The sequence below is a fragment of the Glycine max genome, chromosome 2 (genome assembly GCF_000004515.6).
Source record: "Glycine max cultivar Williams 82 chromosome 2, Glycine_max_v4.0, whole genome shotgun sequence".
Lineage (NCBI taxonomy): Eukaryota > Viridiplantae > Streptophyta > Magnoliopsida > Fabales > Fabaceae > Glycine > Glycine max.
Genome location: NC_016089.4, coordinates 21,979,876 through 22,051,964, shown reverse-complemented (window position 1 = coordinate 22,051,964; position 72,089 = coordinate 21,979,876). Strand labels below are relative to the sequence as shown.

The 72,089-nt window shown below is 37.8% G+C and overlaps 1 protein-coding gene across 1 annotated transcript; it reads left to right on the top strand.

The window, feature by feature from the left end:
• The first annotated feature begins 21,624 nt into the window (after nucleotides 1–21,624).
• LOC100785390 (protein kinase and PP2C-like domain-containing protein) lies at nucleotides 21,625–46,476 on the top strand. The gene is made up of 12 exons (XM_003518940.5): nucleotides 21,625–21,982; nucleotides 22,284–22,401; nucleotides 22,578–22,744; nucleotides 23,509–23,576; nucleotides 23,691–23,914; nucleotides 29,937–29,988; nucleotides 31,727–32,273; nucleotides 37,296–37,365; nucleotides 37,447–37,666; nucleotides 38,354–38,458; nucleotides 45,563–45,658; nucleotides 46,183–46,476. Exons 1-12 carry the CDS (start codon nucleotides 21,868–21,870, stop codon nucleotides 46,375–46,377), a joined length of 1,977 nt encoding a protein of 658 aa, XP_003518988.1. The 5' UTR covers nucleotides 21,625–21,867; the 3' UTR covers nucleotides 46,378–46,476.
• Nucleotides 46,477–72,089: the final 25,613 nt, after the last annotated feature.

The window sequence follows — 72,089 nt, the reverse complement described above, 5'->3', positions numbered from 1 at the left end:
CATCTTCCCCATATGGGTTGTAAGTCATGTGTTTGGTGAAATGCATAAATGAAGTTTTAGTTTTTAATTTTAAAAATTCATGTATGTGCTGGTTTTGGGATACCTCCCTGTTTATGATTTCTGAATTATCTATTGTAGAAACAAGTTTATTTGATTTTATAGTATGCACCCAAAGGTGATCTTTACAAGGAATCACAAAAATGCAAATATTTCAATCGAAGGTGTGTAACTATTGTAAGTATATATCATACAACAGCATTCCTTCTTTTCCTCTCCCCATATGTTGTTGTTTGTGGATTACATTGTTGTTGTGGTCACTATCAACAATTTTTTTGTCATCTTCCCCATATGGGCTGTAAGTTATGTGTTTGGTGAAATGCCTAAATGAAGTTTTAGTTTTTAATCTTAAAAATTCATGTGTGTGCAGGTTTTGGGATACCTCCCTGTTTATTATTTCTGAATTATCTATTGTAGAAATGAGTTTATTTGATTTTATAGTATGCACCCAAAGGTGATCTTTCCAAGGAATCACAAAAATGCAAATATTTCAGTCAAAGGCGTGTAACTATTGTAAGTATATATCATACAACAGCATTCCTTCTTTTCCTCTCCCCATATGTTGTTGTTTGTTGATTACATTGTTGTTATGGTCACTATCAACAATTTTTTCATCATCTTTCATATTGTGAAAAGTTCCAAACAAATATAGTTGATGTGGTCTTGATTGTGGTCATGATTTGATATATGAAAGAAAAGAAACTATTAAAGCTTTGATATCAAGGCTAAAATTATGGTCACAGATTGTTTTTAAAAATCCTAATATACCCATTAAACAACTTCACTTAATATTAAATAATTTTAAAATGAAATTTAGCATATTTGACTGCTTTGAAGGCTTGTGGAGGGGATTCTACATGAAAATGGAGGACAAAACCTTTGTTTGTTGATCCAACTATTGTGAGGTTTATATAGGTGTTCCATTTCTTATGCGAATAATACATTGTTATTGGTTGGCAGTGCTGCAATTTATATCATGTGATGATTGGGAAATTGAAAGATATATAATGACATGAGGACAAGATTGCACCAACTGAGAAAAACAAAAGGAGATTTAGTATTTGGACTAGAATTTTGGTTGTGCCTGAATTTAGTAATAACAACTATCCCCATTGTACGTGCGAAATTATGCAAAGTTATGATTCTATTTGACCAAGAATATAATATAATTTTATATCTAACCTCCATTGATTAGTCACCACTATTTCTTTGTTGCTTCTAAGACAAGTGCAAATTAGACAAGAGCTACCTTTCAACATGGAGAAAAAAAATATGAGTTCCCCAATCGTGGTCACCACCATTTTCCTTTTCAACAAACCCAATTGGCCATTTTTTATATAGGTACAGTATGGATCATATGCTTCTAATTGGGCGATTAATTAGCAAAATGTGAAGAATTAATTAAAAATGTATAACATGATGGGACAGAACTACATATATGAATGTGAGCAAGCAAGGGACAAGATTAATTGGAGAATGATTTTCATCTCTTTATTATAGGGATATTAAACCAGAGAACCTTCTTACTGGTTCACAGGTGACCTCCTATACCTAGGCTATTGTTTCTTATATGTTCATTTGTTTGTTATCCTCACATTGTGCTCATTATTATGGTTTATTTCATTCACTTCTTGATTTCTGCAGTTTGTGTCTAGATTTTCTTTCATGAATATTTTTATTTTGTTCTCTCTAAATTTTTATATTTTTATTTTTCAATTTAATATACATAACATGAAACATATTTTGATTTATGAGGTTTAAGATAATGATACAAAATTTCCGTTCGATGTGTAGATGCAATGTAGATGCAGGAGATTTATAGAGCTTATGATTACTTTTTGAAGAAGGATTATGTGATAAAGGATAAACATTTGTAAGTTGGTTCTCAGTCTACTTCCTCATTTTGCTCCTAATGATCTTAATAGTGTGTTTGTGTTAACTTTCTAATTTTTGGGACAAAGCTTTGGTGTTGTTTCGCATATGCTTTTAGTATTGTTCTTTAATTCATGCTCAGCAATTGCAAGAGTCTCAAGATGCACATCATAACATCATACATCCCCAATCTAAATTTCATTCTTCATTGATGGCTATATATGTATGTATTTGTAAAAAAAATTATGTCACTCACATTTATATTATTCTTATATATTTGCCCTTGCTTAATCATCACAATGGTATGTTTCAACTTCATTCTAATTTAATTCAGCATCCTTTGTTTGACATAGGGATTCTTATTAATTGTCATGACTTCAACAAGGAGATGATTCATTGACTGATGATTCATTGACTAAAGCTATGATATTCAACATTCCAGAGGAGAATTTGCTCCATTATAAATTTTTATAATTGTTTGTTGAACTGCTTGGCATTTTGCTAATATGAAATGTATTTTGTCAATATCTCATGCCTCCGCCGTCGGCCAGGTCTGGAGCCACACAAGAGATATCAAGTGGTCAACAAACTGGAATGGGAAGTGAGTATTATCAGTCATCTATGCAGGTAGACCTGAACTCACCAAATCCAAACTCTTAGTGCTTAATCATTTTTCCACTTAAATATTGCATTTTGCTGCCTTCTGTGTATATAAAGGCGCCATATATATTGTTTAATTAGTGATGTTCAATTACCCTTTTTGTTAGGGGTGTTCATAGACTGATTCGATCTATTGACGACTAAAAAAATTGATCCAAAAAATTGAAAATAAAAAAACTGAATAGACCGAAAATTTTAATTTGGTTGGATTAGATTTGATTTAAAAATTGGTGTGATTCAATCCAAACTGAAATTGTTTATACATATATGTATATATATGTTCTTTTTACACAAATTTATGTCACTCACGTTTATATTATTCTTATATATTTGTAAAATTATCTCATAAATTATACCAATCTATCAAAAATATATTTAAAGATAAATTCTTAATACCTGAGTTAAGATGCATAATTAAGTTGTCAAGTTGTGTAAATTTATTTTTAGTAATGTATATATTTAAAAATTTATATTATAAGTTATATAATAATAGATAAATGAAATGTTTAATGTTTTAAATCATCTTTTATTATATATTTTATTATTTATTTAGTATTTTCCAAAAAAAAAGTAAGATTAGAGTTGAAAATTGATCCAATTCAAATTCAATTATTAGATCAGGTCTGAAATTGGATCAGGTCTGAAACTATAAAATTTCAAATCCTAATTCAATATTTTATTTTAATTTTGTTGTACGTTGATTTTTGAGGTATGAAATTGTTTCCCTATTATAACTTTTTGACAATGTTGTTGCTAGATTGTCACTATGAACTATATCAATTTTAAGTCAAAACCTATAATTAATCTAGGAAAGCATTCTGTTTGTGCTACTGAGATCTTTTGAATTTATCTGAATTTAGTATTTTAAATTGTGAAAAAGTTTAAACTATTTGTGGGCATACATGGGATGGTCATTGTTGATATCTTCTTTGGTTTGGTGTGATATCTTCTTTTGTTTGGTGTGTTGAAGATTATTTTGATGCGATGATTAGTTGATTAGTTGACTGGGTTTGTTGCATGTTATTATTTATATTGTTTATTATTATCATTTTTTATATGGTCCCTTACAATTGCATTCAGAACTTCAAAGTACTCATAACTTTGTGAATTAGTTTCATCTTTCCTTAGTTTGGACATTAAAGTTTTGTCTGGATTTCTTGCAGTTTATTGTTTATATTGTTTATTATTATTATTATTATTATTATAATAATAATAAACAAAGAGAACCCTTTTTATTTTTTTTTCGAAAGAGAATCTATTTATTTGTTTGCCCCGAAAATTTGCAAATCTATCTTATTCTTGGTTGTGTTGTGAGCTTGTGGCAGAGCTATTTAAGGGAAAATGTCTGGCCCAAGGTTGTGCCTGCTCTCCACTCTATCAAATGATATTACACCTTATGCTTCAAATAAGGTACTTTTGGCTACGAATTTCAATTTAATCTCATTTTGATTTTGAAAGTGCTTAAGGATAATAAAATCTTTTTATTTGGAAGCATGGAGTTTGGGCATTAAACTTTTGTTTGGGTTTGTTGCAGTTTATCATTTATATTGTTTATTATTATTATGATGATGATGATGATGATGATTATTATTATTATTATTATTATTATTATTATTATTATTATTATTGTTATTATTATTATTATTATTATTATTATTATTATTATTATTATTATTATTATTTATATGGCCCTTACAATTGCGTTCAGAGCTTCAGAGTACTCATAACTTTGTGAATTTGTTTCATCTTTCCTTAGTTTGGACATTAAAGTTTTGTCTGAGTTTGTTGCAGGTTATTATTTATATTGTTTAATATTATTATTATTGTTATTATTGTTGTTATTATTATTATTATTATTATTATTATTATTATTATTATTATTATTATTATGGTCCCTTACAATTGTGTTCAGAGCTTCAGAGTACTCAACTTTGTGAATTAGTTTCATATTCCCTTAGTTTGGACATTAAAGTTTTGTATTGGTTGCAAGCAGATGCAGTGGCGGTGGCAGAGAGAGCGGGTGGCATTGGTCTTTTTGGTCTGTTTGGTTTTTTGATATTCTTAGTTTAGGTTCTTCAATACATCATTCTCTTCTCTACGTCTTGATTGGGCAATTTTTTATGTATAAAATCAGTATTTGTTTATTGTTTTTAATTTCCCTCAATTTTCTTTAATGAATCTCTTGATATTTTCCATATGAGAAATCAAATGGCTTTCATCCAACAACTAGAAGTTGTCGGTATGTGATGGTTCTCATCCATTTTTTTTTCTTTTCATTTTAACTTTTGTGATTCTAATGACAGTTTTCTTGATATTTTTTTAGGAACTTTCTTACTTTCTTTCTTTTCTCATCCTGCAAGTTCTAAAGGACTACATGTTTGGTGAGTATTTTTTTGGATATATTTTTTGTTGATGCTTTCCTGCAATTTTTGGGTTTTTGTCAATGCTTGGTTGGATTTTTTTTGTATCTTTGTCTTTGAATCAGTTTATGCTTGAGTTTGTTTGGAAGAAAGTGTGGCTAAGAAATTTTTTTTCCCATATTAATATACATCTCTATGTCGTTTTCTTGCACACTGAGTTCTTTGAATCATCTTTTTTGTCATTTACATCTTTCATTTTACATTTCTTAACTGATTGAAATATGATTTCAGGTTCATATTTATGGAAGGTAGATTGTTTCTTGGAAGAATAACCGAAAGCAAAAAACTTTTTATATGGGCAGTAAGGTAAAAAAAATAGTGGCATTTATGAAAAATGAGTGCTTGAGATTGAATTCATGTTTCTCTATTTCATTATCAACCTTGAATGATATTTGAAGATCAAATTTCTTTTGAATTTGTTTCATTTATTTGCGATGGTTTGCATATAGTTGATGTCATTTATGGGGATTTTCTACTGAACAGGCTAGTTGGAAACAACATAAACAAATTAGAGGAGGAATATCAACTTGCCTAGCACGGGTTAGTTTTATTTCACTCACTGGTGGTGAAAACATATTTGACTTTTGTTTTAACTTTTTCAGTGCAATCTCTATTTCAGTTTGGTGATCTCAGTTCACTTGAACAACCTGGATTTCCAAGAAACAATCAGGATGTGGTCATTGGATAGGTACCCTTCTCCTCTTCGTCCTTTAGACAATCAGTCATCTGTGGAACTAATATTGATGTCAATAGAAATTGACTTAAAGACACCTTGTATGTATATATGGATTCAAACTGTGTTTGCCTCTTTTTCCTTCTCCCTTTCTACATTTTTACTCATTAAAGATAAAGCACTACTGAATGGAACAATCAGTCATCTGTTTGCCTCTTTTTTTTATCTAATAATTAATTTGTTTACATATATAAATTTTTTCCTTCTCCCTTTCTACATTTTTACTCATCTCCAAACATGCACTTATTAGTTGTAAGAATGCATTTACAAGCTTTACTTTTGATTGGCAGAAGAAGGACCGAAGAATAACCAGTTAAAGGACAATTCATAGGAAAATATTGTTAATTATCAGTGTCACTGGAATTATTTTATGCAGATATGATCATAATGTTGGTGTTTTCTCATCTATTGCTTTTGTCATCTAGCCCAGCATTTTTATTTATTTTGTGGTGATTATCAAATTATCTATCTTCTAACTTCTAAATAGTAATGATGGATTCTGCATATTGTTAAAGTTGTGCTGCCATCAAGGTTCTCAAAAGGTCAAAAAAATATCTCTTCCTCCGAGGTAAGAAAAATCGTCATTCTTCTCTCCCTTAATTCTAAGCTTTCATTTTCTGTCTTACAACTATTTTTTTTATTATGTTTAACATATTGTATTTCGTTTTGACAAATGTGGATTTGTCTGGAACTTTAGTCATATAACTTCTGGTAATTTTCGGTGCATTTTATTTTAAATATTTTAGATTCTATTGACTAAATTATTTAAATGATTTATGCAATTTTGCATTTTAAATCATAAATTTTATTGTTATTGCAAGAAGCTAGATTAATTCAAAGTCTATGAGGTTTGTGACACCATTAAATTGTCCTAAGTATTGCTTTAGGATTCTATTTAATTTTATTATTATTATTATTATTATTATTATTCTTATTATTATAAAAGTTTAATATTTTATTTACGAAACCAATATATAAATGTTCAGATTACATGTTAGTTGTCGGAAGAAAAAAATAATAATTATTTACTGAGAATATAAAAAGTTAAGATTTTGTCCATCATTCTTATGATATTGGTTAAGAAATTAAAAGGAAAAAATATTTTTTAAAATTATAAGTAAATATAAATAAAAAATTAAGGATAACGCAATTTTTTGTCTCACAATGAAAATGTTTTGTTACATGTTTGTTCATTTTTGTAAGAAAGGAATAAAATGGATAAACAAAATATTATTACTAATAACGAAGGAAATGAAATTTTGAATTCCATACAAAAAATGATGTCCATAAATACAAAACTATTTGTATAATATCAATAAAATTATAAAAAAGGGAAGCATGCATTCACAAGTTACTCATAAAATTTATCAGCCTGAGAAAAAAATATACATGTCTTACGAATGGAAACAATTAGTAACAAAGAAAAAATTAAGAGATAGGAAATATCAGAGTGTTAACTCGTGTCATAACAACATAAACAACTAGAGCCTACATAATAATAATAATAATAATAATAATAATAATAATAATAATAATAATCGAATCTATTTTGTTATTTTGATAGACAATTTTAGTTATCTTTATTTAGAACTATCTTTATACTTATGTTCTATGGATTTGGTAATCAATGTACTGCACTATATAAAACTCTTTAATATGAATGTTAGTCTTTTTCCTTTTCTTACGATACCTTTCTTTTAATTCTTTCATCAAAAATCAATTGGCGAACAATCAGACAACACCGAGGCAAGTTTTTCTTTGCTGATGGCCTCAAAAGCTTCATAAAATACTTAGCAATCTATGAGTCCACCACCATTAATTTTTTTGGCCTGTGAGCATAATTGGGTATTCAACCTCCACTTCACTCCTCCACTGGACCAACAATCATGTGGCAGACCACTACTAACATCCAAAATGCATGTCTGGACTATTGAACTCAGCCAAGCCTTGCTTGGTGCCCCTGATCCGCTGGTAACCAATATTAACTACATTCACGTAACTATTCAAATTTTTATTCAAACATTAATTTTAATTTTCTTTTATGTGCAGAAAATTCCACCTATTACATCTTAATTCATGTGGTCAACATATGATGATTGTTAGAAGATTCGGCCCTCCATTGCAATGGACTGTCGTCACACTTGACATTGGCATTGGTGGCAAATACGTTGTTCCTCTTAATAGAAATTTTTAATTTCATCTTTTTTGGATTGTGACTGCTGTAAATAACATCCAAGTTTATGAGTTTAAGTTGTTTCTGTTCTGTTGTACTTTAAACACTGTAGCTAAAGTGAGGTATGCTTCTTCAATTTTAAGGGAATTAATTATTTAGAGAAGATACATAAATATTCAATGTCATAAACTCTCCAATATATATTACATTTTAATCTATATTTTCACAACTTTCTCTCCCATATTCATTTCCTTTTCTATTATTTTCTAATTTTATACATTTATTCATTCTACCTTTCACCATTAACAGATTATACTTTCTTATTCAAATTCTTATTCAAATGTTTATCTAATTTACATTTTATCTGTAGAAACTTCCAGCTTTTGCCGCGCCGCATCTTGATGCCTATGACCAACATATGACAATTCTAAAAACATTTGGCCCTCCTCTGCAATGGATGGAATGTCGTAGTCATGCAAATGAAGTTACATTTTACTACAAGAGTTATGATAAAATTTGGAGATTGCCTTAGTGATACCAACTTAATTTTATTTGTATTTTCTTAATTTTACAAACAATGTTTTGTAGTTTGAACACCAACTTTATTATAAGTATTAAGCCTTTTTGCTTCAACAGTGCATTTCCTTTTATATCTGTCTTGCCAAAAAAAATCATGCTTGCTAAATGACTAAGGAGACGACCCGTGATGACAGTGACACTAAATAAATTTGGAACATTAAATTGGTACTTCTTGTTAATAATGTTTATCTTTCTTGCTTTTCTGAACAATTTGTCTACTATGTAAATATATTATCAATGTTTAATCTATTTGATGCAATCCTACCCCCCAAGGGTATTGGATAGAAGACTCCAAGAGGCTTGGACTAGAGCTACTAAAGAAGGCCCTAGGGTTCTCATGAACCTTAGGGTAGATTTTTGAGCCCATGGGTCAAGGTTGGATCCACTCTTCTTTGTAAATATTAGAATAGGTTTTTCCTTCTTTTGGGCCTTGTATTTTGGTCATTCTCGTAGTATAGGGTTTTAGCCTTGTATTTCAGGGCATTTTGAGTAGTCTTTGTAGTAGGGACTTTTTTTTGTATTTTCATGTATTTTATCAATGAGGTGAGCTTAGCTTTTAGATGGGTGTGTGTAGCTAACTTCTCAAGGAAGCTTCTCAAGGAGGTGAGCTTAGTTTTTAGATGGGTGTGTGTAGCTAAGCTCTAGCTTCTCAAGGAATTTTTCTCAAAGAAGCTTCTCAAGGAAGTTTTCTTAAGAAAGCTTCTCAAGGAAGCTACCTAGTCTATAAATAGAAGCATGTGTAACACTTGTTGTAACTTTGATGAATGAGAGTCTTGTGAGACACAACTCAAAGTTCAACTACTCTCCATTTTTCTTCCTTCGATTTCGTGCTCCCCCCTCTCTCTTTCTCTCCCTCTTTCTTTTCCTCCATTGAAGCATCCTCTCCAAGCTTCTTATCCAAGGCTCATCTTGGTGATGAAGCTCCTTCTTCCATGGCTTATTCCTTAATGGATGGTGCCTCCTCTCACCTCTTTTCCTTTGTCTTCCGCTGCATCTCCATGGTGGAAAATCACCATTAAAGGACCCCGTTGAAGCTCAAAGATCCAGCCTCCATAGAAGCCCCACAAGCAAGCTTCCATCAAGTGGTATCAGAGCACAAGAGCTTCAAGTAGGTGCTCCTTAAACCTCCATTAATTTTTTGCTTTACCTTCTCTTCCATTGTTGTTTCTTCATTTTTTTTCTCCATGTATCTCCTCACATGTCTTGTGATAAATGTTTTTAACATGATTCTTTAGAGTTTCCACCGATTTAACTTGCTTTAGAAGCTATATTTGATTTTCTATGGTTCAAATTTCTTGTTCTTGTTCTTGAACCATGAATTGTGTTGAGTTTAGGTTCCTTTGAGTTTTGTCTTGTTATTTTTTGTGGCTGAAACCTAAACCATAAAATTCTTACAAAAATATTAAAGTAGAAGAAAACCTCAAAAATCTAGAGTGACTTGTTCACCTATTGTAGTTTTGTCATAGAAGTCATGTCTAGTCATGAAACTTGTCACCCAAGATTTCTTATGTTGTGCTGAATTTTTTTTCTTGTTTCTTTGTCTAACTCATTTGTTCATGAGTCTATGAAATTAATTTAGCCTATTATTTGATTTGAGTCAAATCTTTCATGTGAATTAGTCCTTAACATGTTCATGCAAAATTCTTAGAGAGTCTTTGATTGTGAACCTTTTCTTGAACTTTTTGGTTTCCTTTTGATTGTGTCTATTGTGAATTTGAGTTTTGGTGATTGAATTGCTGGCTGAAATGTTGATCCTAAGTGAATATTGAACTCCTAAAACTGTGGTAAACAATCCTAGTGAGTTCAACATACATAGGAAGGTTGAAAGTAAGCCCAAGGCAATCAATATACCATGCTTAAAAAAAATCGTTGGTGCTAGCAGCTTGGACATACAAACTTGTAAAATTACTGAGAATTGGTTACTTCGAATTTTGAGCTGAAATTTTTACTGAATTTTCTAGACATCAGGAAAAAAGTTATAAAAAAAGAACCAAGTGATTTTGATAAAAGGAAAAAATACTAAAAATCACACAAGTTGGCAGAAAAATCAGTATCCAGGAAAAAAAAGTGAAAGGGAAGTGTGCTTGTTGTTTTGGCTCAAAATTTATTCTATGATTGGTGCCTATGTTATACCAATCTTAGTTCTGAAATTTCAATTGAAAGTTACTGTGAAAACAAGTGCCAAAGCTAGAGGTTTGTTGAGTCTTTTTTTTTAGTTTTTTTACTTTACTCTAGAGCCATTCTAAGTTTCTCTTTGAGTCCTGGCTTGCTTCTATGTCCTTTTCATTGCTTTAATTGTTGAGTAATCCTCGAAAAATTGTCTTGTTAAAATTCCATTGATTTAGCTTTCATTTCATTTTTTTTTTGTCTTTGGTTATTGCTTGTCTCTTTGTTTCCTTGTTTGTGGGTTGCCATATAGGGATTTGGAAGGAGGATTGGTGCCATCCCTTGAAGAATTTGAGTCAAGAAGAAAGGGGCCAACCACCTTAAGAGATATTGGACTAAGAAGCACTCCAAATTGAGTGAATCACCAAAGAGAGAACAACCACCAAAATTGAGGACCGTTTTGTAATTTGCAATTTACTTACCTTCATTGCTTTCTAGTTTTGTAACAAAAAGGCCTTTCATTGGAAGTGTGTTGGGAGCCTCCAATTGGTTACCAAACTTCCATTTGTGTGTAATGATTTTAGGCAATTTTTCCTTAGGATAGTGAGTGTTTTGTTGAGAACCTTGAATGTGGTCATCCAAACACTCTTAGGATTCACCTAGTTTACTTTTCTTGCTTACTTTCATAGTTTATTTCCTTTACCTTCCATTGTCAAACCACCTAGATAGCTTGCATTTTACCAATTAGTTTTTTCCCTTATCTTTCACACCTCTTTTAGTGTTTATTTTGGCTAGTTTCAACCATAGTTTCTTTTACCTTTTGTTTTCAAACCTCCAACAAGAAATAACCACAACTTAGGAACCAACATGAGTCATCATTCATCTAGTGTTCATGGCGAGGGTACTAGTCATAAAGACCCTTTATCTAGAATCTTAGATGAGTTGAGTTCCCTCAAGTTATGGAAAGAAAAACAAGAGAGAAAAGAAAAAGGAAAAAAAAAGAGTGGAAGAAATAAGTCAAGATGAAAGAAAGAAAATAAGAGAGGAAGAAAGAAGAAAAATAATGAAAGAAATGAAAAGAGAAAAACATGTCTCCTATAGTAGTCATAACTCTTGCAAGAGCCTAAGTGAAGAACTTCGTGACTATTATGAAGGAAGGCATAGGTCACATCTTAGACCTCACTCCCATAGAAGAGAAAAGGAAAGAAAGCCTCAAGAGGCTAACATTAACCTCCCTTACTTCGATGGGAAGGACAATGTAGAGGCTAACTTAGTTTGGGAAATAAGGGTAGAGCAACAACTTAAAAAGAAGTCTACATCAAAATCTTATGGCTCTCACTCTTATCCAAAGAAAGACCAAGGTCAAGGCATCTTAGGGGTGACACCTTCTAAGTTCAAAGATGATAAGGGGAAGACAATAGAAAAGCAAGCCCCTAAGGCTAGTATGCAAGAGAAGACTAGCCCTATAAAGTGCTTTAAATGTCTTGGAAGAGGACACATTACTTCTCAATGCCCCACCACAAAAACCATGATTATGAGGAGCCAAGACATTTATAGTAGCCAAGATGAGGCTACTACGTCACCTTCCTCTAGTGAAAGTGAAGAAGCAAAAAGGGAAGAATCTAGTGAAGAAATCTACCCCCAAGAAGAAGGACAACCTTTAATGGTTAAGGAGAAGTGTAAGGAGGTAAGTGTCTCCTCCAAGAGGTTAGTTAAGAAGGAAAGTCATTTTGAAATAAAGACAAATATTAAAGAAACTTCCCGTCTTAGACAACCTCCACATCTTCTCCTTTGTAAAAAGACACTTGTTAGCACTGCCACACCTCTCGGGCTTGAGGTTATTCCTCAAGTAAAGGAGTTGTTGGATGAGGGTTTGGTTCGTAAGAGCTTAAATCCTTGTGCTTTGTTGGTGCCCAAAATAGGTATTATTAGGCACCAAATCCCTACAATAAGTGATATGATGAATTTGTTGAGTGTTGCAACCCTCTTTTGTAAAATCAGTCATGCACCCAACGTCTTCATGATTCATGTACATAGGGACTCATTAGGTAGGTTTGTTCTTATTTTTGGTTTTAATACAAACTTAGGTGCTCATATGGGACACCTTAGGTTTGTCATATTTTTTTGTAGGAATAATCAACATAAAAATACAGAAAAAGGTACGCTTTATTGCATTGCATTCCTTAATTTTTTAAATAGTGATCAAGGGGTTCCCACGGACCCTAAGAGAATAAAGGTCATTCCTGATTGGCCCACTCCACCAAGTATAAGGGAAATCTGGGGCTGCCATGACTTAACAAACTTTTACAAAAGTTTGTCCCATATTTTTTTATACTTGTAGCACCACTCATTGAGTTGGTGAGGAACCATGTTCCCTCATGGGAAGATGTCCATGAAAGGAGTTTTCAAACCTTACCCTACTCTAACATACCCAACACCACTAATACATATGTTTTTATTCTTTTTATAGGTGTCGAGGGAAGGAGCCCAGAGTATGAAGAACCTCGGGATTTGAGGTCAAATCCTTTCCAAGGTGGAGGGGATGATGCAATCCTACCCCCCAAGGGTATTGGATAGAAGACTCCAAGAGGCTTGGGCTAGAGCTACTAAAGAAGGCCCTAGGGTTCTCATGAACCTTAGGATAGATTTTTGAGCCCATGGGTCAAGGTTGGATCCACTCTTCTTTGTAAATATTAGAATAGGTTTTTCCTTCTTTTGGGCCTTGTATTTTGGCCATTCTAGTAGTATAGGGTTTTAGCCTTGTATTTCAGGGCATTTTGAGTAGTCTTTGTAGTAGGGACTTTTTTTTGTATTTTCATGTATTTTGTCAATGAGGTGAGCTTAGTTTTTAGATGGGTGTGTGTAGCTAAGCTCTAGCTTCTCAAGGAAGTTTTCTCAAAGAAGCTTCTCAAGGAAGTTTTCTTAAGAAAGCTTCTCAAGGAAGCTACCTAGTCTATAAATAGAAGCATGTGTAACACTTGTTGTAACTTTGATGAATGAGAGTCTTGTGAGACACAACTCAAAGTTCAACTTCTCTCCCTTTTTCTTCCTTCGATTTCGTGCTCCCCCCTCTCTCTTTCTCTCCCTCTTTCTTTTCCTCCATTGAAGCATCCTCTCGAAGCTTCTTATCCAAGGCTCATCTTGGTGGTGAAGCTCCTTCTTCCATAGCTTATTCCTTAATGGATGGCGCCTCCTCTCACCTCTTTTCCTTTGTCTTCCGCTGCATCTCCATGGTGGAAAATCACCATTAAAGGACCCCATTGAAGCTCAAAGATCCAGCCTCCATAGAAGCCCCACAAGCAAGCTTCCATCACTATTTTAATTTGCCCATTAGTTTTCATTTTATTTATGCTTTGTAAAACAAATAAACTTACATGCGAAAAAATTTGCAAACGATCCATGCGTACGCATGGGTTACAAACTAGTATTATATAATATTAATTTCTTGATTAGTAATGGAGTTTGTATAGTTCACTAGACATTAAAATCAAAGTGATGATTTTTTTATCATAATAATTTTTACTTCCTACAATCCAAAATCCACACATTATTCTTAACGCTTAAGAGTCCTGATTGTAATTGTAATGTGTAACATCATGTTTTTTTTTGTGTGTTTGATTAAAATATAAGAGAAATTAAATTTATTAATATTGTAAAAGTAATAAAATATTATGTTTTTTTGGATGAGTTATGAAGTCATTGAAATGTTTATTCACAATCAACTACACATGTTTATTCACAATCAACCACACATATTATGTTTTTAGTTTCTAATTTTTTTATTTTAGCATTTAACATTTTATTTTATCTTTACTTTTAATCCTTTAACTTTTTTTGTGTTTAATTTTAATCATTTTATGTGACTAAAAGTAAGGATGAAAAAGAAGCTAAGGAACTAAAAATTAGTATGAAAAAAGTTAAAGGACTAAAAAAAGATTAAAAAAAGGCTAGAGACAAAAAATAGAATTTTTAAAAATTTTAAGGACTAAAAAAATAATAAACCATAAAATTAATCTTATTGATATAGGATAAATATCTACTTTTGTCCCTACATTTGTTAGGTACTAACAATTAGATCCCTAAAAGATAAAAATTAAAATTTCGTCATCGAATGTGAAAAAATGCGACAAATAGTTATACAAATTTCTCCGTAAACTCAAATTATTGTGTTTACGTGGCAATTTTTGTGATGATGTGGGCACTAACAGTTGTCAAGTGTCGTCTACGTAGTTGTGTAGTGTGAGACTTAATTAAAAATTCAAAAGTCATTCTAGTCTTGACATCACTTTTGAATTTTTAATTAAGTCTCGCACTACACAAATATTATTGGTAGTGATAATAAATTACACTTGTTTATGGTGAAAGCAAGAATATATGATGATGAAAATTGAATGAAAAATGATAATAAAGTATAGAAATTAGAAATATTATATTTTATATTTAAAATCACTATTAATTTATATATATTATATTTTGTTAAGTTTAATCTAACAAATAATATTATAACAATGAAACATCCTTATAATTAATAGAAAATAAATAAACATGTGAAAATTAAATTATTTTTTCATAAGAATCACATTAAAAATGTATATTATGTAAATATATACTAACATATAATTTATTTTTAAAAGTCAATATATTTATTTAATTAAAGAGAGAATTAAAAGTAAGAAGATACAAAATGAATCATTTTATTTAATTAAAATTTAATGCAAAATTAGATATTTTTTATTTTTTATATTTTATTTTATTTTATTTTGTATACTCCAACATGAGTAGTATAATGAGTAGACTATATTTTATAGTCAATTTCGTAGGTTGTATATATTGTACACTTTAGCATGACAAATAACAACTACCTTATCCATTGAGAATATAATGGGTGAACTATATATTCTTAACTTATAATGAGTCATATCCTCTAATACTTAACCATTGAACAACAATATGAAAACGACAAAGACTAAGGGAAAAATAAGAGTACCATGTAATACCTAGGATTTAGTTGATACATTAAAGGTGTTTGACATTTTGTACTCTCATGGGATTTCAGGTTTTGGTAGAGAAAATGAGTCTTCTTGAAAGATCCAAAGATGTGTGCACTACTACAAAAATGACCTTCAACAACGTTGGTTTAACAACGGTTCTACGAAAACCAATGTAGTAAAAAATGAGATGGCATTTTTGTAATTAATTGCAACTTGTTAATGAAGGTTATCACAAAACCATCATTGAAATCACATTTCAACATCGGTTTCTTCAAAAGTTGATGTTCAAAGCAAGAGTTTAACATCAGTTTTCAACAACTGTCTTTGAAAAGGACGAGCCTTGCATTATGATTCTCGTGTACTCTCATAGTCTCACTCCCTGTATACGCATCCTCTCATTGCTTCTTTCTCTCACCCTATTCACTCTCCTTCCATGGTTGTTGTTACAGTCATTTCTTGTGCTCTCCTTTTATCTGTTGTCGTCGTCAATGTTGTCTCCTGCATTGCTGACGTCTCTACTTGAAGCTCTCTCACTCTCTATGAAGGTAAGAACACAGTCGAACCGTCTTTTGGTTTCACTTTTGAATCTATGTACCCCACTCTTATGCCCCTTCTCAATTGAGTCATTGTCTTTGAGGAAGGTAAAAACCCTCATTGTTCATGGCAGATCCACTGTCGAAACAACCAGATTTGGTGTCAGAACAGTGCAACAGCTTGTAGTCGTGGAGGATGGTGTTGTAGAGGAGCCTAAGGTGTTTGCAATCGTGGATGGAGTCTGGGAAGTAGCAAATGGATTCGAGGAGGGAGGGAACAAATGGTTTTTAGGAGGGGTTTAGGGTGAGGGCTTGGTTGCAGTCGACGATTCGACTGGCAGAGCGGTGAGTGGAGGCTCTCAACAATGTGTTGAGGTATGCTTGATCCTAAAAACTTGAAGGATCTAACTAGTTCTTCTTTAGAATCTCCCTAAATTTCAAAACAGCTTTGAGAATACCCAACATATTTACATGACATTTTATTCATTATGCTGAATGGGAAATGATTGTTAAGGGATATGCTCACACTAGACTTGCCTATAATCAACCAACAATGAATTTTAATATTTTCATGACATACTAATAACTCTTTATCCTAATTATGACAAATTTCTCATTTTGCACAATTGTTTCAGTGACTATTTTTCTACTCACTTTTATTAAGATTGTCAAATGACTAATAGTAATTACTATGACCTTGAGCTTGTTGGTTATGAATTTTTCACTTAGGCATTCATATTATATGAAGAAGAAATTGTGATAATTATGAATACAAAAATTCTCTTTAATGTTTTCTTGATATGACTAATAAATGGTCTTTACTGACCTGCCTCTGGAAAGATTAAAACTTCTCCTTTGGAGGGACTCTTTGGAGGTGTAGCAAAGGTTTGGGGATGCTATGGTTATGTAATTTATTTATTTTATGATCAATAATAAAGATGTTTTTATGTTGCATATGTCTATCGCTTTCTTTTGGTGTACTATACTGCAAAGATTTGGTCAGAACATGGTCCATCTTGGATCCAAATCATGCATCAATATTAATGTCAACTAAAACTTCTACCCAACTTTCAATGTATCATTTTTAAAATTTCACTTTCATTGCTTATTTTTTTCATGTCTTTCTAGATACAGAATGTAGTTTGTACTTGATTGGTTTGTAGCATAGATAATTTAAGTTTATTCTAAAATAGAGAGTTCAAGATTACTTTGTTAATGCAAAACAAAAGGGTTAACTTTTTATCTTTTATTTTTTTTTATTGCCCTTGCCTTTGAAGATGGTCACGTGTTCCATATTTAAAAAAATAGTTATTTGGCGTTTAATTCTCTATATCAAGCCTCTTGCAATTTTTCATTGTTTTCACAAGATTTGGTCCTGCAAATGGCCATACGAATTGAGTTCTTATACAATTGTACTTGATGCCCCAAAGTTTATGTTATCTAATGTGTCCCCTTACTAACACGCTCCTATAAAATCATGAGTCGCCACCTACTAACTCACACACCACATCCTTACATTCAATCTGTTGGCACGCACACACACACAATTCCATTTGCTTGATCAATTACTGAAAACTTGATGTAAATATTTGAAAAAAAATCTTAGAAGAAAACTTTGTTTTTTCTTGAAAGCTAGAAAAAGTAGCTTCTGAGCAAAATGCTATATTATAAAAGCACTTTTTTCGAAGTGTTTCTTTTGTCCATGTTTTAGAAAGGGAAAACTTTCAATCAAAACTTTTTACCTTCTATTCGTTGTTGTTACACTTTTACTTATGTTGTATTTTTGCAATAATTTTGTCTTGGACTTTCCCCCTATTTTCCTTCTTTTGAGCCTTGTTTTTTGGTTATTATAGTAGTATAGGGTTTTAGCCTTGTATTTAGGGCATTTTGAGTAGTCTTTGTAGTAGGGACTTTTTTGTATTTTCATGTATTTTGGCATGTGAGTGAGCTTAGCTATTATAAGGGGTGTGTGTAGCTAAGCTCTAGCTTCTCATCTCAAGGAGGTGAGCTTAGCTATTAGAGGGGTGTGTGTAGATAAGCTCTATGCTTCTCTTGGAATCTTCTCAAGGAAGCTTCTCAAGAAAGTTTCTCAAGGAAGCTTCTCAAGGAGGTGAGCTTAGTTATTAAAGGGGTGTGTGTAGCTAAACTCTAGCTTCTCAAGGAAGTTTCTCAAGGAAGCTTCTCAAGGAAGTTTCTCAACGAAGCTACCTAGGCTATATATAGAAGCATGTGTAACACTTGTTGTAACTTTGATGAATGAGAGTCTTGTGAGACACACTTCAAAGTTCAACTTCTCTCCCTCTTTTCCTCCTTCAATTTCATGCTCCCCCTCTCTCTTTCTTTTCCTCCATTGAAGCTTCCTCTCTAAGCTTCTTATCCAAGACACCTCTTGGTGGTGAAACTCCTTCTTCTATCGCTTATTCCCTAGTGGATGACGCCTCCTCTCACCTCTTCTCCTTTATCTTCTGCTGCATCTCCATGGTGGAAAATCACCATTGAAGGACCTCATCCTCATTTTCATTTTGTCTTACTTAAAATTGGTGAGAATTTGTGATAGGTAATTTTACTTCTTTGGAACTACGTATGAGATTGGCCTCATTCTCATTTTCATGTTGTCTTACTTAAATATTAAGTGTTAAACAAAATAAATTAATTCTTATGATGGTATCGATTTCTCATCATGACATCATGTACAAATCACGTTATTTTTCTTTGTACTCAACATTAGACATTTTCAATTTACAGTTTAGTAATGAATAATATATTTAGAGAGACTAGACAATTAGATATGAGACTATACAAAACAAAGTAATTGTTGGTTTGGATTATATATTGATGCTATAACATTTTCTCTAAAAATAGAGCAATTTTGTATGTTTAAATACTTTCATGTCATCAAGTGGTTTAGACCATTTGACACATATTCTCTAGTTTGCTTATATGCTTCATTTAATAATAAACCCATATGCCATTCCATGGCACACAAATATCATGCCATACAACTAGGAGTGTGAAGGAATTTGGATTTCTAGTTAATGATAATATGGAAATTTGTTACTCATTCTAGTTATTGATACTGTTATGATTTTTACAGATATAAAAGTTTGTGGAAATGAAGGAGATGATTGTTTTCATTCATTGGGAGTTTTTCATGTGAGTTTGGGATGCTATGTATCTTTTAGTTATCAAAATTTATGCTTCATAATGAATCATTACACACACGTGCGTGCGCGGACACACACACAATTGTGTATGTATACATGCATACATAAATAAATATTGGTTATGACACTGTTTTTATAAGAAAAAAAAGTGTTAAGTACACCATGAATGTTATTTGAACTGAACATGGACCACATTTCTCCTAATCCTACTTATTGCAACTCTTGGCAGTTGATCTTCTATGTTATTGTAAGTGGCGAAGATTTGCATTTGATTCTAGAGAAAAAAAATCCATATTCTCTATATAACCAATAGATATACAAATTAATAAGAAGAACTATCTTCCTTGATGATGAAGGCAAATATTTTTCTTGGTTATGTATCTCACTGCAGTCAAAACAAGAAAATCATGGGAATATCGAATTTTGTGGCATTCTGGCTGGTGGGAAGTGAAGTCTGTTTTATTGCTTGTATCAATGGTACTCTCATTCTTCTTCCCTTCAGAACTTGTTCAAATATATGGTAAGTTTGTTTGTTTTTTTTTTCTTCATAATTTTGACAACCACACTATACTAATAATAGTCATATTGACGAAACAAGTACTTCTAGGCACAATGCATTCGGATATTAGTTATAGTTGGTCATTTGTATTTTGCAAATGGTTCTTATATAACGATTTGGGTTACAAAAAAGAAGTTTTTGTAAAAGTCATTAATATGAAAAAGTCAATCTACCATCCATTTTATAAGGAAATTGTCCTATTTTCTAAGTAGTACTCTTATTTTCCATTCATTGAAAATTAAAATCCATTCTTTCTTAGCAATTTCTTGAATATCATTGAATAAGAACAATAATACACCTTTGATCTTGTAGGTGGGATTGATTGTATTGGTGCAGGGTAAGCTTCACATTTTTATGGATTATGGTCAATATCTTTTATACTTGGTATCAAGTATTGGATTGTCTACTTTCATACGATGAATCTAAGAGAGGTGCCCGTTGAGAGACATCAATGCATCGTATCTATTTTATTTTTCTCTTTGTAGATTGTTACTTACATGCATATTGTGGTTCATATTTTACACAAAATATTTCTTCTTTTAAAACTTGTGAGTATCATCCATTTTATCACTTGGTGGAATAAGTACTCGACTCTAGATGAAGGAAGGAGTTTTTGGAAAACCCTTATTGTAGTAGTGATAATTGACAAACTCATGTGTCTTCTTATATAATTTGATTTTTTTGGATAAAATAATTTGAGGTGATATGCATCAAAACAAAATAATATGATGACTACTTGAAATATATCCTAGCCACTTTTAAAAGGAGTTTTTGAATTTATTTGTTTATAGTGGAGATATTAAGGTAGTAGTATAGAATAATATTACATAATTAACCAAATGACTTGTTGGATCACTAATCACGTTTCTCAGGCGCATAATCAGGGACCAAATAATTTTTGCTCCAAGAAAAAGAATTGGGTTCACTCCACTTTTAAAATACAAAATCTATGTTCCAAACCCGCTTTTTTTTTATCAAATAGGGGTAAAATTTTACCTAATTTTTTAATTGAGGGTATATTTTAAAAAATTACCCAAAACGGGTAAGTCGTAACAAGTGTTACAACTTCTAATTGAGAAGTCATAACACTGTTACGACTTTTTATTTTTATTTTTTGAACTAAAGTCGTAAAATTATTTACGATTTTAGTTCGAATATTTTTTTTCGACTTTAAAGTCATAATTTTTTCAAGTGAAGTCGTAAAATTATTTACGATTTCGTTAATTTACAATTTTTTTTGTTTTACGACTTTTAAAACCTTTTTTTTAATTTTTCAAAGGTTTACGACAAAATTCGTAAACTTGTTTTTTTTTAGTTTTTGTTTTAAATTTACAATTAAATATAATTTTTTTATTTTTTTATTTAAAATAAAAATAACACCCTAAACAATTTTAAATTTAAAACAAAAACTAAAAAAATAGGTTTACCACTTTGAAGTTGTAAACCTTTAAAATTTTTTAAAAAAAGTTTTATTACTTTAAAGTTGTAAAATAAAAAAAATCGTTAATTAATAAAATAGTAAATAATTTTATGACTTCAATTAAAAAAAATTACAATTTTAAAGTCATAAAAAAAAATACTTGAACTGAAGTTATAAATAATCTACTACTTCAGTTAAAAAAAATAAAAAGTTCTAACATATGTTATTGAATTAAAAATAGTAATACCTATTAAGATTTATCCGGTTTTGAGTATTTTTTAAAATATATTCCATTCGATAAAATTTTACCCTTTTTTTCTTTTTTTTTGGTAAAAAAGGCGTTCCAAATCATATGTAATGGGATGGGACCAATCAAGGCGGGGTCCATTTCTTTTGTGCTCCGCAGCTGCCAGGAACGTCCGCATGAAACGGCCAAAACTCGAGTAACATAACATCCAGCGACACGAAATTTCCATCGCTAAAAATTGAACACATGATATACCGTAGTACCATACGCACTCTTCTGCTGCACTATAATTCCCGTGTTGCGTCGTGTCTATCTTCATTTTCATATTCTTCTTCTGCAACCACACAAGAACAATGGGAATAGAGATTCTGGAGCCTAACACGTGCATTAGGGGTTGCTGCACCAGCCCCTCTATTCCCCTTCATCTCCCTCCCTCTTCTTATACCCTTCTCTCTCCTATTGCCCGAGGTAAACAAACCCAAAACCCTTCTCCGATTTTCAATTTGTATTTATTTTTTTCTGCTTCCCAATTCTTAGTTTTTATTTTATTTTTTATTCTTTTTAGTTGTTAATTTTGTTAGAATGTTAGTAGGAGATTCGAACTCACGGCCTCTCCTCCCCCTTCTCCCTTCAACCCTTAAATTCCATTCCAACTTCTTAGTTTTTAATTTTATATATTGTATTTGTTGGTAGTTAATATTTGAGGTTATTTTTCTATGGAAGAGGGTTATTGATATTGAAACTTTGGTTGGTGGTGGTAATGGTATAGGGTCTGAGAGTGTTGTTTATGAAGGGACTTTGGATGGCACGAGGGTTGCTGTGAAGAAACCCATCTTGTCAACTTCAGAAGACATTAATAAGTTTCATAAAGAATTGCAATTGTTGTGGTCTCTCTCTCTATCTACTGCCTCTCTTTTAATGTAGTTCTTTACATGTTTATTTGCACATTTTCTAATGAAATTAGTGTTTTCATTAATGTTTTGATATGCTGAAGGCTAATTATGTGGAGTCTTGTGAGTTTTAAGGTTTACTGTTTTTTGTTGTTGTTGTTTTAATTATGTAGCAAGTTAGATCATCCAGGAATAGCAACACCGATTGCGGCCCATGCAAAACCGCCCAATTACATGTTTTTCTTCAAGTTATTTGAATCTCCAAATCTAGCACAAAAGTTACATGTGGAAGAGTGGATCCCAACTCTGAACGATGCACTTATGATAGCAATGCAGTTAGGTATAATTGTGATTATACTTGGCTTAGGTGTACTTTTTCTAACATATTCTGCAAATGAACTGTTAACTATTGTTTCACTGGTTTGGTCAAATCAAGTTGTATAGATTTAGAACCCCGGACAGAATTGCGGAGTATAAACATTATGGTCTGCTTAAATGAGTATATCTTTTACTATAAAGCAAGAAATTGACTTTCTTGGACTATGAACAAAAGTTCATTTACATATTGAAGGATATTGTCACAAACTATCTGTATGTATCTGCATATCTTTTGATGTTTCAACCATCTTAAACTGCTACACATGATAGTGATACCATGATAGATTAATTGATTGTTTGGGGTTTCAACAAGTTTTATGTTAATAATTGAGGGCTTATCACAACCCTTTCCCTTTAATTGGATTTGGGACTGGCTATGAGACCATGGGCAGAGTTAGATTATGATTACATTTGAAAAATAATTTACAATGTTATTTTAGAAATTTTGAATGGTTATTTTGGTATTAAAGCATTATTTCCAAGTTGTTAAGTTAAAATTAAGATGCCAAAAAGAACTCCAAATAAGCTGTTGTGAAATTTAGAAGAATTCCAAAAATCAACTAGGAATTCTTTTCCTTCAATTCTTTAACCATTTCATTTTACCTACTCCAATTATGTAGGGAAATTTTGGAAGTTATATAAAGTGATTGACAGTTTTATCCAAAAGGAAAAGAAAATAAAGTGTTTGACAAATTTTTCCCCTTTCCTTCAACTTCCTTTCTCCAGCAAAGGCTTTGCAATATCTGCATAACCTCGGGATTGTGCATAGAGATGTGAAACCGGCAAATATTCTTGTAAATGTCTCCCAAATCTTTTGGTTTAATGGTTGTTTAGAAGCATCTTTTATATTTGATATATTGTACTCCATGTATGTATCACCTTACTAATCTTGTGAATCTGTGATGCAGCTTGACAAAAACCTTTGTCCACACCTCACAGATTTTGGTTTGGCAGAATACAAGAATGATCTTAAGAGAGTTTCTACTGAGAATTGGAAGTCTTCTGGAAAGCCTACTGGTGGTTTCCACAAAAAGAATATGGTTGGAACACTCATTTACATGGCACCTGAAATATTAAGAAAAGAGTTACATACAGAAAAGTCAGATGTATACAGTTTTGGGATATCAATCAAGTAAGAATATAATATTTGTTTCTTCAATTCATGTTTGTTTTTGGTTTTGTAAGAAAAGTCGACCTTTAATGAATGTATTGTAATCATATATTTGATGCTGTTAATTATATACCTTATACCATATGAGGAACAAGTTGCAACAATGTTACCTTGATGCAGTGTGCTATTTTTGGTTTCTGAGTTGATTAGATTGGTTTCAAGTTTTATGTTTGAAAATACATTTTAGAGTTGCAACTTGGAATCTACCAACATATCTTTTCTTTGTCTTTCGTTTGTAAAGCAATGGACAGTCAAGCAAATCTGCAGATGGACTATTATCCATTTCTTTTGTTTCTTCCTTTCTCAAATAGAGATATTCTTGTAAACAGTAACATACACTATACATATCTTCTTTAGGAAATTGTTTTTTGCTTGTCAACCTTAATTTTGTAGAAGGTAGGCAGCTTGATTTACTAACTATTTGTTTCATCTAACACTTACCATATACACTGGTCATTATTTTATCACATAAGCTGGTGGTTCAGTGCTGTTATAATATGAGCATGATGAGATCCAGAAGAATGAAAAGTAAACCCCATGTACAATTGGAGGAAGAAAAAGGACAAGAAAAGTGAGACAAATTGGAATAATTAAAGAATTAGTTAGGCTGCTGATAGAACTGGACCAGAACAGGGAAATTCCTTTTATTTGAATTAGAATGCTACAACTCAAGGATTACACACTTTGATGGATTTGAGGTCTCATCACCCTCCTATTCTCTTCTCAATTTCTGTTCAATCCACAACTAACCCCTTCTACAGCTATTTATAGCCTCTTATCTAACAACAATTGGTTATAACTAACTAACTAACAGGTATCAGCTGTCCTACAATTGACAGGTCTCTAACTAACTCTTCCAAGGGTATTTTCTAACATACACCTTTCCCCATCTATTTCCCCCTCTATCAACCCCCCCCCCCCCCCCCCCTTCAAGATGGACCTTGTCCTCAAGGTCAAATTGAGGAAAAACAGTTTGTACTTCGTCAACAAGTTTCCAGCTATCTTCATGGTGGGGTAAATCTTGCCATTTGATATGAACCTCCTTTCAGCCATCTTCTGAAATTCTGCTCTGCATGACCTTCTCTGGTTGGACCTACTGTTCCCAATTTTCATTCAGGGCTGTTGGTAATGATTGAGGGGAACAAGTGGGTTTAATTGCTTTCTTGAGCAGGGATACATGAAGCACTGGATGTGTCTTGCTTCCCTCTGGAAGTTCCAGTTTATAAGCGACCTCCCCAATTCTTTGTATCACCTTGTAGGGTCCATAAAATCGTGGACTCAGCTTCTCATTTGGACTCAACTTACCTCTTCCAATTTGGAAGGAATGTCAGCTCCTTTAACTAACAGTGGAGGTTTCTGTCCATACAAAGCTTTAAAAGGAGAAATCTTGGCAGAGATATTGAAATTTGAATTGAACTAGAATTCAGCCCAAGCCAAGTGGTTAGGCCACTCTTTTGGTTTGGTTCCAATTAAACACCTCAAATGCGCTTCTAAGCATCGATTAGCTACTTCCGTCTGCCCATCTGTTTGAGGATGATAGGCAGTACTCATCCTCAATTGAGTGCCTGCTTTCTTGAACAACTCCTTCCAAAAGAGGCTCATAAAAAGTCTGTCTCTGTTAGAGACTATCAAGGCTGGAAACCCATGCAGTCTCACCACTTTAATGAATAACTCGAACTACTTCCTTAGCTGTATAAGGATGACTTAATGCAAAATAATGAGCATACTTAGTCAGCATATCCACTACCACTAAGATAGTGTCTTTACCTTAAGCCTTTGGTAAACCTCCAACGAAATCCATTGAGATATCAGTCCATACCTTAGTTGGAATAGGTAGGGGCTGCAGCAACCCTGCAGGAGCTAGTGTATTAGCCTTATTTCTCTGACAGATTTCACATGCAGCAACATAGTCCCTTATAGTTTTCTTGATTCCTTGCCAAAACACCACATTAGCCACCCTCTTGAAGGTTCTAAAAAACCCCGAATGTCCTCCCAAAAGGGAATCATGCAATTCTTTCAAAAGTAGAGGGATTCTAGTGGAATTTCTTGACAAAACTAGTCTATCCTTGAAGTATAGTTTACCTCTATGAATGGTATATCCAGGCTTCTCTTCTTTTTTAGTTAGAACCCCTTGATAAATTCCATATAATTGAGGATCAGCTTGTATTTCTTTCTCCCAATCAACCCATTCCTCTCTTGCACCAACGAAATTGCTGAAAATGAAAACTGTTTGGATAGTGCATCAACCACTATATTCTCCTTGCTTGGTCTATACTGAATGTCAAAATCATAACCAATCAATTTAGTAGCCCACTTGAACTGTTCTTCGCTCATAAGCTTCTGCTCATTTTGGAACTTCAAGCTCCTTTGATCAGTCCTAATTAAAAATTTGTTTCCTAGCAGATAATGCCTCCATTTCTTCACTGCTAACACCACTACCATCAGTTCCCTCTCATATATTGACTTGACTTGAGCCCTGTCTGACAGAGCCTTGCTCCAAAAAGCTAAAGGTTTCTCTTCCTACAATAAAACTGCCCCTAGCCCAGTTCCTAATGCATCAGTTTCCATGATAAAATTTTTAGAGAAATCTGGTAGTGCCAGAATAAGAAGCCTCCTCATTGCTGCCTTAAGCTCTTCAAAGGCATGAGTAGCTTCTACGAGGTATTTATAAACCAAGTTAGAGATAGTTACAATCCAGGTATTTATAAACCTCTATACAGCAGAACTAACTATAACTAACTCTAACAAAAAGCTAACTAACTCTAACAGCTAGCTACCTAACTCTAGAGAAGCCCTTGTACTCCCTGAATTACTAACTACCACGAAATGGGTGCTGTTAGCAAAAGCTAGCAGCCCTTACAGTAGATATTCAGTACAGAATACAAAATACAGAATGGGTGCTGTTAGCAAAGACTAACAACCCTTATAGACAAAATACAAAACTGTTTTCACTGTTATACATTGACATATAATGATACCCCCCTCAAACTCAAGGGGGAGAGTTTTTACTGGAAATACTCTTCACATTGAGTTTGTCTCTCAGAGCCTCAAATCTTGATGCAGACAGGGGTTTAGTTAGAATATCAGCCCACTGATCCAGAGCTGGAATATGAACAATTGAGAGCTGCTTGACCAAAATCTTCTCTCTCACAAAAAACACATCAATCTCCATGTGTTTTGTTCGACTGTGAAAAATTGGATTGTGAGCAATAGAAACAACACTCTGATTATCACAAAATATTATTGGAGTAGTGAAAGAAACTTGTAACTTTGTCAGCAGAGTATAAATCCAAGTCAATTCAGTGGAAGTTTGAGCAATGCTACGATATTCAGCTTCAGTACTAGACCTGGCAGTAACCTTTTGTTTGCGAGACCACAGAGACTAAGTTTGGACCATGAAAAATGGCAGTCCTTGAGGTGGAGCGCCTGTCATCTACATCAGACGCCCAATCAGCATCACAAAATGCTCGAATGGCCAAGGGATACACAGAATCTCCAACTACCATCTTTTTTCTTAACTAAAATAACTGGACTAGCATATGGACTAGTACTAGTTCTAATAATTCCAACAGTTAACATGTCTCTTACCATCTTTTCAATTTCATCCTTCTGATAATGTGGGTATTTGTAGGGCCTTAAGTTGGGGATCTTGGTTCCCTCTTGGATAGTGATGGCATGATCTCTTTCTCGATGAGGTGGTAGCCCTTGAGGTTCCTGAAAAACTTGTTCAAACTGTGTCAGCAGCTATACCACCAGGTTAGGAACTGCTTCCCTTCCCTTTTCTCCTTCACCCGTTTTACTTCCACCATAAACCCTTGGTCAGATTCCAGTATGGTCCCCTTGATCATTTTCATGCTAATGGCAGCTTTTATCAACTTTGGTTCAGCTCTCAATAAGACTTTTCTATTCTGCACTGGCACTATTAATGTCAACTTCTCAAAATTGGCCTCAATGGCCCCCAATCCAGCCAGCCATTCCATTCCTAACACTAAATCCACACCACCCAATTTAAACAAATAACAATTCTTTGTGAATTGTAAATCTTGCAAATCAATAGGCAAGGATCTACACATTCCTTGACACCTAACCTTGTGTCCATCTCCCACTTCTACAGAATATAAGCCTGTAGGGGTTACCTCCAACCTTAGCCCCTTAACTAACTTTAGTGGTATGAAGTTATGAGTGATTCTACAATCAATTAGCACAATCACCTTTTTATTCTTAATTTTTCCCCACAACTTAAGAGATTTCCGGGTGGTAAAAACCCCAATACTATGCCGGGATAATTGGTGAAACTCCCCCATCTCTTCTTTATCCTCCCCTTGTGGGCTCCTAGAATCTCCTTCTTCCTCCTCTTCCATAATCATCAATCTAAACTGTCTATTTTTGCACACATGTAGGATTATACTTTTCCTCGCATGTGAAACACTCTCCCTTCCTCATCTTTTCATTTACCTCCACAGTAGACAAATTGTGGAACGTCCTTCTACCTTTTCAGCCTCTTGTCCCTGTTTTTACAACATTCTGAAGGTCAGTCACCTTATTGTTTGCTGGCTGCCAATCTCTTACCCCCTTCTGCCTTGAATGAACAGTTTCTGCAAATTACTCCCCCTCCCATTACCCACGCGTAACTTCCCTAAAATTTTGTTCTTATCCTCCACTTTTCGAGCCTTAACCATGGCTTCCATCAAGTTCTTTGACTCATGAAGCCTTACTTTTGTGCTAATCTCTTCCTTTAACCCCTTGAGAAACACTTCCACCAGAAATGGCTCCTCCAACCCCTTCACCATTCCAACGCACTTCTCAAATTGATCGATGAATCCCGACACTGTCTCTTCTTGTTGCAGTGCCAACAGCACTTTAAAAGATTTCCCAAGCTTGAAGCCTGAAACCTTTGAGTGACAACAATGTTGAACCCATCCCAAGAATGATTTGGATTCCAAGATTCCCACCATTGGAACCAACCCAAAGCTTCCCCTCCATCGCGATCATCACCGCTTCCAGCTTGTCCTCTTCCCTAACTGCTCGTAACCAAAAATATTGCTCAATCTTGGTCAACCAGTCCATTGGATCCTCACCGTTGAATATGGGCAATTCTAAATTCCTCCACCGGTTGCCGTTGTGCCCTGCCGTACCTTCATCCCCTCCGATCGTTAATTGTGCCCGGCCAACCTTTGGATCATCCCTTCGATCGAGCTCAGCTGCAATTCCACCGCTTCGCGATTCTCCTCCATCGCTTTCTCCATAGCTTCCATGCGTGTCTCCATTCTTGCGTTTGCCTTTGTCACCATTAATGATTCTACGCTCCAAGATCGGAGCTCTGATTCTAGTTGATAGAACTGGACCAGAACAGGGAAATTTGTTTTATTTGAATTAGAATGCTACAACTCAAGGACTGCACACTCTGATGGATTCGAGGTCTTATCACCCTCCTATTCTCTTCTCAATTTCTGTTCAACCTGTAACTAACCCCTTCCACAGCTATTTATAGCCTCTTATCTAACCACAATTGGTTATAACAAACTAACTAACAGTTGGTTATAACCAAGTAACAGTTAGTTATAACTAACTAACAATTATCTTAGCTGTCCTACAACTGACAGCTCTCTAACTAACTCTTCCAAGGGTATTTTCTAACATACACCTTTCCCCATCTATTTCCCCCTCTATCAGCTGCTAATGTTGTTAAGTTGGTTAGATGGTTGAAGTTGTCAGCAGCAGGGACCTAGGTAAATAGTAGATGGGTAGAAGAGGTTTTCATTCAAAGTTTCAGATTTTAGAACTGAGCAGTGGCTATTTACTGAAGGGGATGCCATTGGCAGGAAAATTCTCTCCTTTGGAATCTGTCATTCAATCAACCATTCTCTCTCTTTCTTCTCATTTGCCTTTTTTCTCATGGGTTTTAACAAAGCATGTATAAATAAAATTCTTCAATTTAATTTTTGCTTTGTGAATTTGAAAACTTCTATTGGACCTGCTGCAGTGAACTCCTAACTGGTGTTGTGCCATACACTGATCTTCGTACAGAAGCGCAGGTCAGTCTAACTATCTTATGTGTAGTTTGAATTTATTGCCTGTATATGGAGTATTACTGGTTCTATAAATGAGATGAAGTATGGACATTAGTTTCCAAACATGTTTTTTTTTTTTATGAAGACAGAAAAACTTTTCCTATACAGTTTTGAATCAATGGAACTCTGGCTTATCAATGAGGAGTATATATATATTATAATTAGCAAAAATCAAATAGGATTTTGTTTTTTTAAATTTTTTGCCAAGCTAGTCAAAATCAAGATCCTACCGACAGGTCTGGAAAGGTTAGAGAAACATGAAAATGGTGTAATTGTAACACAAATCCTACCTAAAATGCAAAATTATATTTGAACTCATATATATGCATAAAAAATAAGAGAAATAAGGAAAAATAACCTTAGTATACTAACAGCCACAAACTAAGTAACAACAATTCCAAATTTTGAACCACCACGAACAACATCAACAGAGCTGCTTCCAACTCTTGCAAAACCTGAACCTCATTACCCTCTGTTAGGAACCCAAGTTAGAAAAAAGAAGAAAGCAAAAGAAAGATGGAATTTCTTGATTGTAAAAGAACAGAAAATAGGAGAGATAACTCTCCTCCAAGGGTTTCCCCTTCACAAAGGATTTCTTCTTTCACAAAGAGCTAATGCTCAATTACAAATGAAATGATCCAAAATCTGAATCTCCCCTATCCTTCTTCCCCTATTTATATCTAATAAACCCCTCTAACTAACTAACTAACTTATTAATAGTCTAACTTTGTTAAGTAACTGTCCCATCTCCTTATATCATAACACCCTCCCTAGCTTCTTTTACCACTTAAAGACATTATGAACCGAAGAACACATTAGAGAAGCAGTGGAACCCAACAGAAATTAGAAACTTGAACCCTAGGTCCTGAGCCGCAACCAAACCAAAACAAATAGTTGAACCCATAAGCAAATAAACCAAGTGTTGAACCCAGTAGCAGAATAAAACCAAGATGAGGTGCGGAGAAGTGTGGAGTGCCGAACCCAGAAGCAGAAGAACCAATCGGTTTGGAACTTTTGTTTGCAGAGGAGCAGAAAGAAGATCAAGAGTGCCGAAATGAATGAGTTTAGGGCTTTAGTTTGACAGGTCAACCAAAAATGAGTCAAGTTTGTTTGATTTTTTAAAAGATATATTGGTTTGAGTAGGATAGAAAAATCGTCTGATCCCACAATTGGGATTGCTCCATCATTTGATCCTATGACAGCAAAATGAGTTGAGAGTGTGATCGAGCAGCTTTGTGGTTCCCAAGCGGTGAAGACCATACATGAGTTTAATGCTCATGGAAATGAGTTTTCTTTCCCACTTGCTTTGGGGAATTGAAAGCCTCTTTGTTATACTAGCTCTTGATCCATGAGGCTAGACTCTCTATTTGAGTGAGTTCCACTTCTCTTAAAGTGCAATACCCTTACTACTAGTTTCCTATTCTCGAATCTAAGGGTTAGCTTTCTCTCTCTCTTAAAGAGGGCCTTAGTTGCGCTTTCCTCAGATAGTTATTGCCCTTACGGGGTACCCTAGCTTATTTAGCTTTTGGAGAAGCTTATTTCATTTTTTTCTTATTTTCTTCTCCTAGAAGCTCTGGAGAAATTTATCCAAGCATGCCCTTAGTAATTATTTTGTTGGAGGTTTGCTTGTTTTACTTGGCTATATTTACTTTTCTTTTTTAAATGTATGATGATAATATTAATCAATGTTTACGGATGACAGGCTCACACAGTGCTTGAGATGAACTATACTGAGCAGCAATTAACAGCAGCTGTCGTTTCTGATGGATTACGGCCTGTCCTTGCTGCCGAGGACTTGGGTATACCGTCAAGATTATTATCAATGATTAAAAAATGCTGGGATGCAGATCCTAATAACAGACCTGCTTTTGATGACATTGTTGAGGAACTTGATTTAGTTATGGAGCATGGTAAGTTAAAGAAGGCAGAAGATATTCATATCAGACCTTATAACTTGCATGTTGTTCAACCTGCGGGCAAGACTGATCACTTTAAGGCTTATCAAGAGAGTTTTAGCTGGTTCACTCGTGGCGAACTTTTGGCCAGGAGTGCCTCTAGTGCAAATGATTCTGGTTTGATAACTAGGTGCGAGTCTTCTGACAAGCCTTCAGCATACCACCCAACAATGTCTTGGGGATCTTATGCTACCTGTGGGAGAAGGGAGACTATGGAGGATACACATTTCATTCTTCCCCATATTTGTGATGAAAAGGATGCCTATGCTTTTGGTATCTTTGATGGCCATAGGGGTATGTATAATATATTAGTTATATATCAAATATCTACATTTTTTATGATCCTAATTTAAGAAAAAATAGATTGTAATTACTGCTATAGCTTGAAAACATTTTACTATTTATCTCGTTTATGATGAGGAATTCTTTATGCTATGCTTGGGCACCATTGTAGAAGAAAAATGCAGTGCTTAATATGTTGAAAAGTTGTAGGAAATCAAGAAGAATTTAAATAGTATTCTAATCAGTACATGAATCTCTTTGCGATTCTAGTTACATGCACCTTGATCAAACTTCCGAGCATAATAAGTTGGTTTATCTAATAAAATAAGCAACTTAAGGATTGAAATTGAAGTTCCTGCTTTTCTTGTATTACATTGTTGATAGCCCTTTTTTTTTTCCCTCTCCATTTGTTTCCAAATCCAGTATAGTTTTATGTGAGCTTATCCCACTTAGTGGGAGGTGGAAAAGGCTTCGTTGTTGTTATATTAGTAGTTTTTATGAGTTTAGTATACTAATATTTTTTTTTTTGATCAGCAAAACTAAATATATTATATATATATATCAATGATCAAAAGTACCAGAGGTACTAGTACATAAGGATATACATCCTGATATCTAGACACCGAGACTAAGGTATTCTTGATATTAGGAGAACATGTCTTTTGTTCTAATTGTAACACCCATTACATGATAAAACTCTGACTAATATTGCTTGCCCATTGATTGAGATGAGTTGAGAAATGCTTCTCAAAATGTCTAAGCCAAGTCCAAGTCCAGAAAACAGCTTCATCGAACAATCTGTTAGCATCAAATTCTGCGTTTGAAAACAGAACTCTGTTTCTAGTTTTCCAAATAGCCCAAGTTACCGCCATCTCTTATTCCTTAAACCTGCTGCCTGGATAGAGATATGCTGTAGAAAATTCTGTTTAGGTCCAAGAGGAAAGGCAGTATGTAAGTTCAGCCAAGACATCGATTCCCACCAAATTGGTTGGATAAAGATGCAATGGAAGAACAAATGAGATGCCTCCTCTAAAGCTTCTTTGCAGAAAGGACATTGCAGATCCTGCAATTGCACCTGTCTCCTATGCAGATTCATCCTTGTTGGTAGTCTATCTTCTATTAGCCTCCAAGCAAAAACTGAAATTTTGCTAGGAATTTTAATCTTCCATAATTCCTTACACCAGTCCTGTTGCTGACCCCCTTTAGAAGCTTCCAAAATCAGATTGTAGGCACTACGAGTGGAATATACCCTTGTTTGATCACCTAACCATTCCCATTCATCCGATCCTTGCCGCTGAATGTGTATACCTTCGATGTCCTTTAAAAAATTGACTGCTGACTCAATTTCATTTTCGAACAGCGGTCTTCTCCACAGAAACTACCACTCCCAACCTGACTGCATGTGCTGGCCCATGTGTCTGATGGTTTGGTTTTGCTGTGTAGATATTTGGTACAATCTAGGATACCTCTCAGCTAGAGGTTGCTGCTGCTGATGCCATTTATCTTCCCCAAAGCCTGACCTTATCACCTCTTACAATTTTCCACCTCATGTTGCTGTAAACTATATCTCCATGTTGTGCTGAATTGACAGCTTGTTTTAAATCTTTCCACCATAGAGATTGATGCCCTGCCCTTAGTGTCAATTGGTTTTAAGTTGATATTTCTATCATGGTATCAGAGCCTATAACCCATCTTAGTTCTTGTCTATTCTAGTAGGCTCGCCTGTATTGGCAGGCATCTGTGGAGGGGGGTGGTGTTAGGAAGTCCCACATTGCCTGTTAGACAACTTCACTTAGTGCCAATTGGTTTTAAGTTGAAATCTAACATGGTATCAGAGCCTATAGCCCATCTTAGTTTTTGTCTATTCTAGTAGGCTCGCCTGTATTGGCAGGCATCTGTCGAGGGGGGTGTTAGGAAGTCCCACATCGCCTGCCACAGTTCTTGGGGTGCAACTTATATATCTGTTGAACAACTTCACTTAGTGCCAATTGATTTTAAGTTGAAATCTAAAAATCTCATGAAGGTAGCAAAACTAAATTCTTATTGTTAAATGATAAAAGGATTGAGAATTTGAGAGAGGAAAAGAGAGAAGATTGAGATTGAGATAGTGATATTGTTCAACCCAAATGTAAGCAGATTACAAGGATGAACATATAGTTTGATAACTGCCAACTAATCTAACTGTAAACTAACCCGAGTTAGTTGACGGCTGTCACAAAGCTGTTAGGCTCTAACTAACTAAACTGACAACTGATAACTGACTAACTACTAAATATAGTGGTTAGAACATCAGATAATTAACAAATAGTAAAAAAGAGAATAAACTACTAAATATAGTGGTTAGAACATCAGATAACTAACAGATAGTAAAAAAGAGAATACTGCGAGTAATGAATACTCCCTTATAAATGATATGACAAAACTGAATTCTGAATCTGTTACAGATATTGAACATGTGTGTCGGTAAAACATTTTTTAGGAAAAATAATTTCTTTTTTTATAGAAAATAAAAATAAAAATTCTCATAGCAAAAATAAAAATTTCTTTTTTTTTATGAGAAGGCATACGACTCAGTCTCTTGGAGTTTCTTATCATACATGATGAGAAGGATGGGATTTTGTTCCACATGGATCAGATGGATCGAAGGGTGTCTATCATCAGCGTCTATCTCGGTTTTGGTGAATGGGAGTCCTTCATCTGAGTTTACTCCCACAAGGGGTCTCAGGCAAGGAGATCCACTCGCGCCCCTCCTATTTAATATTGTGGTGGAAGGTATAAATGGTCTTATGCGAGTAGCTATTGAGAAGAGACTTTATACAGGGTTTCCAGCTGGTGAGGAAAAGGTGGACATTAGCATCCTTCAATATGCAGATGACACCATATTTTTTGGTGAAGTGTCCATGGAGAACGTCCGGGTACTCAAAGCCATCTTGAGGACTTTTGAATTGGTGTCAGGACTCAAAATAAACTTTGCGAAAAGTAGATTTGGGGCAATTGGAGTGTCGGAGGAGTGGCAGCAAACAGCAGCCAATTACTTGAATTGTAGCCTACTGTCTATCCCTTTTGTTTACTTGGGGATGCCCATTGGGGCAAATCCAAGGAATTGTCACTTGTGGGACCCAATCATCAATAAATGTGAGAGAAAACTTGCGAAGTGGAAACAGCGACACGTCTCGTTTGGGGGGAGAGTTACGCTTATAAAGTCAGTCCTAACCTCTATTCCAATCTTTTTCTTTTCTTTTTTCAGGGTACCCAAAATCGTGGTGGATAAACTGGTTTGTATACAGCGTAGGTTACTTTGGGGCGGGGGAAGTGACCTCAACAAGATTGCTTGGGTCAATTGGGAGATTGTTTGCCTTCCAAAAGAGAGGGGTGGTCTGGGAATCAAGGACATCACCAGCTTCAACTTGGCACTTCTAGGCAAATGGAAGTGGGAGTTATTTCATCGTCAGGATGAGCTATGGGCAAAGGTTCTGGTTTCAAGGTACGGGGACTGGAGGGGACTTGCTGAAGCACCATATGATAAAAATGCGTCCTTATGGTGGAGAGATTTGAAGTTAGCTTTACATCAGCCATCAATACAAAATGTGTTTCGGGATGGCATAGCATGGAAAGTGGGGAGAGGTGATAAAATATTGTTCTGGGAGGATAACTGGCTTCAGGGGGATGCAGCTTTGGTAGCACGATATCCTAGACTATATCTCAACTCCTGTCAGCAGAACCACAGAATTATGGATATGGGAGCGCAGAAGGATATGGGCTGGGAATGGAATTTCAAATGGAGGAGGCATTTGTTTGATAGCGAACTAGACATGGCTGCTAGATTCCTATGTGACGTGGATGACTGTCATATACAGAGGAACAGAATGGATGAGTGGATTTGGAAAGCTGATCCGAGTGGTTCATATTCGACTAAAAGTGCATATGCTGAGATGTGGGGGGAGGCTGCAGCAGATAATCAAGTGCAGGATTTTGAAGAATTATGGAAATTAAAAATCCCACCCAAGGTTGCTGTTTTCGCATGGAGACTCTTTAGAGATAGATTGCCGACTAAGTCAAATTTGACAAGGAGAAATGTGGCACTCGATGACACATCTTGTCCATTTTGCAGGAGGACTGAGGAGGACGCAGCTCATTTGTTTCTCCATTGCCACAAAATCCTACCTTTGTGGTGGGAATCTATGGCGTGGGTGAACATTCTGGGGGTTAGTCCGCAGTACCCAAGGCAACATTTCTCCCAACATGCTGCAGTTATGGTTAAAGGAATCCGACAAAATAGATGGAAGTGTTGGTGGATGGCTCTCACTTGGGCTGTGTGGCAGCAGAGAAATAAGATACTTTTCTCACAGCAAACTTTTGATGGTAACAAAATACTGGAGGACGCTGTTCTACTCCTATGGACATGGCTGAGGACTTTTGAGGAGAACTTTATGATTTCTTTTAATCACTGGTCGTCAAACTTACCAGCAGCTTTTATTCAGTAGTGGGGTAGCTTAGACAGATAGAGTTATTAGTAGCAACTACAATATGTATTCTTACCCAGTCTCTGGTTCCTATAGAGACTGCATATAGTCTGATTGGGGAACCAGGAGACTGATGGTTTTTGCTTCTTTGTAAATTAGTACCTCTGGTACTTTTATTAATATATTTATCGTTGCTGATAAAAAAAAAAGTTGAACCAAGCACACACTGAGTGTACACAAGGTACTTATAAAGAGAGAGAGGGTTATCTTATCACAAGTCTGTTACTGTTACAATAGCATAACTCTGCATTAGTTATAACTAACTGAACATCACTTATCAAAATGAATCTATCTAATAATTGTTTGCCACGTGTATTAACATCTGCCAGCTGGGCAATGAGAACTGCTACTCTTAGCTACACTAATAAACTTTCTAACTTTGGTAATGGATCCTGATGCATAATTTTTGGTAATGTACTTTGATAAATATGATTGCACACGAAGATAATTTTGATTAATGACAATTCATGGTAATATTATAGTTTAATAAGCATTATTGTTACTAATGCAGGTGCAGCAGCTGCTGCCTTTTCTTCTAGAGCTGTACCAGCAGTTTTGCAGACTTCAGATTTCATGGGCAGGTATATTTCATACTAGAACCTTTCCCATCCCCATTTGCCCTATCATTTTGAAAGTTTAATTCTTTTAACATGTTAAAGCAGTCCTGCTAATGCACTAGCGGAAGCATTCATTAAGACAGATGCTGCCTTCAGAAAAGAGCTTGATTCCTATCGCAAATCCAACAGATGTATCCAGAAGGATTGGCATCCTGGGTGTACAGCAATTGCTATTCTTATAGTCAGAAACAAGCTATTTGTTGCTAACATTGGTGATTGCAGGGTAATCTTATGTCGTGCTGGTAATCCAATTGCTCTAAGTAAGGTGAGCAAAAAATTACTGTTGTTAGCTAGTGCTTAGAGGAAGAGCTTATAGTGAGCTTATTTACACTTAGAAAAATTAGGCTAAAATACGTCTATGATCCCTAATAAATACCCAGATTTTGTGTTTGCTCCTTAGTAAATTTTTCTTTGTTTTTGCTCCATGATAAAACAAAAAAATTATTTTTGGTCCTTGACACTTTTTTCAGTCCCTGATAAATTAACGAATTTTGTGTTTGCTCCCTAATAGTTTTTTTTATTTGTTATTAGTTCCTTTGAAAAAAGACTAATAACAAATGAAAAAATTTATCATGGAGTAAGCACGAAATTCACTAATTTATCATGAACTAAAAAAAGTGCCAAGGGAAAAAAACAAAAATTGTTGTTTTATTAGGAACTCAATGCAAAGAAAAAATTTATTAGTGAACAAACATAAAATTCGGGTATTTATTAGGGATCAAAAACATATTTAGCATAAAAATTAAATTATGACTCTTATAATCTCTTTTTTACTCATTTCAATAAGTTTCTCGGTAAAGCTTATCAAAACAAGCTCTTTTTTGCTTATTCCAATAAGTTTCATGGTCAAATTTATATCTTAAGCTCTCATGTGCATATTTCTGTAAAAGCTTCTTTAATTATATTCCTTTATGTATTTCCATTTAGACTAATCAAAGCTTGACATTATTAGGATCATGTTGCAAGCTGTCTTCAAGAGAGAGAGCGTGTTATTCGGCAGGGGGGCCAAGTACATTGGCAAGTTGATACTTGGAGGGTTGGTCTTCCTGCACTTCAGGTTTGTTCAAATTGATTGCAATGGTGCATATCATATATTTGGAAATGATTGGTTTTATTTGTTTCTTCCATGTGCATTTTATGAAATTGGAATTTGAGCTCATTTTTTCTTCTAAATCATCATCATTTTTGTTGTTAGTTAATTCAAATGACAGTTAATACTGTTATTAGTCAGTTAGTTAGGTAAATCAGTTGCTGTCATTGTGTGTGCAATATAAAAGGACACATGTACAAGTGTAAATCAGAGTGTGTGTGTCTACCTGAGTTTTCAATAACAAACTACATTTCCTTTTCTCATCTATCTTTCTTTCTCTGAGTGTGTTAGTGGTTTCTTCCCTGTGTGCATGCAACACCTGTGAGGCTTTCTGCTGCATGAAAACTCTATCCAGTGTGAGTTTATTGGATCGTGTGCATTCCTCTTGTGTGGAATTCTGCAGAATCCGAGCAGTGAACCATGGCTGGTTCAAGTGGGGTTTTTCCAGGAAACCTACCAATGTTTAATGGAAACAACTTTGATGATTGGTGTGTAAAGATGAACGCAATCTTCGACTTCCAAGATGTGGAAGAAGTTGTCGAGATTGGGTTTCAGGAATTGGGAAGAAATGCATCAGATGAACAAAAGGCATCTCACAAAGAACTCTCAAGTGGCTTGATTCTAAAGCTCAGCTTTTGATTCATCTGTGTGTTGATGCTGGAATCTTTGGGAAAATCTCCAAAGCAACAACTGCAAATCAAGCCTGGGATATTCTGAACAAAGCATATGGAGGGGCTGACAATACAAAGAAGGTGAAGCTTCAAACTCTTTGAAGGCAATATGAATTATTGTGTATGACGGATCAAGAATCCATTGCTGATTACTTCAACCGAATTCCAAGTGCTTGTCAATGCAATGAAGGCCTGCAAAGAAGGTTAACCAATCAATAAGTTGTTGACAAGATGTTGAGAACCTTGACACCTCGGTTTGATCATGTTGCAGTGGCAATTGAGGAATCAAAGGATCTTGATTCAATGAAGGTGGAGGAGCTGCAAAACTCTCTTGAAGCACACAAACAGAGAATCAATGAGGGGAAAAATGGTGAGAAGGCTCAAGAACAAGCTCTGCAGGCTCATAACAACTTCAAGAATAGAGGAGCAAGTGGATGGAACAGGAAAGGAAAAGCCAAGTGGAAAGGGGGAATGAGCAATGAATCAACCAATGGTCAATATTAGAGTAATATACAGAGAGTTGCAGTATTCAACTGCACTCTCAGCTAAAGTGAGTTAGTTAAAAGTTAGTTAGGAGTTAGTTAGTTGTTATAACTGACTTTTCTGGACTATAAATACCAGACTGTACTACACTGTTCAGTGGCTTAATATCATTTTCATTTCTCTCAAATATCTCTCTTATCTTCTTTATGATTCTGTTACAACTCTAATATGGTATCAAGAGCTTGGTGAGATCTTCCATGGCGTCAACAGAACGCGTTCCACTTCTTTTCCTAACTCCATTTCTCACAAACTTGATGATTAAACCTTTCTTCTCTAGTGTCAACAAGTTGAGCCAGTTATTAAATCCCATCGCCTTCAGTGACTTGTCATTAATCCGCAAATTCTGTTACAATTCTCTCTGAATTAGATTGTGAAGCTGGGATTGAAAATCCTGAGTATGAAATGTGGGAGCAACATGATTAAGTTCTTCTTATGTGGCTGCAATCGACGCTTTCTACATCAATTCTTTCTCGAGTTCTTGGATCAGCTCATTCGTATGAAGTCTGGGAGTGGATTCACGATTATTTTCATAAGCAAACGCGAGCTACCGTATGTCAGCTTCGAACTCAGCTCCGATCAATGACACTTTGGCCGCAACTCGATGCGTTAGTACTTGTTGCAGATCAAGGCGATTTTCAATTCTCTGGCTTCGGTTGGAAGCCCGATCATGCTTTAGGAGCATATTGATTCCATGCTTTAGTTAGCCGTGGCGGTGGTTTTGGTGGACGTTTTAATCGTAATGGTGGCCGAGGCTGTGGCAGTGGCTGCTTTGCAAATTTTCAGTGTCAGGTGTGTTTTAAATATGGCCACACTACTTCGGTGTGTCGTTTTCGGTTTGATGGAAATTATCAACTGAACTCATCCCTTGTGCTTCATGATCCTACATCTCAGAACTATAGACCTCACTCTTAGAATAGCCCTAATTCTTGGCAGCAGAGCAGTGATAATCGCCCATCCAATGTCTGGATCAACAACAATTACAAATCTGCTAGTCCTAACACTCAATCAAATCCTAGTGCTATGTTGACTAATGTTCCTTCTCAGTCAACTCCAACCTCTAATGCTACCAATTGGATCCCTGATTCAGGTGCCTCATTTCATGTGACCGGAGAATCCCAAAATATTCAAAATATTGAATCCTTTGAAGGACCTGACCAGATCTTCGTTGGAAATGGTCAAGGTTTGCCTATCGCTGCTTCTGGTTCTTCCTCCTTTATTTCTCCTTACAATACCAAAATCTCTTCGTCTCTTGAGCATCTCTTACATGTTCCTAACATTACTAAAAATCTTGTTAGTGTTAGTCAATATGCTGGAGATGATGGTGTTTTCTTTGAGTTTCATTGTAATTATTGTGCTGTGAAATCTTAGGTTACAAATGAAGGCTTACTTCAAGGTAATGTTGGTCCTGATGACCTTTACAGCTTCTCCAACATCCAGTTTCTGCTGCTTCTTGTTTTGCTTGTATTTCTAGTTCTGAAAAAACCCTATGTTAATCCATGTAATAAGGTCGACAAGCCCATTGTAAACCAATGTAATAGGATCATCTCTCTTTGGCATGATAGACTTGGACATCCCAATCATCATGTATTGCAATTAGTTTTTCAACATTGGCAAATACCTACTTCTAATAAAGTCTGATTGATTTCTGTTCAGCTTGAGCAGTAGGAAAGTCTCACAAACTTCCTTCCTCTTCTTCTGAATCTGTGTATACTTCTCTTGATTTGGTTTATAGTGATCTATGGGACCCTCTCATGTCTCTTCAACTAATGGATTTCTCTATTATATAACTTTAGTTGATGCTTGTTCTCATTTCACTTGAATTTATCTTCTCAAAAGTAAATCTGAAACCCTCAATGTTTTTCAATAGTTTAAGACTATAGCAGAATTACAGTTTAATTCGAAAATTAAAAGTCTTCAAACTGATTGGGGAGGCGAGTTTAGGCCATTTTCATCCTTTTTAGCTAGCTGTGGCATTCAACATAGACTAATTTGTCCTCACACCCATCATCAAAATGGGGTCATTGAAAGAAAACACAGGCATACTGTAGAACTTGGTCTTACATTATTGCATCATGCTTCCTTACCACTTAAATTTTTTGCCTTTTGCACAGCTGTCTATCTTATAAACAGACTACCCACAGCATCACTAAATTTTTCAGTACCCTATCATATGCTGTTACAAAAGTTTCCAGATTATACTTTTCTCAAAACCTTTGGATGTGCTTGTTTCCCTTTACTAATCACAAGCTAGACTTTAGATCTACTTAATGCCTTTTCTTGGGTTACTCTACTTCTCACAAAGGATATAAATGCTTGTCTTCTACAGGCAGATTTTTTACTCTAAGGATATCATTTTCAATGAGTCCAAGTTTCCCTATGCTGACTTGTTTGAGACTGCTACTTCTCCCTGTCAGTCCACTTCCTCCTCCATTCCTTTTCAATTTCATTCCATTCCTATCATTCAGTCTCCAAATCCCTCACAGCCTCCTTCTAATTCTCCTGATGTTGGCCAATCTGCTTCTGTTTCTGCACAGTCCTCTTCTAATCATCAGCCAGTTCAGTCTGACAGTGACATACCTATTCCAGCTTCTAGTTTACCATCCAGTCCTGTTCAGTCCCCTAATACCGAACCCACAGATCCATCTCTTCCAGTTACTGTTACTTCTATTCCAGCTATCAATCCAGAAGCAAACATCCTCCTCTATTAACTCTACGTCTCCTCACAGACCACCAAACACTCATTTTGGGTAAAACCTGTTACCATCAGACTCATTTTAAGTTTGGGTATCACTAATCAGTGGTCTCTTGCTCATTTAGATGCCAATAATGCATTCCTTAATGGTTTCCTTCATGAGATTGTCTATATGTCTCAACCACCAGGTTTTCAGAACTCCAACTCTAACTTGGTATGTAAACTGAATAGAGCTCTCTATGGACTTAAACAGGCTCCTAGACAGTGGTTTGAAAGACTGCAGTCTACATTACTTCTATTTGGGTTTGTTGCAAGCAAATGTGATCCTTCACTCTTCATCTACAAGACTAACTCTCACACAGTTTACTTGTTTATGTGGATGATATTATCATTATTGGCAGTTCTATCCCTCTGATTCAGCATCTCACTTCTCAGCTAAATTCCAAGTTTTCCCTCAAATAGCTTGGTTCACTGGATTATTTTCTTGGAATTGAAGTCAAAACTCTTCCTTACAAGTGACTATTACTCACTCAAAAATATATCTGAGATTTGTTGCAGAAAACTAGTATGACAGAAACTCAACCTATCTCATCCCCTATGGCTTCAAGTTGCAAACTCACAAAAATTGGCTTTGATCTGTTTTCTGACCCTACTCTGTACAGATCTGTGGTAGGTGCTCTTGAATACTTAACTATCACTAGACCTGCGATAAGCTATTCAGTTAACAAGGTTTGTCAATTTATGGCCAATCCCTTAGAATCCCACTGGGTTGCAATCAAGAGAACTTTAAGGTATTTAAAAGGCACTGTTTTACATGGGCTTCATCTCAAACCAGCACCTGGATCAGACCTATCCTATGAGAGCTCTTTGTGATGCAGATTGGGCATCTGATGTTGATGACAGAAGGTCAACTTCTGGTGCAGCTGTCTACTTTGGTGCTAATCTCATATCTTGGTGGTGCTGTAAGCAGCAAGTTGTTGCTAGATCTAGTACAGAGGCAGAATATCGTAGCCTAGCCCAAATTGCTGCAGAAATTTTGTGGATTCAGACCTTGTTGACTGAACTCAAAGTTCCCTTCAGCACTCCTATTGTTTTCTGTGACAATCAAAGTGCAGTAGCCATTGCCCACAATCTAGTCCTTCATGCTTGAACAAAGCATATGGAACTTGATGTTTTCTTTGTTCGTCAGAAAGTTTTGACCAAACAGCTCATAGTTCAGCATGTTCCTGCACTTGATCAATGGGCAGATGCCCTTACCAGCCGCTTTCTCCAACTAGATTTGCTTTTCTAAGGGCCAAACCCAATGTGATTGAGGCTTCTTCGAAGTCACAACCACCTTGAGTATGAGAGGGGGGGTGGGGGTATTAGAGTAATATACAGAGAGTTAGTATTCAACTGCACTCTCAGCTAAGTGAGTTAGTTAGGAGTTAGTTATTTGTTATAACTGACTTTTCTGGTCTATAAATACCAGACTGTACTACACTATTCAATGCCATTGCTAAGAGGAAGAACATAACCATTATGAATATGGTGAGGAGCATGCTAAAGAGCAAAAAGGTTCCTAATTATTTGTGGGGTGAAGCAACTTTCACTGCTGTTTACATACTAAACAAAAGTGCAACTAAAAGGTTAAGTGGTAAGACACCAGAAGAGACATGGACAGGTATCAAGCCAGATGTGACTCACTTTAGAGTTTTCGATTCTATATGCTTCAGACATGTGCCTGATGAATTGAGAAGAAAGTTGGATGACAAGGGAGAGCAGATGATTCTTGTAGGATATCACTCTACTGGTGGTTACAAGTTGTATGATCCAATAAATAAGCAAACTGTGATCAGTAGAGATGTTGTGATTGATGAATCTACAGGCTGGGATTGGAACACAGAAGCTGAGAATGGATCAACCAGAATGCTAATAGATCTCAACAGTAATGATGAGCATGAAACCAATACAAGTGCTGCTAGTGGTCTAAGACATCTAACAGGACCAGGCAAATTCCATCAACTTTACATGATTTTGATGTGGTGCTAGATTCTGCAGTTGATTCTGAAGGGGAATTGGTGCATTATGCACTGTTTTTTTAAATCTGATTTAATAAGCTTTAAGGAAGCAATGCATCACCCCAAATGGATCAATGCAATGGAAGAAGAGTTGAATTCTATTGAGAAGAATTCAACATGGGAACTTGTTAATCTGCCTCTTGACAAGAAACCCATAGCACTGAAGTGGGTTTATAAAGTGAAGGTGAAATCCAAATGAGGCCAGACTTGTGGCAAAAGGGTTCTTATGAAAACCTGGAGTTGACTATGGTGAGGTCTATGCACCTGTGGCAAGAATAGAAACAGTGAGATTGGTGGTAGCAATTGCAAATATAAAAGGTTGGTCTATGCATAAACTAGATGTGAAGTCTGCTTTCTTAAATGGACAGCTAGATGAGGAGGTTTATGTGGACCAGCCACTCTTTGAGAAATTGGGACAAGAAGAAAAGGTATACAGATTGAGAAAGGCAATATATGGTCTTAAGCAAGCTCCAAGGGCTTGGAACAAAAAAATTGACAGCTTTCTTAGCCAAATAGGCTTCATTAAGTGCACATCTGAGCATGGAGTGTACCTAAAGGTCTTGAAAGTGTCACTGGTACATTTGACTAGTGTAAAATAAGAGAAACAGAGGGAAGTTGAGTGAAAATTGTGTACACGGCAGGATGCTCGTTTATATAGACAGATAGTAATAGTTACACATAATTAGGAGATTAAGTTTTCCCTAAATCAGATCCTACCAAATCAATTTTTAATGACTGACATTTGTTCCTGATTCTCAACAACTAGTTTCCTGATGGTAGTTGGAACAGTGTCAGGAGTGCCTTCTGAAAATAAATTGTATAATTAATTGCTTTTAGGTTTTGCTTCTAATGCTTGAGTCACGCATTCTGGTATTACTTATAGAGGGGAGCTATCTCTAGTCATTACTGGTCTGATACATAACGATCCCCAATTGGTTCAATAATGTCTGTCCTTTTTTCTTTCTTGTTCCCTTTGTTTTAGCTTTTGGCACACAAATAATCTTGTGTTCACAAAATAATATGATCAGGCACTAACAATGATATTAATGGAAATTTGAGGTTTTACTATATATTGATGCAAGTAAAACCAACTCGTTTTACACAGGTTACTCGTTCTATTGGTGATGATGATTTGAAGCCTGCTGTAACTGCAGAACCTGAGATAACTGAGAGTACCTTGTGCCCAGAGGATGAATTTCTGGTAAGGAACTTTATGCTATTTGCATGAAATTCATTATGTACATTGGGTCTTTAGATAAGTTCAGTTAGAAGTATCTTGACAAAGCAAGTTCGCAGATAATTGACAGATGATAATTGCATTTGTAATCTTATCGATTATATGTATTGAAAGGCTTCGAGAGTTTGAAGTATCTTGAAAAATAAGATGCACTTACTGCAAAGGTTGAAGGGCATTGTTAAGTAACATTCTTTTAGTTAAACCTAACTGACTAGTTGTACCTGAATAATTCTAATTTATTGAAGTACCCTTAAGACAAAAGCTAAGGTTGAAGGGCTTTGTTAAGTAACATTCTTTTAGTTAAACCTAACTCACTAGGTGTACCTGAATAATTCTATTTTATTGAAGTGCCCTTAAGACCAAGGCTTGAAAGCTTTTTATACGTTTATGTTATATGTATCACCCTCATATTACCCGGGGGATTATGATATACTTATTTGAAACATTTTCTGCACCTCATTAAACTAATAATGGAGTTGCTGATTTAGGTCATGGCTAGCGATGGCCTGTGGGATGCCATAAGCAGTATGGAGGTCATAAATATAATAAAAGATACTGTTAAAGAGCCTGGAATGTGCTCCAAGAGGTTAGCTACTGAAGCAGTGGAACGAGGCAGCAAAGATAATATCACAGTTATCGTTGTTTTCTTACGTCCTGTGTCTACAGCAGAGAGAATTTATTAGCATACCTTCTTGCATGCTCTTTGAGACTTGCCACAAATAGCACATACTTATATTCCTTTATTGGATAATAAAAGATAAATTATGTTTTTAGTCTCTAAACTTTTCGTTATTTATGGTTTTGTTTCTTAAATTCTTCAATGATCAATCAACGTCTTCAAACTTTTTCCGTCCAATATTTTAGTAGTTTTTGTTCATTTTGGCCATTCATTGATGATGTGACATTATTTTTATTAATATTTTCTTTTATTACTTTTTCTGACGGTTTAAAACAACCAAAAATTATGTTTTTAAAATTAAATACTTTGTGGTGACTTTTAATTGTCACAAATTGCTCCATGTTGAATAATTACTTGAATGCTTTCCATTTGAGCACCAAAACACAAATTGTATTATGTTAAATTAGATATCTTGACTGCTTCTTATTCTTGTAACAATATGTAAAGTATTTAAAGAAATTTGAATGTGGGTTTTGTGTATGGAGCATTTTCTAAATGTGATTCAAAGAACCTGCAAAAAGATTCATGGTGACAACAACCAGCAACTCCCCTTTGGATCATAACATCAAATTAACGAGCACTAATCATACACCCCCCATAGAATCACCGAGCAAAATCAAAAGATCAAAGAGGATCTTCTTTCTTACAAATATATACAACACGGAAAAAACACACACCCTTAGGTAAAAAGAGTGGATTTCTGCAACCCAACAAACCAATTAGATAAACTTCAAATTAACAAACAATAAACACTAATCCAACCGCTTGAGCACGTAATAGATTAAAACAATAAGAAACAAAAAAGATGGGTGTTTGAGATCAGAATGAAAGAACGTGAATTGAAGTGGCCAAGGCATAGAAGAGAAAGAAAAAAAAAAGCTAAAGGAAGTAGCTTTTTCAAACCCCAAAACAAAGGTCCCATGATCCTTTGTACAACTGCATTGCCTCCAAAAGGATCATTGAACTTAACCCTCTCCGATAATTTATTGCATGCAATTAAAATAGATGAAGTTGGAGTTTGAGATTGAGAGGGAGGAAGGACTGGATGAACATTTTGCCATTTGGGGTGTCAAAGGACTGAGTGTGAAAGTTGGAGGAAAGAAATAGGAAAGAGGAGAGGTCTTGATTTGGGTTACCGTGTCTTAATGAAGCAATTTCTTATGCTTTTTAGCCGCCAGAAAAAGAAAACATAATAAAATATTAAAAATAATATTGCATTATCACTTAACGACAAAAATAAACGGAAATAACTAAACATTGGATTGAAAAAGAGTTTGAGGACGTTGACCTATTGTCGAAAAACTTAGGGATCAATCAAAATCATAAATAGCAAAAAATTTAGGGACAAAAAATATAGTTTACCCTTGAAAAAATTAAAAGATACTTGTCACAATTGGTATGTACTTATATTCCTTTATTGAATAAATATAAACGTGTTATTATGTTATTCTTCAGTCACTGTCTTCCTTTTGGATGATAATTCATTGCATTGAACAATAGTATAAAGTGTGTGGTTTTAATTTGGAGAATATTGTAAATCATGTTCAATCAGCAACAATACACCATTCACTGGATCACAATGAGGATAGCAGGAATGAAAACACTTACGATATGTTTGGATGAAATGAAAGAAAAGAAAGATAATACAATAACAAAATATTTTTCTTTGTTCGATTGAAATAAAATTGAAAGAAAAAGTTGAGTTTTAGAAACAAAAGTTATTTTTTTCCTTTTACTTTATCTCCAATTCAAATTTCAAATTTTCTTTGTATAAAAATTTTAAAAATTTCAAAGTTTTCCTTTAGTTTCCTTCCTTTACTGAAAAATATTTTATGACCCAATAATTTAAGCCCATAGATTATTTCTTATTTTATTATCGTGCAAAATATAACACACCAAATACTTTTTTGACTTTTCAATTGTATGGATTTATGTTCTTTTATAATTGATACTACATTTGCATTGTCTTTTTTTTTTTTGTTGGAAGTCAGGTATTCCCACAACTGAAAGTCTCGAGACGTAGAAATCATCGAAGTGAGTTTTGCCTTTCCCATCAAACTCTTCTCCATATGCACGACTAGGGAATTGAACCCCTGTCATCATGTTTAAGGAACCCAACCATTTATAAACTATGTTGGACTTTGTTAGTGTTTGCTTTTAATGTACCTAATCATGAACTTTTTTTTTGTCTTCACCCATTTGTATATGAAAAGTCACATTGGACCCCGACTAATACAAGACTAGTGAACCTATTCAAGAAGATAAAGCGTTTGTTCCTATTTTTAAATTCATAAGATTTGAACATAAAACCTTAAAAAAAATTGAACCCTATATCACTTATCTCGTATGATCTTTGATGTATCATTCAATAATTACTTTTAACTAATGATAAAAATTCTAATTGATGTTGCATTTAGAATTTATTACTGAAGATGCCAACTTTTACTATAGGGCCATGCCCTTCGACCTAAAAAATGTAGGTGCTACATACCAGAGACTGATGGACCGAATCTTCAAGCAACATATCAGACGCAGTGTTGAGGTCTATGTTGACGACATGGTCATCAAGTCTCAGAGCATAGCCTAACATGTGGTAGACTTGGAAGAGGTCTTCGGAGAGCTCTGCAAATAAAACATGCACCTCAACTCGAAAAAATGTACTTTTGGGGTTGACAGAGTCAAGTTCTTGGGCTTTATGATCTCGCATCAGTGAGTAGAAGTCAACCCCTACAAATGCACTGCTATTTTGGAGATGCGTAGTCCGACTAATGTCCAAGAAGTTCAAAAATTGAATGGAAGACTAGCATCCCTCTCCATGTTTCTCCCCAAGCTTGCTGAAAAAGCAAAGCCATTCTACAAATTGCTTAAGAAAATTGAGCCTTTCCTCTGGGATGAAACTTGCGAGCAAGCCTTCTTAGCCTTCAAGAAGACCATTGCTACACAATCGATCATGAGTTGGCCCAGGCTAGGAGTACCCTTACTCCTATACCTTTCAGTAGTTGACGAAGCCATTAGCTCAACCCTTGTGCAAGAGAAAGGGAAGCACCAACTCCCTATCTATTTTACCAGCTGCATACTCCATGACCTTGAGAAACGTTACCAAATGATAGAAAAGGTGGCGCTAGCACTCATTACCTTGGTCTAAATGAACTACCCCATCAAGCAGGTTTTGTGGAAGCCTGAACTCATAGCCTCATGATGTCCTGATCCGTAGAACTTTTAGAGTTTGATATCTAGTACGAACCTCGTAGCCCCATGAAGACATAGTTCATGGCATACTTCCTGGCAAAATTTGTTGGGAACGACTAAACCACCTTAGATTGGTGGAGCCTCTACGTTGAAGGTGTGTCCAACATGAAGGGAAGCAGGGCAGGAATCATCCTCGAAGGCCTCGACAATGTCACCCTAGAGCAAGCCCTTAAACTCAACTTTAAAGCCTCAAACAATTAGGTCAAGTACAAGACGCTCGTTGCAGGTCTAAAACTAGCAAGAGAAGTCAGAGCCATGAGCTACGATGCTTTATTGACTTGCAGCTTGTCCAAGAACAGGTCGCCAACATATACCAAACTAAGGAAACAATGCTGCTCAAGTACTACCTCACCGCCAAAACTCTTATTGACAATTTCTAATGCTTCAAAATGTACTACATACCCAGGGAGAGCAACACCAGAGCAGACCTGCTCTCCAAGTTGGCCAGCACTAAAAAGACTGGGCACCTCAAGACTATCATCCAAGAGACACTCCAAACTCCCACCATAGACATTGAAGAAGTTATGGCCAGAGAAAAGGAGGAACTAGATTGAATGACCCCCTATAGGAATTTCCTAATCTAGGGGGTGTAGCCATCAGATGAGAATGAAGCACGATGCCTGAAATGTAAGGCCAGCTACTACGTCATCCTTGATCGCGAGCTATTCAAAAGAGGGTTGACAACACCCTTGTTAAAATGCCTGAACAACCAACAAGCAGATTATACCATGAAAGAACTCCATGAAGGAATTTGGGGTCTCCATACAAGAGGATGCTCCCTTGCTACAAAGGTGGTGTGTGCTGACTACTACTGGCCAACACTCTGGGCAAATGCACTTGACTTTACTAAAAAGTGCAGACGATGCCAAGAGTTTGCAGACATTTTATGCATCCCTGTTGACAATCTCCATAGTTTGAGCTTCCCTTGGCCTTTTGTCGTGTGAGGAATGAACATGCTGGGACCACTGCCAAAGGCTCCAAGAGCAATTAAATACTTACTAGTCGCCATTGACTACTTCACCAAGTGGATAGAAGGAAGACCACTACGGGAAATTGGTGTGTGCTGACTACTACTGGCCAACACTCTGGGCAAATGCACTTGACTTTACTAAAAAGTGTAGACGATGCCAAGAGTTTGCAGACATTTCATGCATCCCTGCTGACAATCTCCATAGTCTGAGCTTTCCTTGGCCTTTTGTCGTGTGAGGAATGAACATGCTGGGACCACTGCCAAAGGCTCCAAGAGCAATTAAATACTTACTAGTCGCCATCGACTACTTCACCAAGTGGATAGAAGGAAGACCACTACGGGAAATTATGGCCAGTGAGGTGGAGAAATTTACCTGGAAACACCTCATGCAGGTAGGGCCTCCTATACGCCATTGTCATGAACAATGACACTCGATTCAAAGCTCAAACTTACGAAGACTTCCTAACAAGGCTAGGTGTCAAGCACTTTGTCACCTCTGTCGAACATCCTTAGACCAACGGTCAGGCAGAGGCATATAACAAAGTCATCCTTAGGGCCCAACATACTAGACTTCACAAGTCTAAGGGTCTATGGAAAGAAGTTCTCCCTAGTGTACTCTGGGCCTACCACTGTTCACCCCAAACAACAACCAATGAGACTCCTTATCGACTCACATATGGCAAAGACGCCATGATCCCCATTGAAGTCGAGGAACCATAGACAAGGAGATTGTTGTTCCAGTAACAACAAAATGAAGAAACTATGAGGGTAGAACTCGAAACAACAAACAAAGTCCAAGACATGATCAGGATCAGGGAAGAAGCCACCAAACTCTGAGTAGCGAGGAGATACAATACAAAAGTTCTACCACGAGCCTTTAAACCTTGTGACCTCGTATGACGAGTCCGAGGTGAAGCTAGAAAAGATCCCCGAGCTAGAAAGCTTGGTCCCAACTGGGAAGGCCCATTTAGGGTCACAGCAAGCCTAGACAACAGAGTATACAAACTACAATAACTAGATGACTAAGCAATTCCAAGAACATGGAATGCCACCCACTTGAAGTTCTACTTCAGTTGACCTAATGCAAACCCAAATGTTGTACTCTTTTTCCAAATCAAGTCTTTTGTCCCAAAAATAGAAGAATCGGGGTTTTGGCTTGAGATGTTTAACGAGGCATAATGTAGCTCCATGTAGAGCTTGTAGGCCTTAGATCTTCTTCATCAATGAAGTCTTTTGCTTCTTGAAGATCAATGGCAACAAAATGAAGAAGGAGGAAAGGTGATTAGAGATGTCACTTCAAGGAAAAGATGAGTCAAGAACAAGCTCACCACCATAGGAAGCCATGGATAAGAGCTTGAAGGTAGAAGAAAATGAGTGAAAGGAGAGGAAGAGAGGGGGGCACAAAATTTATGCCTCAAGTAAGGTTTGAACTTTGAAGTGTAATTTCTCAAATGATCAAAGTTGGGAAAGTGCACACACAAGGCCTCTATTTATATCCTAAGTGTCACAATAAATTAGAGGGAAATTTGAATTTCTATTCAAATTTCACTTCAATTTGAGTTTGAATTTGTGAAGCCAAATTTGGAGCCAAAATTTCTCTAATTATGATTAGTGAATTTCAGCTATGGTTCAACCCACTAATCCAAGATCAAGTTCAAGATTCTCCACTAAGTGTGCTTAGGTATCAAGAGGCATCTAAAGCATGAAGGACAAGCACAAAGTGTGACTATATGATGCAATCCTACCCCACAAGGCATTGGATAGAAGACTCCAAGAAGATTGACCAGAGTTGCTGAAGAAGGCTCTATTGTTCCCATAAGCCTTAAGATAGACTTTTGGCCCATGAGCTATGTATGAGCCCACTTATCTTTGTACATATTAGATTAGGGTTTCATTATTTTTGGGGCTTTTATTTAGGGCTCCATAGTGTATGGAGGGTACCCTAGTAATGTAAGATTTTTCAGCCCTTGTATTATAGGGCACTTAGACTAGTTTTTGTATTAGGGGTAATTTTGTAATTTTACATGCATTAAGTGCAGTATTTGATGTGTGTATTGGGAGAGAAATTTAATTGAATTGGGAGAAGCCCAATCCAATTAAATTTTGGACCTTTTGTCATACCCTAATTTCGTCTGGGAGTACTTGCGGTCAGTCCTTGAACCTTGTTTGCTCCTTTCGGAACCCTCGAAACAAGCATCGTTGCATAATTTGTAAAGTTTCATAACATTCTGGAAGGAAAACGAGCATTGTTGCATAATCCGTAAGGTTTTGCAACATTCCGGAAAGAAAATAGGTGTCGTTACGTAATCTGTAAAGTTCCGCAACGTTTCGAAAAGAAATCAATAAAAAAACATAAAAGGGGGTGTATTTAGTGAAAAAGGGGGGTGCAAATAGAAACCAATCTCACTTGGGCCTCCTGAGGGTTCCAAAAGAAGGCGATGCCTTCTGGTGGAAGCAACCCTGCACGCCTGAGCGAGCTGGGCAGCAACCACCTCCCTCTTTTCTCCTATAAATAGAGGAAAGAGGGTAGAGCAAAAAGTTTCACCCCTTTTGATATTGAGAAATCTCTCGAAATTAGTGAGAAAAATTATTTTCGTGAAAAAAATCCAAGTCGAGGTACTTCCGTAATGCTTTCGAGACGTTTCCGTAAGTGATTTCGTGGAGATTCTTCACCGTTCTTCATCGTTCTTTGATCTTCAACCGATAAGTTCCCGAAATCGAATCTTTCAATTCATTCTATGCACCCTTAGTGGTCCCTATTTGTTTTGCGTACTTTTGTTTTCATTACGTTTGTTTTTCGTACCCCCTTTTAACGTGCTTTAACCGTTTATTCAAGCCGTTATCTCTCCTAATAAATGATAAAATGAATTTCAATCGATCATTTGTGTTGTAATCTTGTTTAATCATTGTTAAAATAAAATCCAACCGATCGTTCATGTTGTAACCTCGGTTAAATAAAAAAAGACAAAATAATAATAAAATAATCAAAATATCTTTGAATAAAATAATAAAAAAAAATCAATCGAACGTTTTTCTTTGGAAATTTCCTTGAACGAATTAACTAATAACCAAACTAAAGCTAAAATCAACTCACAAATCAAGCTTTGTCCGCGAAAATCACTAAAAACCGTTTTAAGGTCCAACGCCTTAAATGGTCCTCTTTGCTTTTATCGGTTGGCATGGACCGTTCAAAAGCATAAAATCAATATGTAACTTTACCGCTTTTGTTGACCACCTCAAGAGATCGTTAATGGTCCAAACGCCTTAACGTTTCTCTCCTTTCCAAAAATCAAAGATCGTTTAATTGTCCAACACCTTAAAATGACCTTTGTTCAATTAAAATCTATCTTGCGGAAAAAAGATAAAACCAACTTAACCAACGCTAGTTCCAAAAGAACTACGTAGGTCTAATTTCCTCATCGCAATTGAGGATACGTAGGAGCTAGGGAAACACCCTTGTCGACCACACCAAAATTAAAAACATAAAAAAGCATAAAAACACAAAAAGACATAAAAAAGGGAAAATGAAACATTTTGAAGTCATATTTGCACACTTGATTAAAGGTTGTCGTCCTTTGTGATGGATGCGTGGGGTGCTAATACCTTCCCCGTGCGTAAAAACAACTACCGAACCTTTCACGATTAAAGTTCGTAGACCACACCTTTCCGGTTTTTTTGACGTTTTCCCTCAAATAAACGTTGGTGGCGATTTTGTGCATTTTCCTCCCTTGGAAGACGCACCAGTGAGGCTCGCGTCGCCCTCCCGCCAAAGGATAGGTTGCGACAGTTGGCAACTCCACTGGGGACTTGTTTAAGAGAGTTAGGCCATTTTTGATCTATGTGCATTCCTTACCATGACTTCTCTTTTGTTTGTTTTCCTTTATTTTTCTTATGTCATTGTATATAAATCTTTGATGCTTTTAGTGTGCTTTTTAATGTATGCATGAGATAGATATTTATTCATTTGATGCACAAAAACACCAACACCTTTTTTCAGACACAGTGAGTTAAAAAGGGGCCATATACCCGGGTCCATGGGAACATAAGGAGTGGAGGTGAATCTGTGGTCATGCTGGGTCTCCGACTTGCTTGATAACAGTGAACCCTCATCTAGAGTTTTTCTCATTGATAACATATTGTTGCTGGTAGTCCCTACTACCGCAATATGTTAGTCGAAGGGGATGACACCTCTAGAAACCGTCAAGAGAGATATGACCACCTTGGGAATTATCACTAGAAAACCTTTTAGTTCCTCCCGATCAGGTCCTTAAAATAGGGGCACGAAGCGAACACGCTACATGCCTATTAAACACTACCATGCACATAAACTTAAATGACATATACACCTTTTCCTGTATGATAATTTGTGTATATTGCCATGTTGTGTATATCTCCTTGTTACCTCTGTTCCCATTTGCATCATGTCATCATGCACGGGTTGCATTTTAATCCCCTCATTTTGTCACGAGAAGTCGGAAGGTCTGTGTCACCTTCTTAAATGCATGCATCGGGCGTTGTGCTGCCCGAATGCTATATTTAAGAAAGAGATGATCTCCCGGGCTCTCGTATCCGTAAAATGCATCTGTGCCATAAGCATTTCTTCATGCATTCATCCATTTTTCCCGTGATAGATGTTAGAGTCTTGATTCGCACAGGTTTTTTATTCCACTTTAGTAAAACATGGGATCGAGTCAGGCGCCTTGGCTTAAAAAGAGGTTCTATCAGGTCAAGATCAAAAATAGCCTAGGAGTCGCTAGTCTGAAAGAGTTAGGACAGTTGATGGGTCAACTCTAGAGACAAGCCTTTCGCAAAGCCTATGGTAAGATCTGGGACCTAACCATGGCAGAGGTCTCCACGGAGGCCATTGCCTCCCTCACCCAATTTTATGACCAACATTTGAGGTGCTTCTTCACCTTCTGGGACTTCCAGTTAACACCGACAATGGAAGAGTTTGAAGAGATCCTGGGATGCCCTCTGGGGGGAAGGAAATAGTATCTTTTCTCAGGCTTCTATCCCTCCTTGGCTAGAATTTCCAAAATAGTCAAAATCTCGACACATGAATTGGACCGCAGAAAGCAAGTCGAAAATGGGGTGGTTGGAGTACCAAGGAAATGTTTGGAAGCAAAGGCGAGAACCTTGGCAAGTCAAGACGAATAGGCCCCGCTCATGGACATCCTGGCACTCTTGATCTTCGGGGTGGTCCTCTTTCCAAATGTGGATGGGTTGGTGGACCGGGTAGCGATTGATGCTTTTCTCGCCTTTTACGATCGTAAGGAAAGCCCAGTTGTCGCTATCTTAGCCGATTTATATGGCACATTCGACCGAAGATGTGAGAAGAATAGTGCAAGGATCGTTTGCTGTACAACGACCCTCTATGTATGGTTGGTTTCACACCTTTTTCGCCAAGAGGTGAGACACGTTTGCCCGCTAGAAGGCCACCGCTCATGCACAGAGAAAAAGGAGGCAAACTGGGACCGACTCTTAGCAAGCAAAGAAGGAGCGTCTGTCAATTGGTTCCCCCGATGGAAAGAAGGAAGAACCGGGATTCTTATTTCGTGCGGGGAATTTCCAAATGTTCCCTTGATGGGGACGAGGGGTTGCATTAATTACAATCTCGTCCTCGCCATAAGACAACTTGGCTACCCTATGAGAGAAGCACCATTAGAGGAAGGTTTCACACCTTTTATTGCACGAGGTTTCAATAACACCAACGCGGGGGTGCTTCAGAGGGTTCGCAAGGCATGGGAAAGGGTGCAAAAGAAGGACGAGGAACTTAGGGGAAGTAGCAACGGGCCCATCGGCGGTTACCGTAGGTGGTTGAAAGCCTACGCACAAGGTCTGGATTGACTCCCGAATTTGAGAACTACTAAAGAGGTGGAGGGTGAAGCTCCGGAAGAAGAAGAAGAGGTACAAGCCCTCAAAACAGAGCTTGAGAGAGCCCAAACAGCCAAAGAAAAATTCAAGTCAGCAGTTGTTAGGATCCGAAAAGAGAATGCCGAACTAAGAGACGTCAACATAGCCACCATCAAGGCCTTGGAGCAAGAGACCAAGAGGGCTCGCAAGGAAGAACATGGCCAAAACAAGTTCCGAGGGGCTCTGTGGGTCAGTAACAGCGAACTTAAGCTCTGATGAGAGGAAAGGGACCAATCACGATTAGATAGCATAATTCTGAAGGACGAATTGAAGACTTGCCTAAGGTCAAAGAGGAGTTTGTCTCAGCGGTTATGCGAGACCGAAACAAACATGTTGGCCATCATCAGCAAGTACAAAGAAGAATTAAATTTGGCCATCGCCCACAAGCACAAAGTGGTGGACGAATACGCCTGAGTGTACGCGGAAAAGGAGGCTAGAGGAAGGGTGATTGACTCATTACATCAAGAAGTGACGTTGTGGATGGACCAGTTTGCTCTCACTTTAAACGGGAGCCAATAACTTCCCCGATTCCTGGCAAAGGCCAAAGCAATGGCGGACGCGTACTCCGCCCCCGAGGAAATCCACGGGCTCCTCAGCTATTGTCAGCACATGATAGACTTGATGGCCCATATAATTAGGAGCCGTTAGGGAGTTTGTATTGTCACTTAGATCTTGACTAGTTATAACTTTCTGAATGAAATGAGTTTATCCCATGATTTTACTCCAAAAATCAGTGCGAATCAAATCACTCCCACACTTTATCTCTAGCATGCATTCATTCCCCATTAGGAAAGATGCCATAACTAAACGCGCCCAAGGCATCCCTATCGCACCAGATCCAAATCTAGGACGATGGGTGACCTAGAGGAAGTGCAGGAACAGATGAAATCCAACATGTTAGCTTTGAAAGAACAAATGGCTTCTATGATGGAGGCCATGCTAGGGATGAAATGACTAATGGAGAGTAACGAGGCCATCGCCGCCGCCGCTAGCATGGCTATTGAGGCAGACCTGATTCTCCCGACTGCTGCACACCATCCTGTTCCAAACATTGTGGGACGAGGGAGAAGCACACCAGGGCATGTCAGCAACCCCCATCTGGGGTGCAACCAAGGTTCTTACCCCTACGGTTTACCACCCAACTACACACCACCAGCCATGCATGAAGACGTGGGTCACATTACTCCCCTCATCCGGTACATTACCCTAGAAGCTTCCCGCATCCACACCTGGAAGGATCTGATTACGGCCTTCCTTAGGCAGTATCAGTACAACTCTGACATGGCTCCTGACCGAACTTAATTGCAAAACATGAGTAAACGGGAACACGAGTCTTTTAAAGAATATGCTCAGTGTTGGAGGGACCTAGCAGCGTAAGTAGCCCTTCCCATGGTCGAGAGAGAAATGGTTACTATGATAGTAGATACCTTGCCTGTATTCTACTATGAGAAATTAGTGGGTTACATGCCCTCTAGCTTCGCAGACTTAGTTTTCCCCGAAGAAAGGATTGAGATGGGTTTGAAGAGGGGAAAGTTTGATTACATCTCCCCAGTAGGTGCCAGCGGTAGGAGGGTCAAAACAGCTGGGGCAAAGAAGAAAAAGGGAGATGCCCATACCGTCACTTCAACACCTGCGTGGCCCAAGCCACCAGAACCCCCCATGGTACCCACCAATACGCACAACATCACTCGAGTTTTTCGACTCACGCCGGGGGCTCTTCCGACACAGTGCTCGCCCAGCCAAGGGCACCCATGCCCCCACAAGGGGGAGCTCCTCTGGCTCCGGCTCCAACCCAGCCTCACCCGGCCAACAATGCCCACCTTGGCTCGGGCTCCAACACGGCGAGGAACTTCTCGCCAAGGCAGGCTCAGATTTTCACCCCGATCCCAATGACGTATGGGGACCTCTTACCATCTCTCATCGCCAACCAATTGGTCGTGGTGATTCCAGGAAAGGTCCTCCAACCTCCATTCTCAAAGTGGTATAACCTTAGCACAACCTGCGCATACCATGGAGGAGCCCCGGGCCACTCGGTCGAACAGTGCTTGGCCTTGAAGAGCAAGGTCCAAGGCTTGATAGAAGCCGGATGGTTGACATTTCAAGAGGACAGGCCCAACATAAAGACAAACCCTCTTGCCAATCATGGAGGGGGAGCTGTTAATGCCATCGAGGTGAGTAGGTCGCACGGGCCCAAACTTTTGAAGGACGTAACGACTTCCAGAAGGTTTATCTACAAAGCCTTGCAAAAGGCGGGCGTGATTCCCCGCGGCGAGCACAAAGAGAATTCATGTTTAATGCATCCGAGCATACTACATGATATGGAAACGTGTTTAGCGATAAGAGATCTATTGCAACAAATGATAGACCAAGGTCGACAACAATGAGCAGAAAGAGAAACAACATATATGCATGCAGTCGACAGATAAGGAAGGTCCTAAAAGGCCTAAACCCTTGGTAATACACTTCACCAGGGACACGGCTCCCCAAAGGCCCCGACACCCCTCGGCAGTGTCGGGCGTTAGACCTATTTTGTTTCCTTACAAGAACAGTCACGCAGTTCCGTGGAGGTACGCCTCTTCGGGCGGTATGAAGGAAGAAGCTACCGACGTCGGCTCACTATCGGCCAAAGTAACCAACATCACTGGGCTGAGTGGCATAACCCGCAGCGGTTGCATGTTCGCGCCCCCTGGCCTGCCAATGTAGCTCGCAAACGCTAAAGGGAAATCAAAAGTAACCGAAGGAAAAAATGTCAAGGTGATCCCCGCACCGGACGAGGAGGTTCTGACGGAGGAATTTGCCGAGGGGAGAGAGGGATGCGGCAAGAAAGAGGTATCACTCGAGGAGGCCAGTGAGTTCCTCCGCATTATCCAACAAAGCGAGTTCAAAGTCATGGAACAACTCAACAAGACCCCGGCTAGAGTCTCCCTTCTGGGGCTTCTCATGAGCTCTGAGCCTCACCGAGATTTGTTGGTAAAAGTTTTGAATGAAGCTCACGTAGCCCAAGACATCTCTGTAGAAGGCTTTGAGGGGATCGTCAGTAACATCACATCCAACAATTACCTTATCTTCACTGAAGAAGAAATCCCCGCCGAGGGGAGAGGACATAATAGGGCTTTACATGTGTCGGTCAAATGCATGGAACACGTTATGACCAAAGTACTCATCGACAACGGCTTAAGCCTAAATGTGATGCCCAAGAGCATGTTGGAGAAGTTTCCATTTAACGCCTCCCACCTGAGGTTGGGTTCCATGGTGCTCCGTGCCTTCGATGGCAATCGCCGAGAGGTAAGGGGAGAGATCGACCTCCCAGTACTGATAGGGCCTCATACCTGCCGAGTTACATTCTAAGTGATGGATATTAATCCGGCCTACAGTTGTCTTTTGGGGCGTCCATGGATCCACTCAGTAGGAGTCGTTCCCTCCACACTCCACCAAAAGCTGAAGTTTGTTGTGGAAGGACATTTGGTCATAGTATCAGGTGAGGAAGATGTCCTGGTAAGTTGTTCTTCCTCTATGCCGTATGTGGAATCCGCGGAGGAGTCATTGGAAATGACTTTCCAATCTTTTTGAGGTAGTAAGCATCGCTTCCGTAGATTCCCTCCCTAGGCAGCCTCGCTTGTCTGGCACGGCAATGGTGGTGGCCCGGGTGATGTTAGGGCACGACTATGAGCCCGGAATGGGTTTGGGCAAGAATAACGGTGGCAGGGCCGGCCTGGTAAGTGTCAGAGGAAATTGCGGGAAGTTTGGGTTAGGCTATTGTCATACCCTAATTTCGTCCGGGGACCTTTGCTTGATGACATGCGACCTTTCTTTGGTCCTTGCGAGGTGCTTGGCACCCATCATTAGGCAATTTGTGAAATTCCAGGACATGCCGGAAAACCAAAAAAATATTGATGCACAATCCGTAAGTTTCCGTGACACACCGGAAATCAAATGGAAGCATCGTTGCATAATTAAGTGAGGTTCCGTAACATTCCGTAAGTCAAAAAGGGGATGATTATGTAATCTGCAAGGTTCCGTAACATTACGGAAAGAAAACAAGTATCGTTACGAAATTCGTAAGTTTCCGTAACTTTACGAAAAAAGAATCACCCAAAAAAAGCCAAAGGGGGTGTATTTAGTAAAATGGGGGGTGCAAACAGTAATTTTCGAATCTGGGCCCTTCTAGAGGTTTCTGGGCAATTTCTTGCTTAAGGTTGAAGTAACCTAGCTCGCCTGGGCGAGCTAGATGGCCACCACACCCCCCGTTTTGTTGAAAAATGGGATTCCGGGGCTTCCGGGACACCCGTAATGCTTCCGTAAAATTCCCATAACTCTAAATAAGCATAATTAACTTAATACGGGTGAGACGGAAGAGAAAAAAAGAAGAAAATCAAGTCCTATATGCTTCCGTAAGGCTTCCGTAACTTTTCCGTAAATTATGAAAGAAGGGGGGTGAACTTATCAAAATTGGGGGGATGCAAATAGCAATTTCGAAATTTTGAATTGGGCCTTCCAGAACGTTTTTTGAAGCTGGGTTGCTTCTGGAGGAAGCAACCCAGCTCGCCTGGGTGAGCTAACGTCGCTTGGGCGAGCTGGGCGGCAACCTCCTCCCACTTTTTCCTATAAAAAGGCTGAAGGGGGCTGTTCTAAGGATCCTTCAGCCCCGTGGCTATGTATTTCAGCTGTTTTTGGTGAAAAAAATTGTTTCCGTGAAGAAAATCCAAGCCGAGGTGCTACCGTAACGCTTCCGAGATGTTTCCGTAAGCAAATCCGTGAAGGTTTTCGTCCGTTCTTCATCGTTCTTCATCCGTTCTTCATTCTTCAACGGGTAAGTTTTCGAATCCGAGACTTTCAATTCATTTCTTGTTTTTTTAAGCTTTCATCTTTATTTTCGATTTCTTTTCTTCCGTCTTTAACGCGCTTTTACCGTTTATTTAAGCCGTTTTCTCATCTAATAAATGATAAAATGAATTTCAACCGATCATTTGTGTTGTAATCTCATTTAATCACTTTTAAAATGAAATCTAATCGATCGTTCACGCTATAACCTCGGTTAAACCAAAAAAAGTAAAATAATAATAAAATAATCAAAATATCTTGAAAAATAATAATAAAATAATCAAAATATCTTTGAATAAAATAAATTAAAAAATCAATCGGACGTTTTTCTTTGGAAGTTTCCTTGAATGAATTGATTAATAACCAAAGTGAAACTAAGACTAAAATAGACTCACAAATCAAGTTTTGTCCGAAAATCACTAAAAACCGTTTTAAGGTCCAACGCCTTAAACGGTCCTCTTTGCTTTTATCGGTTAACATGGACCGTTCAAAAGCATAAAATCAACATGTAACTTTACCGCTTTTGCAAGAACTACGTAGGTCTGATTTCCTCATCGCAATTGAGGATACGTAGGAGCAAAAGCCCCGCTTTTGTCGACCACCCCAAGAGATCGTTAATGGTCCAATGCCTTAACGTTTCTCTCCTTTCAAAAACAAGAGATCGTTAATGGTCCAACGCCTTAACGTTTCTCTCCTTTCAAAATCAAAAGACCGTTTAATGGTCCAACACCTTAAATGACCTTTTGTTCAATAACAACATATTTTGCAAAAAAAGACAAAAACAACTTAACCAAACACTTTGTTCCGAAAGAACTACGTAGGTATGATTTTCTCATCCCAAATTGAGGAATACGTAGGAGCAAAGGGAAACACCCTTGTCGACCACAAAAAAGGAAAAAATATAAAAAGGATATAAGGACATAAAAGGGAACGTAAAAATCAAAGTCATGTTTGCACATTCGATTAAAGGCTGCCGTCCCTTGGGACGGACGTGTGGGGTGCTAATACCTTCCCCGTGCGTAAATACAACTCCCGAACCTTTCAACTTAAAAGTTCGTAGATCGCGTCTTTTCCGGTTTTTCCGACGTTTTCCTCGAATAAACGTTGGTGGCGACTCCGCGCGTATTCCTTTCGTGGAACACGCATCCTGCGAGTCACGCGTCGCCCTCCCGCCGAAGGGTAGGTTGCGACAGTTGGCGACTCCACTGGGGACAATTTTTAGAGAGTTAGGCCATTTAATCTTGTGCAAATGCTTTACCATGACTTACTCCTTTGTTGTTTTCCTTCATTATGTACTTGTGTATATAAACTCTTTGTTGCTTTTAGTGCGTTTTAAAATGTATGCATGAGGTAAATATTTATTCATTTGATGCACACAAACACCAACACTATTTGCACACACTGTGAGTGAAGAAGGGCCCTATACTCGGGTTCATGGGAACATAAGGAGTGGAGGTGAATCTGTGATCATGCTAGGTCTCCGACTTGCTTGATTACAGTGAACCCTCATCTAGAGCTTTTCTCTTTGAAAACTTATTGTTGCTAGTAGTCCCTACTGCTGCAATATGTTCTTCGAAGGGGATGATACCTCTAGAAACCATCAAGAGAGATATGACTACCTTGGGGATTATTACTAAAAGCCTAGTTAGCTCTTTCCCTTATAGGTCCCTTAAATAGAGGCACGGAGCAAACACGTTGCGTGCCATTTTTCACACCGCCATGCATAAGTATCATATACCCTTTTGCTTATATTTGTTTGTGAATATTGTCGTACTATGTACATCCCCGTGTTGTGCCTTTCGCATATGCATCATGCGTAGGTTTCGTCTTTGATCCCCTCACTTTAGCAAACCAACGAAGGGTCCGTGTCACCGTTTTAAATACATACGTTGGGGCACTTTGCTACCCCTAGACGTTGTATCTAAGAAGGAGACAGTTTCTCGGGCTCCCGTATTCGTAAATTGCATCTGTGTCATATGCATTTCTTCATGCATTCATCCATTCCACCCATGATAGATGTCGGAGTTTTGATTCGCACTAGATTTTATTTCACTTTAGTAAAACATGGGATCAAGTCAAAAGCCTTCGTTTAAAAAGAGGTTCTATCAAGTCAAAATCAAGAGCTTAGAGGTCACTAGTTTACGAGAGTTGGGGCAATTAATGGGTCAACTTCAACGGCAAGCCTTCCGCAAAGCCTATGGTAAGATTTGGGACCTAGCTAGGGTAGAAGTCTCCACAGAGTCCATTGCCTCCCTTGCCCAGTATTATGATCATCCATTGAGGTGCTTCACTTTTGGGGACTTCCAACTATCACCCATGGTGGAAGAATTCGAAGAAATTCTAGGATGTCCTCTAGGGGGAAGGAAACCATACCTCTTCTCAGGGTTCTATCCCTCATTAGCTAGAATTTCTAAAATATTCCAAATCTTGGCGAAGGAATTAGACCACCAAAAGCAAGTCGAAAATGGGGTGGTCGGGATACCGAGAAAATGTTTGGAGGCAAAAGCAAGAATCTTGGCAGGTAGAAACGAATGGGCCCCGTTCATAGACGTTCTCGCACTGTTGATCTTTGGAGGAGTCCTCTTTTCGAATGTGGATGGGTTGGTGGACCTGGCAGCGATCGACGCTTTTCTCGCCTATCATAACCACAAGGAAAGCCCGGTTGTCGCTATGCTAGCCGACCTATATGACACGTTCGACCGGGGATGTGAAAAGAGCAGCGCAAGAATTGTTTGTTGTGCACTGGCTCTCTATGTGTGGTTAGTTTCACACCTTTTTCTCCAAGAAGGTAGGCCCGTCTATCCGCTACAAGGTCACCGCTTGTGCGTCGAAAAAGGAAAGGCGAATTGGGACCAACTCTTGGCTAGCATGGAGGGGCGTCTGTTAATTGGTTCCCTCGCTAGAAGGAAGGAAGAATCAGGATTGTATCTTCATGCGAAGGATGTCCAAATGTTCCCTGGATGAGAACATGGGGTTGTATTAATTATAATCCCGTCCTCGCCATAAGACAGCTTGGCTACCCCATGAGAGGAGCGCCATTAGACGAAAGCATCACGCCTTTCATTACACGGGGTTTCAGTGACCCCAATGCAAAGGTACTCCAAGGAGTTCGCAAGGCATGGGATGCGGCGTGAAGAAAGGACAGAGAGCTTAGGGGAAGCAGTAATGGGATCATCGGCGGCTATCATAAGTGGCTGAGAGCCCGGACACAAGGATTGGATTAGCTCCCAAATCTAAGACTGTGAGAGACGATGAGGTTAAAGCTTTGGAAGAAAGTGATGAGGTACAAGCCCTAAAGGCAGAGCTTGAAAGAGCCCGGGTAGTCGAAGAGAAGTTCAAGTCCATAGCCATCAAAGTTTGAAAAGAGTATGATGAACTAAGGGACGTCAATATGGCCACCGCTGAAGCCTTGGAATGAGAAACCAAGAAGGCCCGAAAGGAAGAACACGACCAAAACAAGTTTTGAGGGGCTTTATAGGGCAGCAATAGTGAGCTCAAGCTCCGAAGAGGTGAAAGGAATCATCACGGGTCAAAGGCATGATCTGGAAGGACGAGCTAAAGGCTTGCCTTAGGTCGAAAAGAAATTTGTCCCAACAGTTAAAGCGAGACTGAAGGGAATATGTGGGCCATCATCGATAAGTGCAAAGAGAAGCTAAATCTAGCGGCGACTCACGAGCAAAGGCTAGAGGATGAGTACGCCAAGATATCAGTAGAAAGGGAAGCAAGGGAAAGGGTAATTGATTCACTGCACCAAGAGGCAACAATGAGGATGGGCCGATTTGCTCTTACTTTGAACAGGAGTCAAGAACTTCCCCGATTGCTAGCCAAGGCCAAAGCAATGGCGGACACCTACTCCGCCCCCAAGGAGATCCATGGACTTCTCAGCTATTGTCAGCATATGATAGACTTAATGGACCATATGATTAGAAACTGCTAGGAAGTTTCTATTGTCGCTCAGATCTTGACTAATTATAACTTTTTGAAAAAAATGAGTTTATCCCACGTTTTTACTCCAAAAATCAGTGCGAATCAAGTCACTCCCGCATTTTATCTCTAGCATGCATTGTATGTTGGTCTCGTCCTTTGTCACGGGAAGCCGGAAGGTCCATATCACTTTCTTAATTGTACACATGGGGCACTGCACCCCCAAATGCGCAAGTAAGAAGAGATAATTTTCCGGGCTCTCGTGTCCGTAAAATGCATTCATATCATGCACCACATAAGCATCTCCTCATAACATCATAATGAACATATCGTTCCTGGATTTGTCCGTTATCATATTCCAGCCTCACATTTTGCATGAGTCATGGCATCATCATGCATATGCGTTCAACAAACTTTTTGATCTGCAAAATTGCATACCATTTGTTTTCATGTTTGCTCATCCTTGCGTTTTCCTCTACAAAACAAAAACAAAAAAGGGGAAGCGTGAAAACTTCACACTACATTCTTAGTTGCATGTGTTAGGCACCATGAGCCAACCATGTTGGGATCATAAACCCATTTCTAAAAAAAAAAAAAAACACACAACAACAAAACAAAATAATTGAACATGGTACCTAATGCATGGTTAACTAGGAAATGGTGTTTCTTCGGGCATCTCAATTTCATAATTACATTTTCCATGCATAGCTTAAAGTATGCCCGAGTCATTCATCCCTATGAGATGTTGTTGAAGTATTGGCGATCAGAATTGCCATTCCTTGGATTATAGGGTTGAACCAAGCTCATGCTTTTACAAAAAGGTTCATCAAGTCAAGTTGAAATATGGAAGTAACCGTCTTGCAAAATTGGGGCAAAAGATGAATCGAGTCACATCACTGCTTCATCTACTGCCAAACATATTTAGGATTGTTGATGTCCTTGTTACTTCCAGTTTCACTTTGACAAAGATGTCATGGACCATGTTGAAAATCTAAATTGATTCAACCCCATATCCTGCGTAAAAATTCGCAATACTTCAACTGTACACCATTCGCATACATCCATGCTTTTCATTGTTTGCATTGCTCATTGCATTCTTTCGTTGAAAAATAAAATAAAATAAAAAATGAACTTAATCATTGTTATCAAAAGGAAAAGGACACGCTTTACGACGCCCTTACCGAACTCGTGCTAGAGCTAGAGTAATGGGTGAAGCAGAGGAGGTGCAAGAGAAGATGAAGGCCGACATGGAGGCCATGAAAGAGCAAATGGCCACAATGATGGAGGCCATGAAGAGCACTGAAGGGCAAGCAGTTGGTGGTATACCCTTTGAAAACACTTTGGAGGGCCCTCAGTTTCGCCCACAACCACAACCATTGCATTTTGCGGTGGGAAGAGCCCCTCCTGCTATGGCCGAAAAGGGAAAGGCGGATCATCTAAAGGAAAGGCTCAGGGCCATTGAAGGAGGTGAAGATTATGCCTTTGCTAACCTAGAAAAGTTGTTCCTAATACCCAAACATGGTCATTCCCAAGTTCAAGGTGCTGGACTTTGACAAGTACAAGGGGACTACTTGTCTCAAGAACCATCTAAAGATGTATTGTCAGAAGATGGGGGAATACGCAAAAGATGAGGAATTGCTGATACATTCCTTCCAAGAAAGTCTTACTGGGGTAGCTGTTACCTGGTACACTAACTTGGAACCTTCCCGAGTCCATTCTTGGAAGGACCTAATGGTTGCCTTTGTTAGAGAGTATCAGTACAATTCTGATGTGGCTCTGAATAGGATGCAACTACAGAACATGTGCAAAAAGGGGGCACAAATCTTTCAAAGAATACACCCAAAGATGGAGAGACTTGGCAACTCAAGTAGCACCCCAATAACAGAGAAAGAGATTATCACAATGATAGTAGACACGTGACCGGTGTTCTACTATGAAAAATGGTGGGTTACACACCTTCAAGTTTTATAGATTTGGTCTTCGCCAGCAAAAGGATCGAAGTGGGTCTGAAAAGAGGCAAATTTAATCATCCTGCTTGGACGAATGAGAAAACTGGGGCAAATGAAGAGGGTGAGAAAGAAGGAGAAACCCATGCTGTGACTGCCATTCCTATACGGCCAAGTTTCCCACCAACCCAACAATGTCATTACTCAGTCAATAACAAACCTCCTCCTTACCCACCACCCAGTTATCCACAAAGGCCATCCCTAAATCAACCACAAAGCCTGTCTATCGCACTTCCAATGACGAACATCACCTTTAACACAAACCAAGAGCACCAACCAAGAAATGAATTTTGCAACGAGAAAACCTGTAGAATTCACCCCAGTTCCAGTGTCCTATGCTGACTTGCTCCCATATCTACATGATAATTCAATGGTAGCCACAACCCCAACCAAGGTTCATCAACCTTCATTTCTCCGAGAATACGACTCGAACGCAACGTGTGCTTGTCACGGAGACGCCTCGGGGTGTCCCATTGAGCATTGTAGGGCTCTGAAGTGTAGGGTGCGAGGTCTAATTGATGCTGGCTGAAATTTGAGGAGAATCGTGTGTAAATCCTGACATTGACAAGAGATGCCACACATGGGGCAATTTTGAAAGCTGTTGTTAGATGTCTCTAATGACTCACCAGGATTTTCAACTTTCACCGGAATGTGGGTGTAAGCCATTGGTCTGTTTGCTCAAGCAACCTGCGCTCCTGAGTGTTGACTTCCAAGACCGTTCAATCAGAGATTACTCATCTTGCACGTTGGTGGGGGTGCCGTAAAACAACGAGCAAAGTTCAAAACAAATAAGTTTCAAAATAAAGAATAAGTTTCAAAATAAAAAATAAAAAGGCATTTGATTGACTGTGTTTTCAAGTAAAAATATAGACGTTCATGTGACCTCATTTTGTCTTTTTAGAGAGAAGTGAGTTATCAAGAATAGGATGTTGGACAAATGGCCTCAGTTACCTTAAGAAAAAGGGGGGTTGAATTAAGATGCAAAGACTATTCCCCAATTGAACTATCAATCTCTCTTTTCGAATTAACAATGCACACAGGGATAACCCTTCCCTTGTGTTCAGGAATCCTCTACAACAAGAGACCCACGGTCTCTTAATCCCTTTTCAGAAATAAGAAGAAGAGAAGAAGAGATCTCTCTTAAAAGAGGTAGATTGTAAAATGAAGATCAATCAAAAATTCCTTATTGAATATGCAAGTGGTTGACCAAGGAATCTTTTGAGAGGATAAGACATTTCAGTTCAGAAAAACTCTTGATCTTTCGAGAGGATAAAACTGTTTGGGCAATGAAAACTCTCTTTAAAACATTTGAATGGCCATTCATAAATCATTTGAATAGATATGTCTCTTGGAAATTATTTTCTGAAAATCCCCTCTTGTAATCAATTACAAGACTTATGTAATCAATTACAGGTTTTAAAAATTTGAATTAAAACATTTTCAAACTGCTGGTAATCGATTACCAGAGAGCAAATCTCAATTTGAAAGGATAGAATTCCTTGGTCAAACCTTTTGCTTCTTCAATTTGGAAACTTCTTCCTAAGATTCTAGAGATCAACTTGATCATATATCTTGATTTTCTTGGATTCTTGTCTTGAATAAAACTTAGAAGCACTTGATCCTTTAGCATCATCAAGACATCAAAACATCTTGCTTCTACATAGGAGTCATTTGACTTAATCCATCAACTGAAAGATCCTTCAACTATTTCTCGTCCTTGGAAAATTCTTTTTGCAAGAATCAACTGCTTCTTTCATTCTTCCTCACTACGAGGTCGTGAAAACAAGACAACACTTGGTACCTCTAAGCCCTACACTGGGGCAACGAAAGGCACCATGCAAAAACCTAAAGCGAACCTAGGGGCAGATTAAAAGTTCTCACCCAATAGGTTCCCTCCTACAAGGTCATGACGAAAGACAACGATTGGTACCTCAAAGCCTTACACTGGGGCAATGAGGGGCACCGTTCATGAGCCTCAAGTGAACATAGGGGCCGATCAAAAGTTCTCACCCATCGAGGTTTTTAACAAAAAAAAGGGGGACAAGCCCTGGAATTTCAATAGATTGATTAATTATCAAACGACTTCATTCCCGTCACTCCAAAACGGTCAAGTGACTAAATCAAACAGAACACACACTCTGAGGGAGTTCCCGGAGAGATTTTCAAAAAAGATAGGATGAGGTTGCATGAATTATCACCTCTTTCAAAAGGACAGTCAATCTGTGTTTTCCAAAAAAATTAAATCAAAATCAAAATCACAAAATAGGGAAAGAATGTCATGAACATTGTACAACTTTCCATTACATTGCATTGTTTCATATGAAGTCCGCATTTACCAAATTTCACGACAAAGGTTGCATGCATCTGCATCCCTAAAAATCATGTTAACTGCATAGATTTCCTACATCTAATGTCCAAATCTTGTGGATTTGGGATGACCGACCCTCTCGATGAGTCGATCTCTTGCTTTCTCATAAGGGTGGACCCTTAGGTACTTGTACCTATCACCTTGAGAGGACTACATGTCCTCGCCATCAGAGGACCTCATGTCCTCGCCTTGAGAGGGCTGCACGCCCTCACCTCCAGAGGACTACATGTCCTCGCCTTGAGAGGGCTACACGCCCTCACCTTGGGTACTAGTTACCCTCACCGTTGAGAGGACTACACGTCCTCGCCTTGAGAGGACTACACGTCCTCACCATCAGAGGGCTGCACGCCCTCACCATCAGAGGACTACACATCCTCGCCTTGAGAGGGCTACACGCCCTCACCTTGGGTACTAGTTACCCTCACTATTGAGAGGACTACACGTCCTCGCCTTGAGAGGGCTACACGCCCTCACCTTGGGTACTAGTTACCCTCACCGTTGAGAGGACTACACGTCCTCGCCTTGAGAGGACTACACGTCCTCGCCTTGAGAGGACTACACGTCCTCACCATCAGAGGGCTGCACGCCCTCACCTCCAGAGGACTACATGTCCTCGCCTTGAGAGGGCTACACGCCCTCACCTTGGGTACTAGTTACCCTCACCGTTGAGAGGACTACACGTCCTCGCCTTGAGAGGACTACACGTCCTCACCATCAGAGGGTTGCACGCCCTCACCTCCAGAGGACTACATGTCCTCGCCTTGAGAGGGCTACACGTCCTCACCTTGGGTACTAGTTACCCTCACCGTCAGAGGGCTACACGCCCTCACCTTGAAAGGACTACACGTCCTCGCCAGCAGAGGGCTGCACGCCCTCACCTCCAGAGGACTACACCTCCTCGCCTTGAGAGGGATGCACGCCCTCACCTTTAGAGGGCTACGTGTCCTCATTTTCAGTGTGCTCGACATCCACACCTTAAAAGAATTTAAGGTCCTCTGCCCTTAAATGCTTAACCTAGACTTGCACTTCCGGTTAAGGGGCCAGTAGTTTCCTTTTAACGGTTCCTGGGCCACCCCCTGATATTGGAGGAGGGCCAACTGTGCGAGCACAACCAGAGAGGGAGGCTATCACACAGCTACTATGCATACCGGGGCAAGATTTCACCCGTGCCGCTGCAAAGAGACGAGTGCGGATCATGCGCACCAACATGACCACTCTTACACAGATATAGATGACATTGCTACTTAGCAACATTCTGCCTAGCGACCCCAATGCCAATCTCCCCCTGCAAAAGTATCAGTTGGTCTGTGTCGTCCCGACATGGGTAAGTATGCATATAGTTCAACTGATTTCTGATACCATCTATTGTTTGCAGGGATCGCACCCAAGAGACACCCAGTGGACCCGGAAAAGTCCAACAGGGCCCTGGGGTTTCCAGCTCTGGTTACGGGCCTCTATCAGTCCTACAGGGTGCCCGTACCCCCCCCGGCAAGGTCACGTCATCATAGGTAAGTATGCACATCGCTCAACTGATTTCTGATTTCATCTATTGTTTGCAGGGATCACGACTGCAAGACACCTAGTGGACCCGAAGAAGTCCAACAGGGTCTTGGAATTGTCAAACTCTAATTACGGGTCTCTATCAGTTCTACGGAGTACCTGTCACCTCCAGCAAGGGCATCAGGCCCCCTACTAATCGAGCTTTCATCAAGAAGTACTGCGCCCCAGACAGGCGCAGGGCGAAACACCACAGCAGCATTGGGATGGTCGGCAACGGGAAACAAACGCACCGCCATCACCTCTAGAGTTCACCTCTGCTCATCCACAAAAAGGTTTGAGTATTGCCTACACAACATGGCCGACCAATAGGCGACCAAGTCCAAAGCCAAATGTAAGAAAAGTACTAGGTCAGTGACCGACAAGTCATAAGGCGTCCAGCTAAAGACGTTAAAGAAGCGCTACTAGGAGGCAACCTAGTACCTTTTGAATCTATGCTTGTATTTGATCACTTTTTATAGTAGGACGCACCTAGTTGCTCATGATCCTGGGGATTTAAACAAAACAAGCGCAAGCTCGAAAGGTAGTCATACCTCACAAAATATATATATGTATATTTAGGTAGTGAAAATACCTTAGATATGCATGTATGTAAACAAAAAAATACTTCACAAAATATATATATGTATGTTTAGGTAAAGAGATACCTTAGATGTGCGTGTATGTAAACAAAAAAATACTTCACAAAATATATATTTGTATGTTTAGGTAGAGAGATACCTTAGATGTGCGTGTATGTAGCAAAAAAATACCTCACAAAACATATATATGTATGTTTAGGTGGCAAGATACCTTGGATATGCATGTATATAGCAAAAATACCTCACAAAAATATGCACATTTTAGGTAGCAAAATACCTCATGAAAAAAAAGAAGAAAAAAAAAACAAACAAGAAAAAGAAATAAAC

Excerpts from the sequence above, each read along its gene's own strand:
- LOC100785390 (XM_003518940.5), top strand. The coding sequence starts at position 21,868 with ATGGGAATAGAGATTCTGGAGCCTAACACGTGCATTAGGGGTTGCTGC. Across the intron at positions 21,983-22,283 it reads TCTCTCTCCTATTGCCCGAG|GGTCTGAGAGTGTTGTTTAT; the intron begins GTAAACAAACCC and ends GTAATGGTATAG. Across the intron at positions 22,402-22,577 it reads AAAGAATTGCAATTGTTGTG|CAAGTTAGATCATCCAGGAA; the intron begins GTCTCTCTCTCT and ends TTAATTATGTAG.